Below are 72,089 nucleotides of genomic sequence, written 5' to 3' on the forward strand. Positions count from 1 at the left end.
CATGTGTGAATATTGTCTATCTTGTTTTTTTTTTTTGGTAGTGTTTATCTTGTTTTATCTTAGACTTCAAACTGTCCGAATTTAATGTATTTGATCGTAAGTTTTGTACGCTTGTAACCTACCACACACACGAACAAACAAAAAAACCAAACAAAAAAAAAAACAAAAAAAAAAAGAAAATGTCATAAAGTTTTGTACGCTTGTAACCTACCACACAACTTATGTAGAAATCTTTCCATGACATTTTATTACGTACTCACTTAGTGTTTTTTAACTCATTAAAAGATTTAACAAAATAAATCGCTTAAACTTAATTGGGCTTAGCGTGCTATATACGAAATTATAAACTTATTTATCTCATTTTAGTTAGGTTTTTGTGTTATTAGATATAGCTATACTTTTTTTTTTTTTTAAGATATATATAATCCAGACAAATTGAAGAATTAAGTTATTCTTCCTTCTTTGATGCAGGACTGAGTATTCTGTTAAATCCGCTCGAAATCTTCACTAAATCGTCCGAAAATTTAGATATTAGCTCCTTAGAGTATTTTCAAGTGTTTGCCACAACATCCAACTGAAAATCAAGTCCAATTTTATAAACACGATTTTTTAACTCGAAGATTTGTTTAATGACGGACCAACTCCTTTTTAAGTTTTCAATACCATTTTCCAAGCACATCTCTACCCTGCTAAACTCCCAGTTGCAGAGGTGGTAAAAAAGGCAAAACACACCAAAGAATTAATAATGTCGAAGTATCAACAACTAGATCCGACTTTTGTTATCTAATCAGACTGATACTCACGTGGTCCTTTTAATAAAAGAACTCTGCATAGACAATAGTATTTTATTTATGATCGTGTATTCTGGGGTTGGCATGAGTACAAAAAGGTAATTTACATAATAATAAAGCTTGGCAGCTAAAACAACACATATCCAGACGAAGTTCAGTAAATAAAGGTGAAATGAGGTTGATAGATAAGATGAATCCCGAAAATAAAAGAAAATTATTCAGTACGATGCCATACCTCTAAAACTTCATCACGTGGACTGTAACGATTCGATCGGTCGTTTTGAGCTCTAGCACATTCTTCGGCAATTTGAGGCCATGAAAAGCTTCACTTCAGATATTATAACTTGTACGCATGGTCGAAATTTAATTTCGGGAAGTTTGGAGTTGATTTGGAGATATTCTCATTTCGGAAGCTTTAAGTTGGAAGAATTGACTAAGGTTGGATTTTTGAGTAAACGACCTCGGAATCTGGATTTGAAGGTTCCAACAGGTTCGTATGATGATTTCGGACTTGGGTGTATGTTCGGACCGGATTTTGGATGACCCGGGAGCATTTCGGCGCCTATTGTGGAAGTTGGCATTTTGGAAGAATTTAATAAATTTGGGTTAAAGTGCATTTTAATATTATCAACGTCCGTTTGAGATTCTAAGACTGGGAACAGCTCTGCATGGCAATTCTGGTATTGGAAGCGCGTCCGGATGTGGATTTGGAGGTCCGTAGGTCATTTTGGGGTCATTTGGCGAAAATTAAAAATTTGAAGGTTTTTTGAGAAGTTTGACCAGAAGTGGACTTTTTGATATCGGAGTCGGATTCTGATTCCGGAAGTTGGAGTAAGACCGTAATGCCGAATATGACTTGTGTGCAAAATTTGAGGTCAATCAGATGTGATTTGATAGGTTTCAGTATCGAATATAGAAGTTTGAAGTTCTAAAGTTCATTAAGCTTGAATCGGGTTGCGATTCGTGATTTTGATATTATTTGATGTGATTTGAAGGCTCGACTAAGTTCATAATGTGTTTTGGTGAATTTTGGTATAATTAGTTGAGGTCCCGAGGGCCTCGGAGTGATTTCGAATGGTTAACGGATCAAGTGGAAACTTAAGGAATGGCTGGAGTGCATCAGTTCTGGTGTAATCGCACCTGCGCAAGTTTGACCGTAGGTGCATGGCCGCAGAGGCGAGGAAATGGTCGCAGGTGCGGTTTAGGCGAAGAAGGGCAGTGACCGCAGGTGCGAAGGGTTGTCCGCACCAGTGAGGTCGCAGATGCGGTGAGGTGTCGCAGGTGCGAGAATGAGAAAGGAAGCCTGGGGGCGCAGATGCGGAAATTATCTGCAGATTTGGGTGCGCATCTGCACTGGAGAGACCGCAAATGCGGAAATGGACTCGAGTCCTGGATCGCAGAAGCGATGGCAGAATCCGTTGATGCGGGATCACATATGCAGTCAAGTGATCCGTAGAAGCAAGAGTTGGGCAGAACATAAGGGGATCAAACTTAGCCGTTTAGTCATTTTCATTTGGGATTGTTGGAGCTCGGTTCTTGGGTGATTTTTGGAGCTTTTGAAGAGGGGATTTCATCATCAGTCATGAGGTAAGTGATTCCCACCTATTGTGAGTTAAATATAAAGATTTTTATATAGATTCAAGCATGAAAATTAGTAGAATTTGGGGTTTTGAAGAAAAACCTAGAAATTGGTATTTTTGGATTTTGACCACGAATTTAGGCATGGAATTAAGAATAAATTATAGATTTGAGTTCGTGAGCTTATGGGTAAAGTTTATGTTTGAAAATTTTCGAAATTCGGGCAAATGGGCCAGAGAGTGATTTTATCGACTTTTCAAACGGAGTTGGAAATTATTGTAAATAGGATTATAAGGATTTGAGTATATATTTATGGATTTGCTCATTTATTGACTAGTTTTAGAGCATTGGGCATCGATTTGAGTTGCTTGAATGACTTGGGAGCCGGTTATGGAACTTCGGTGCGGGGTAAGTCTCCTTTCTAACCTTGTAAGAGTAAATAAACCCCATAGGTAAAATAATTCAATATGTGCTTCTATTTGTGGGGGCTACGTAAGATCGAGGTGACGAGAGTCTGTGCGTAGCTACCATTATGCTTAAGCCCAGATAGACTAGGACCCAAAAGCATGCTATACTTGTGATATTTGTAACTTTATTGTCAATTTAAATTGCTTAAATCATATCGAACTTGGTAAATAAATTTCTAAAAGATGAAACTTCATTTTCTTGACTGTTAAAAGAAGATTTTCCATTTCCTTGGATAATTTCTCCTTGATAAATTCTTGATTGACTGTTTGAATGTGTATTCCTTTCGTGGAACAGGCCGAACGCCTTGGCAGATTAAATAGATACATCTGTGGTTTGCGCCGTTCGATCCTCCGGCAATGCATAGTTTAAATATTATATTAGATCGGGCCTTAAGACCTCGGTATGATTTGCGCATGACTTAACTGATTGTTTTGGAATTATTGATAATTGATATAGCCTCCTTGGCCGGAGATATAAATTGTTAAAAGATGAAAATAAAATTTAAAAATCTCCTATTAACAAAAGAATTATTTATCCGCTTCATGTTATTGAGTTTACAATCGTCTTATAAAAATTCACGATTAAACATATTATCCGTATATTATTATTAGCCATAGTAAGTGTCGGAGTCGACCTCTCGTCACTACTTCTTTGAGATTAGACTAGATACTTACTGGGTACGCGTTGTTTTCGTACTCATACTACAATTACTGTATATTTTATTGTACATGCACATGTATGGCTAGTGGCCTAGTGGGCGCAACGGCATGGTTGATATGGGGACTTAAGTAGATTGCATTCTATATTACGACCCGCAGCCAGTAGAGTCTCCTTCAGAGTATTTACATTTTCTTTCCTATCTAAATTTGTATTCCAGACAGTTGCCGTATTTTATTTTATTTCCTAGTAAATGCTCAAGCACTTGTGACACCGGATTCTGAGTTGATTATGAGATATTTAGTATTGAAATTGGAAAACATTATTATTTACTCTGAGAAGTCTATCTCTCTCTATTTATTCAAAGGAAATTATTATTTCTAAAATATTAAATGAGAACTAAATTATCTATTTAGTGTTGGCTTACATGACAGTAGTGTCCGGCGCTATCGCGACCTTTAGTGGATTTTGAGTCGTGATAGGGACAATGACCGGTAAGCTAGGGCTAATCTCGTAATATGGATGTTCAGACAATTGCCGTTTATTTTTTGTTATAACTGCTACAGTAAAAATGAACTTCAAGCTTCTCATTTCAAATGCATCAATTAGCATCTAAAATATACCACTCGCATACAATCCACACGCATCAATTAGCATCTAAAATATACCACTCGCATACAATTTGGATATAAAAGTATTGATGCATTCAACTTGCATACAATTATATCATTGTATGACTTTTGTATGTAGATTATATGTTTTTGTATGTCCAGTGTATATCAATGTGCGTACAATGATACATTGAACATACAAATCACTTACACACAATATACAATTTATCATTCATCCACCAAACATTTACAACCACTAATCATCCCCGTGGTAAACACTATTAGTCTATTACAAGACCCTTGAGGCAACCCAAAAGAAGAATGGGAGGGGCTGAAGAAAGTAATATTTATGTTAAGGGAAACACTACTAGAAATCCGGTAAAAAGCGACCACAAAATGCGACCAAAGTTGGTCGCTTATAGGCCTAAAAGCGACCAAACATGCCTGGTCGCAATATTGTTGGTCCCTTTATTTTAGGGACCAAAGTTGGTCGCTAATTAGCGACCAACTTTGGTCTCTAAGGTAAAAGGACCAAATATTCTGATTTTGACTTTAGTGACCAACTTTGGTCGCTATATTAATTTAATAATATAAATTTGGCGACCAAAGTTGGTCTCTACATATGAAATACGTTGTTTTTAATTTATCATTAATCATTAGAAAGCGACCAACTTTGGTCTCTAATCCAAATATTATATTTTAAAATCTGGACAATAGAGACCAAAGTTGGTCGCTAAATTCAAGAATTTAATTTTTTTTTTAAAGATAAGCGACCAACATTGGTCGCTATATTTCCAGAAATTGTATTTTTTTTAATAGAAATCTGGGCAGGTAGCGACCAAGGTTGGTCGCTATTGCCCAGAAAATTATTTTTTTTATAGTGAAATGCGACCAAATAGAGACCAAAGTTGGTCGCTTTTCTTGGTATATTTTTGGCAGAAACTGCCTGTTTTGGCAGCTACACCACCTGCCAGCTTACCAAACATCCTAAACAGGCATTTTATGCCAGCAACAACAACAACAACAATTAAAAGCAACAATCAATAGAACTAACACATTAAGCTAACAAAACTAAGTTAACGCTTATTACAAGCCCATTCGAACTAAAAAGAACTAACACAATAGAACTAAATTTTTTTGTCTAGTTCAAAGTATATAAAGTACTCAAGGAGTGTTCTTTCAGCATCCTCGTCCGAAAGTTGGATTGCCTCGCCCGATTCATTAGGTGGTTGACTGCGTATGAATTCCCCCACGTCAGCTGCATGTGAAGCGAACCTATATGAAAAATTATATATATTGAATTAGTATTTCAAAATTTATATAAAAGTAAATCAAAATACTTAATGAAAAGTAAAAAACTTACATGTATATAGTCGAGGTTCGACCCTCCTTTCTGAATCAGTCTCTTTCTTCTTCTTTACAATACGAGTTTCATTGAATAGCTCATCTTGCTTCATTGGCATCATAAAGCTGTCTGGTGGCTTTGGTGATTATCCTCGTGGTACTATTACTCGGGATGAACTTGGATACAGAGAATAACTTGGATACAGTACCTGACAGGGTGTGTCTTTGATCAATTGTTGATCTCTATAGCTACAATGATAATGAGAAGGCAACGACATGTGTTTCAAAATAGTGATGGTATAGGTAGGATTTAACATTTCCTAAGTAGATAAAAGAGGTTATAGAGGAATTCTCTACTTCACTTTCCAAGAGGAAAAGAAGTTTGATTGATAGTGACAACGTTGATGAAGACGGAATGTTTTCTGTTGGTCATGGCAGTTCCCATAAAGCGGGGATCATAAGACTCTATGATGACAAAGATTATAGGAAGTTTTGTTCTAAACTTTCTTCCAAGTCTGATCCGTACAAGCTTAATATGATATTGGTGATATTTCTTCGGATTCAGACAATGATTTGACCGACAAAAGTATGGAAATGCTCTTAAAAAGAATTAAAGGTAAAATATTTTTCTTGGTAGAGAAGGATGCTGAAAAGATTTTACCTTTAATTCTTTTTAAGAGCATTTCCATACTTTTGTCGGTCAAATCATTGTCTGAATCCGAAGAAATATCACCAATACAGATTAGGCTTGTACGGATCAGACTTGAAAGAAAATTTAGAACAAAACTTCCTATAATCTCTGTCATCATAGAGTCTTATGATCCCCATTCTATGGGAACTGCCATGACCAACGGAACACATTCCGTCTTCATCAACCTTGTCACTCTCAATTAAACTTCTTTTCCTCATGGAAAATGAAGTACAAAATTACTCTATAAGCTCTTCTTTTATCTACTTAGAAAATACTAAATTCCTACCTACACCATCACTATTTGAAACACATGCCATTGCCTTCTCATCATCATTGTCGCTAATGAGAAGAACAATTAAAGGCACACTTTGCCAGGTACTGTGTCTTAGTTATTCTTGGTGGAAGTTCTATTGCATGTCTAATAACGTCATCAACCTCTTCTAATAATCCTCCGGCAATCTAAAATTCCAAAACATAAACTAAAAGTTCAATTCATATCCTAAACCTTCAATTCATATCCACAAAAGTTCAAGTCATATCCTAAAGGTTCAACTCATATCGTAAAAAGTTCAAGTCATATCGTAAAATTTCAATTTATATCGTACAAGTTCAATTCACAAGAACAAAACCTAAAAACTAAAAGTTCATCAATTCTTATCCTACGAGTTTAAACATAAACTAAAAGTTCAATTTATATCCTAAAGGTTCAATTCATATCCACAAAAGTTCAAGTCATATCCTAAAATTTCTATTTATATCCTAAAAATTCAACTCATATCCTAAAAGTTTCAATTTATATCCTACAAGTTCAATTCACAAGAACAAAACCTAAAAACTAAAAGTTATATTCATATCCTACGAGTTTAAACATAAACTAAAAGTTCAAGTCATATCCTAAAGGTTCAATACATATGCTAAAGGTTCAATTTATTTCCTAAAAGTTCAACTCATATCCTAAAAGTTTCAATTCATATCCTAAAAAGTTCAAGTCATACATAAAAGCTTCAATTTATATCCTACAAGTTCAATTCACAAGAACAAAACCTAAAAACTAAAAGTTATATTCATATCTTACGAGTTTAAACATAAACTAAAACTTCAAGTCATATCCTAAAGGCTCAATACATATCCTAAAGGTTCAATTTATTTCCTAAAAGTTCAACTCATATCCTAAAAGTTTCAACTCATATCGTAAAAAGTTCAAGTCGTACATAAAAGCTTCAATTTATATCGTACAAGTTCAATTCACAAGAACAAAACCTAAAAACTAAAAGTTCATCAATTCTTATCCTACGCGTTTAAACATAAACTAAATGTTCAATTTATATCCTAAAGGTTCAATTCATATCCACAAAAGTTCAAGTCATATCCTAAAATTTCTATTTATATCCTAAAAATTCAACTCATATCCTAAAAGTTTCAATTCATATTCTAAAAATTCAACTCATATCCTAAAAGTTTCGATTTATATCCTAGATTTCTATAAACCCTAGATTTTTATAAAATGTTAAATAATGATAAATACAACCTAAACCCTAGGTTTCTATAAAATACAATGTTAAATAATCAATTGAAACACTAGTCATTTGAAACTAATTCATAGCTAATAAACAAAACATTATAAGCTTACACAAAAGATATAAATTGTAATTATAACCTAGAATTTTTGCTTCACGGACAATCACTCCAAAAGAAAACAAAAATAGTGACCAGTGACCTCGCTGTGCAAATTTTCAATTTTTCATGACATGTACTGCTAGTCATTTGTGGTTCGGTCCATTTTGCATTTAATCTTATCGATCAAAATACAAAGTACGTCTGTCATGGTAATCAAACCGTAATTCGGTCGTTGAAAGAAAATTCAAAATATATATATATGCATCGTTCGTTCTAGGTTGTGATTTAACTTACTTAAATATTTTTGTGATAATTGTGTTAAAATGTTACATTGTTGTTTGTTTTAATTTCATTGTTTTTATTATTTCATTTTGGTTTTAAAATTAGAAAAAAAAACAAAAGAAAAGAGTGAATGAAAATTAGTTTGGGCCCAAGAAATGTAACAAAAATAGGCCCAAAACCGGCACACCAGTCCAGTCCAAGACCGACCTGCCCAAGTACGGACCCAAACGACGTCGTTTTAGGGACGGTTAATCTGAGCCATCCATCTCCATTGATCCGATGGCCCTTATTAGCTCTCGTGACCCGACCCATTCCCATTTTAACCGACCCCCTACTTAACCAAATGGCACCGTATTGTTAAGCTTCCCCAATCCTGACCATCAATTGTAATCAATCCAACGGCCAGGATTGAATCACCCTCCCCATATATAAACCTAACCTAACACCCCGCGCCCCCTATCCGAACCCCCCTCCACTCATCGTCTTCACCAAACACTGAAACCCCCCCAAACCCTAGCAGCCGCCCTGATTTCCCTTTCACCAGAACCCGGCGTCATATACACTGATGACCACCTCCTGAACACCCTAGGACCCCCTCACTCTCCTGAACATGGATCTATTACCCCCTAGCCTCGAATCACCTTCCTTCATCTCGAATCTTCATTTGAAGATTCGAGTCGAACCCGGACCTATACCAAACCTCACCATCTTCGTACCAGACACTCCCCTAACCTCCCTCGTGACCAAACCAGGCTTGGTTTGGTCCGAATCTACCCACAACTCCCAAAAAACCAGATCTGAAGACCCAAAACCTAGAACACGAATAGCCTTGGAATCCGGCCGGTCTTAACAGGGGTTTGAGGTCTAATAGACCTTAATCAAGGTGTTCTCGTGTGAGAACACCCTGATTAAAGTTTGTTCGGCCTCAAATGGTCGAAGCTAAGTCGGATTTGGGTCAGTTTGGTTTAAACTTTTTCAGTAAGTTTTCCCTTCTCTTTGTTTTAATTTTGATTGAGTTGTTAGCATGCTTTGTTGTGACTGTGTGTTATTGTCTGATAATTTTCTTAATTTCTTCCATCTCTGTCAAAGACCTTTTTTTTGGTCGATTGTTTTCTGTGTATGTTCTGAATATATTCTGTGATATACATGTTCGATTAGGATAGTCGTCGCATAAATAATTCATATAGGTTCCCAGTAATTGAACAAAAGTTGTCCGATGCCCTTTGGGTCCCTGTACGTATTGTTTATGTGAACGATTGATTATTACCTGTTGTATTTAGTATAGTCGACTCGATAAACATCGTCGATTAGTTTTCTATAACTAATTGATCAAATGAACTAATAATGTCACATGACTGATCGAACCATGTCACTAACTGAATGCCCGACACTGTTTGAAATGGGTTTGTTTGTATTGCAAAACGACTGAAAAGATTCAGCCCATGGGCAGTTCTGAATTTGAACTTTCAGAAGTTCAAAATGCCCTGATGCTGCAATGGGTTTAGGGCAGTAATAATCAGGGTTTAACAGGGGTAGTCTGGGGTTTGAAAAGAACAGAAAAGCTTAGTTTAAATGAGCTGACAAGTAGGGTACTAAATTGGGATTAAACTAATGCCAATGGGGAACAAGACACAAGAGTATGGGGTTTAAAATGAATACTTAAATGAACCCATAACTCTTGAACAAAAGGAATAAGCCAAGCGTGGGGAACAAAGGGCTGGCATCAAAAAGATGCTTAGGCGTGGGATTTAATAGGTATGGGCAGTCTGCAAATTGGCAGGATCCAGGCAGCTTGACTGCACTGGTTGTTTGGCTTATAAATAGGCTATTTCAGAACTTAAAAGTGGTTGGAAATTTTAGTCTTGAGAGAGGTCTTGTGAGTTGAAGAAAACTGAAAAAATATAAGGAAATTTCCAGAAACACTGTAACCAAACACTGTCTGAAAACTACAGAAGAATTCATATTGGTCAAGCTGTCTTGGCCAAGTTCTGTTGTTTGCCCTGATTGAGCTGCTTGTGATTGTTGAACTGCTGGTGTTGCTGCATCGAATACTCTGTTATTTCTGTTGTTTCACTACTCTTTTCTGGGATTACTTGTTTGGTGCTCGACCATCTGTTGGTTTTCTTTGTTCTGGAAACTGTTGCTGGTTGTCTGTGGACTGTGGAAAACACTTGTGGTTGTTGGTTTGTTGCTGTGTTGTTGCTGTGTATCTGCTGTTGCTGTGTTTGTTGCATACTGCCCAACTGATCATTCCTTTCTTCTTTTGTCCTCTATACCAGGTACACAACCAATACAATGTCAAATGTAATTGAAAAATTGAGCATGAATACAAAAAGAAAAGACCTGATGTTGACTTTCATACATAGATTGTTACATTAGATATCATGTACTGTATAATAATTTTCATTCCTGTGTTGACAATAGAAGTAGCCTGTATGCCCAGTGTATATCAATATAGATTAGCTGAATGATAGTTTATATATGTATGCTGATAGGTGAAAATATTCCCAATGAAATAGGTTGTATCTTAGACTTAGTTTTACTTTGTAGTATGTCCTTTAATGTAGGCCAAGCATGAAAATCGTACTCTATTAGTTAAGTTCTTTCCTTTCTGATAAACTGCTTCATATAACTGGTAAATCATGTTTTAAGACAAATAACACGGAGACTGCAATCTCAACCTCACGAAGGTCGAGCCCGGGTCGAAACAGACCAAGCAGGCCTGCATCGAACAAACAATGGCCCAGGTCTGGTCCATCACGCATGGGCTGGATTTGGGCCCTTAATTTTTGCTCGGCCGACTGTGTACGTGGCCGTGCTTCTGATTTTGTGCAAGCACTCGGAATTCTGTATAGATAACTTGCAAGCATGTAATTAACTAGGGCTATCTACTGTTTTCAATTAGTAGAGACAAACGCAACAAGAAACGTAGTTGCTATAGGATATCCTTTTAAAATAAGGACGAGATGAGCCTCGACAAAAAATAAAGAAAAACACACAAATTGCGGGGCCCTTGTTAAATATATATATGTTGAAGCATTCAGTCCCTAAGGTGGGTCGTTTAGCAAATCTCACGACCCTCCCGGAATAATAACGCGATAGCCTCTTTAAGCGCGTATTTAATAATTTTACCTTCTTAAATTCGGGTGTGCATTTATGTGACCCAAATCCAAATCTCGACGGATTCGAAATGTGTTTCTAATCACGGGTACATTGATTGTGACGTGGTTCGAGATGCATGTCCATGACGCCGCAAATTCCTTTTAAAAATAGAACGAGACGAGCCTCGACAAACAAAATGTACAAAGCTGCGGGGCCCTCTAGATGCATGTATATATTAAAGTATTTAGAATTCGGGATGTGCCGTTTAACGAATTTTTACGACTTTCCCCAAAATAACAAGACGCTAGTTGCTTTAGGCGCGCCTTTAACAATTTATTTTCCTTAATTCGGGTGCACATTTATGTGACCCAAATCCAAATCTCAACCGAGTCGAGATATATCGATAACCACGGGTACATTGATGTAACGTGGTTCGAGATATGTTTTCACGATGTTGCAATTCTCGTAAAAATAATAATAATGACAAAAGCGGTTAAAAGATAAAATTTGCACATGGTTCATAATTGTATTTAAAATTAGATAAATAAGCCGAATATAACAGTTGAGCGACCGTGCTAGAACCACGGAACTCGGGAATGCCTAACACCTTCTCCCGGTAAGTTGCCCCTCCTCGACTCGAGTTGTCCGCTCGGGTACACAGTCTAGAACATATACCCAGGTTATAAACCTAGTATAACGAAACTCCATGCCGGATCCCTAGTAGGAACGCTTATTTGCATCACGTTGCATTTGACTTAGGGGGCTCAACACAGGGGTTGGGTCCGTCTAGGACTAGCAACCTGATATGAAAGGACCATCCTAATGCATCCTGTTTGTTTTCCGTGCATTTATTTGTCTCGCGCCCGCATGCTGACCGGTGTTTGAATATTATGAACAATGTGAAATTGGAAACAAAAAGAAGAAGAAATAGCGGTCAAGGAGCTAATTGTTTATTTTTTGGAAAAAAACCAATGCCAAAATACTGTCAAAACTCTGCCGAAATTTTGAGAAAGAAAAAAAAACGTCTTATTAGTTTGTTTTATTAAAAGCAAAGAAAAATGAAAAAAAAAGAAAAAAAGAAAAAAAAGGTCGTTGTTCTATTTTGTTTTTCAAAAATATATAGTGTGTCTTGTCGTAAAAATGAAGATGAAAAAGAGTCTTATTTTTTTTAAAAAAAATGTTTTTTATTATTTTTATGAAAATCCGAGTAATAATAATAAAATATATATATATATAAATATATGTCTTTATTTGTTGCAAAAATATTTGTCTTGCCAAAAAGTCTTGAAAAGTTTTTAGACCCCTAATTTTAAGAAAAAAAGAAGAAGTAGATCTAAATAAAGTTTTTTTTATTTTATTCACTTGGCATAATCACCCTAATAAATGTGCAGGATGAGCACGATACGAAACGAACCTTTTTCAGTAATGACCAAGATCCCTTTTGAGTTGCGGTTATGGTGGAACGACTTAGGCAAAGAAGGGCAAGACAAAGTAAGGAAATATCTGAAAGGTCTCCCGGACCTACTAAACGTTCAGCCTCGGGGTGATATTATCAGATCATTGGTCACTTGTTGGGATTCCGCACACAACGTGTTCCATTTTTCGGACTTCGAGCTCACCCCGACGTTGGAAGAAATAGCAGGGTACATCGGAAGTGATGAAGCCCCTTTTAGGTTCAAATACTTGATTGCACCTAGAGCTGTCACGGTACACCGGTTTCTGGATTTCCTAAAAATACCTCGAACGTTCCACCATCCAGATCTTGCCAAAGGGTTCTGCAGTCTCCACCTCATATATGCTAGATACGGCCACGTGGGCGGGTTCAATAAGCCGGATTTCAAACTATGCAGTAGAGGCAACCGACAAAAGTGGGACGAACACAGGCTAGTGGCTTTTATGACAGCCTTTCTGGGTCTTATAGTGTTCCCTAGGAAAGATGGAAACATTGATCTAAAGGTAACCGGGGTCGTCAATACTTTGCTTACCCAAGATAAAAGTACTCTGGCGCCTATGATTATGGCTGACATTTTCCGGGCTCTCACTGCTTGTCGAGCCAGGGGCGACTTTTTCGAAGGATGTAACCTACTGTTGCAAATGTGGATGACCGATCATTTATGCCATCGCTCCTCACTTTTGGGTTATGGTTCGCCAGAAAAAACTTGTATTGGAGAATTCTACACGAGAATCAAAGGGCTCAATTTACCTGAGGGAGTCACATCATGGACCTCATTTCTCCGAACTCTCACTGCCAGCCAAATCCAATGGACGCTCGGATGGTCACCTATTGAGGAAATCATATACATGCCGGCAACCCGGCCTCACTTTCTGTTGATGGGACTGAAAAGTATCCAACCCTATGCACCGTATCGGGTTTTGAGGCAACTTGGGAGGTACCAAGTGGTACCGAAAGATGAAGATTTGAGTACCCAAGTGATTGAAATCAGTCCGAACGGTCATTTCCCTGAAGAAGAAGTTCGCCAAATCTGGAGTGAATGCCAACATCTGACAGCAAACACTTGTGTGATTGATACGGCAAAAGGGGAAGTCGCCCCAGGATATCACGCTTGGTTTAGAGGTAGCCTGTCCTACGAAAGACCGGCTAAGAGACCGCATCTCAAAGATTTCGTAGAATCATCCCAAGGGCAATGGAACTGGTTAGCAAAAGAGAAGGGTTATCGGGCAGAGATTGGTGATTTGAAGCTACAAATGGACAGTCTGAAATTCGATAACAGCGTACAAATCGCGGCGGATCGAAGCGAAAAGAATAGATTGATCCAAGAGAATGAAGAACTTAAGGCCCAAATCCAAAAATTGAGATTGTCTCTTGATGAGCAGCCCAGAAGTCGATCAGACCAGCAGTTGATAAAGGGTTTGAAAAGAGAAATCACGGAATGGCGAGACGGGTTAGAAGAATCCGAAAAGGTCATGGCAGAGTTCAAGGCACAGTGGGGAACAAGAGTAGATAAGCATCACCGATGCTTGAACCAATTGAAACGTGACCACGAGAAGACTGTTGCCAAAATAAAGAGAGAGATGGCTACACTTGAGTTTAAAGCAGTTAAGCAGGCCAGGGATTTCCAATTGGAAAGTAGATATTGTTACGACTTGTTGGCCCAAATGAAGACAGAAGTGCGGAAGCTGAAGAATCAGCATATACAGGACTCACAGATATTCAAGACGTGCAGTGATCAGATAAGACACCTACTCATAGAGAAGAAACAAACCAGAGATAAGATCAGGGCCATTGCCCATGCCATCATCAGACGGTGTCGGCGGTGTGAGAACATGACCTGCGTTACCGTTCTCTCAGCAGTGATGTGTTATGTCAAACAGACCATGCACGAGTTGGAGCAGCTCGAAAGGGATCTCGCACCTAGAACCGCGAAAAGGCCGAATGATGCCTTGCGGGTCCCTAAGTTGGAAAATTAACCTTTGGTCAAGTCTTGTTTATTTAGGCTTTGATGTTTTCCCATATGTTGTTTTCTATTTTTCCTTCAATCAAATAGGGTCAAAGAACCGTGGAGTCTGTATTGTTGTTATTCCTTGTTTGAAGTAATTTGTAATAGCAAAATTTTGAGAATGAATTTAATGATTTCACAAGAATTTTGTATTTCTTTACTTTAAGGCAGAACTACGCCTGGTCTGATTCGCGCGGGGACGTGATACGTAGGCAATCCCCATAAGATTCGACCGCTTTAATAAATAAAGAAAAGAAAAAACAAAAATAACAATAAAAGGACAAATGAGCAAGCCGGGATGACGCATGTTGTTCGAAGCAAAGCATGTAGAAACGGTTAACTGCCTAGGAGCATGGCATCCTTTATGTGTTATGATCAAATCTGTTAAACTCTAACGCTAACAAAGTTTGTTGTTGTCTGATCCAGACAAGTTAGTTGTTAAAGAACTCTGGCAACACACTCCTATCAAACCAGATCCAAAGGACCGATAGCAACAAGCATGACTACTTCAGAGAATAGTAATGAGGAAGAGAGGCCGATGAGCCAGTTGTTAAAAGAAGCGATGGAAAAGATTGAAAGGATGGGACTAGAGATGAATGCAATGCAGCTAGCCATAGCCAAAACACAAAAGAGCCCTGAAACACTGGGACACATGCCAGAATACCCTCACTCCGGCCCTTCCACAAGCCGCCCAAATCCCCTTTATCATCAAGAAAGAAGCCCTCATGATTCCCAAGCTCCACCACCCCATCAACCTCTCCCAACACCCAATATTCCCATTTTTGTGGGACCAACATCAGCCCCTTTGCAAAGAACGACCAGTGAGCCATTGTTTCAGGCTCACGATACACAATACTATCCCCCCGAGCCTACGTTTCACGCTCCCGAGCCACAGGCTTACAATCCACACTTGGAAGTGCCGGCAGAGATTGAGAAGCCGGTCAAGGCCCCTGAACAGGATGAGGTATTGAGAAAGTTCAAAAGCCTGGAGCAGTCCTTCAGGAACCTGCACGGTTTGGGCAACCAGGTCAGCGTAGCATACAAAGATCTGTGCCCTTTCCCAGACGTCCAACTCCCGGCTGGGTTCAAGATGCCTAAGTTTGATTTATATGAAGGGCACGGTGATCCCATGGCACATTTGCGGGGATTCTGTAGCAAAATGAGAGGGGCAGGCGGCAAGGATGAGCTGCTGATAGCTTATTTCGGCCAAAGTCTGAGCGGATCTGCACTAGAATGGTATACCAGGCAAGGATTCCAGCAGGTGGTACACGTGGGATGATCTGGCGCAGGCTTTTGCAGGTCATTTCCAGTACAATCTCGAGATAGTCCCTGACCGTCTCACATTATTGAGAACTGGGAAGAAACCCGGGGAAAGCTTTCGCGAGTTCGGATTCCGTTGGAGAGAACAAGCAGCTAGAGTCGATCCTCCCATGAGAGAGGGAGAGATGGTGGACTATTTCTTACAAACATTGGATCCAACCTACTTTGGCCACTTGGTGACAACAGTTGGAAAATCTTTCAACGAGGTGGTCAAGATAGGGGTCATGATAGAAGAAGGTCTCAGGTCTGACAAAATCTTGAAATATTCGGCACTCAAGGCCACAACCCAGGCTATTCAAAGCGGCACAGGAGGTGCACTGAGAAGAAAGAAAGAAGAGGTTGCCACGATCGAGGCAGGCAGTTGGTCCAGGGCTGGCCGACCACACTACAACCAACCCAGTCCTCACAAGTCAAACTACCCATACAACCTACCACAAAATTTCTATCCACCTCGAGAACCATATTGTTCTGTACACCAGGCCCAAGCATACACTCAGCCTCCGGTTCGCCCGCAATGGCGCGCGCCGGCTCCCCAGAACATATATGCACCACCACAAAACACCTACCCTCCACCGAGGGCGTATAGAAACCCTTCAGGGGCAGGCTTTCGGGGAAATCCAGATGCTAGGAATGACAGGTTGCGGAAACAGAGAACTTTCACGGAGTTGGGAGAAACCTACACCGCTTTGTTCCACAAGCTGAGGCAATTGGGTTTGGTTAGTCCTGTCCAGACTCGAGAACCAAATCCCCCACCTCAGAATTTGGATCGATCAATAAGTTGTGAATACTGCTCAGGGATGCTCGGGCACGATACCGAGAAGTGTTGGAAATTGAGGCATGCCATACAGGATCTTATTGACACCAATAAGATCGAGGTCCAGACACCGGAGGCTCCTAACATCAACCAGAACCCACTACCAGCGCACCACGAGACTCACATGATTGAGTTGGTATATGAGGGAGGAGAGTTGAGAAAACCCTCACAAACAGTGATGATAATCCAGGCCGCCCCGAAAGAAGTCTCAACCAGTGGAGGAACAAGTGTACAGTCACAGGGAGAAGGCGTCAAGCCGGTAGTGGTATTGGGAAAGAGCCCGTCCGCCATAACAAGCAAACCCGAGCCAAACAAGCTGGTAATATCAGGGATTCTGCCCATACCTGCTATTGTGTTAAAGGGGGCACATAGAGAACTGGTCACCATAAAGCCTGTAGTACAGCTGCCGATGATTGATAGCAATGCTGTACCTTGGAAATATGAAAAGGCGGTGGTGATGTACAAAGGAAAACAGGTGGAAGAAGTCAGTTGTGAAGCGCAAGGGCTGACTCGATCAGGTCGTTGTTTTGCTCCGGTGGAGCTAAGAAGAACCAACCCAGTTGCAACCAAGAAACCTGTGTCCGAAGAAGAGGCTGAGGAGTTCCTGAGGAAGATGAAAGTGCAGGACTACTCCGTGGTCGAACAGCTGAGAAAAACACCGGCCCAGATCTCGTTGCTGTCATTACTGATCCATTCTGAGGAGCATCGACGGGCTTTGATGAAGATATTGAACGAAGCTCATGTACCCAACGAGATTTCTGTAAACCACCTGGAAACCCTTGCCAACAAGATTTTCGAGGTGAACAGGGTAACATTCTCAGATGATGATCTACCGGTGGAAGGTACGGAGCATAATAAAGCTCTATACCTAGCTGTCAAATGTGAAGACTCGGTGGTAACTCGAGTATTGGTGGATAACGGCTCAAGCGCCAATATTTGTCCACTATCTACCCTGAACCAGTTAAAGATCGACCACAGAAGGATCCACAAGAACAGTATCTGTGTCCGAGGGTTCGACGGAAACGGAACAGCCACTGTGGGGGATGTTGTACTTGAACTGACTATTGGTCCAGTCCTGTTTGCCATGGAATTCCAGGTGTTAGACGCCACAGTATCTTATAACCTGCTGTTGGGACGACCATGGATTCATGCAGCCAAAGCGATGCCCTCCACCCTACATCAGATGGTGAAGTTCGAGTGGGAAAGACAAGAAGTCGTGTTACACGGCGAGGATACAACATGCACCACGGGCGGAGCCATTGTACCTTTCATAGAGACCGCTGATGACAAAGGTCCTTGGGTCTACCAGATTTTTGATACAGGGTCGGCCGACAAAATTTCTGAAGGAGAAATCATCCCGCACCCTAGGGTAGCTGCCGCAACAATCATGATGGTCTCAGAAATGCTGGGTAATGGATTCGTGCCGGGAAAGGGCCTAGGAGTCAAACTTCAGGGGATTGTCCAACCTATCACCTTGCATAAAAATCTGGAAACTTTCGGATTGGGGTTCAAACCAACCGCAGCAGATAGGAAGCAAGCGCAAGAAATGAAGAAGAAGGTTTGGTTTTTGCCTAAGCCGGTGCCACGTCTCTCAAGGTCTTTTGTCAAAGCAAATGCCAAGAGGTTGCCAGTCCCGAAGATCCTAGGACCGTTGATTGGTATGGATGGGGACCTGAATCAGAGTTTTGAGAGGCTATTCGCTGATGTCAGTATGGTAGAAGCTGGAGAAGGTTCCAGCAGAACAGAGATACAGTTTGTGGGGCCTGAGGCCAAGACCAACAATTGGACAGTTACTCCTCTTCCTGTCCGAGGGGAGTCTTGGTAGTAGGCTTTGATTTATGTTTTGTGTGTTTTGTTTTGTCCGGATTATTCAAGGGTGTAATCCAAATTTTACTTTCGTTTTTGTAAAAGTGTGAACCCTTTTATCCCGCAAGTTTAATAAAGTTCTTTTCTTTTGTCCCATTTTAATTTTGTTTTGTTCTTTTTCTTTCTGAACAGTTCTCTTTTTACTGGTTCTAATGACATGGCATGCACAGCGGATCTTCGACCTAGTCTAATAAATCAATCTGAATCTGACTCAATGATGCAAGAGGTCATTTGTGAGGATGAATCTGAATGTGATGAAGGTGAAGCCTTCGAAGAGATAAACTGAGAACTATGCCAATTTGAAGAAAAACCCAAGCCTAACCTAAATGACACTGAGGCTGTGAATCTAGGAGATGCTGATAACGTCCAAGAGACCAAAATTAGCATCCACATTGAGCCGAATGTCAGGGAAGAATTGATCAAAACCCTCATGGAATTCAAAGATGTTTTTGCATGGTCATATGACCATATGCCTGGATTAAGCACCAATTTAGTGGTTCACAAATTGCCCACTGACCCGGCATACCCCCCGGTCAAGCAAAAACTAAGGAAATTTAAAACAGAAATGAGTGTAAAAATCAAAGAAGAGGTGATTAAGCAGTTGCAGGCAAAGGTCATTCGGGTCACTCGATATCCCGAGTGGTTGGCCAATGTGGTACCAGTCCCAAAGAAGGATGGAAAAATCAGGGTGTGCGTCGACTACCGCAACCTCAACAAAGCAAGTCCCAAGGACAATTTTCCGTTACCCAACATCCATATCTTGATCGATAATTGCGCGGGGCGCGAGATCGGATCCTTTGTAGATTGCTATGCGGGTTATCATCAGATCCTAATGGACGAGGAGGATGCGGAAAAGACAGCGTTTATTACGCCATGGGGAACTTACTGCTATCGGGTAATGCCGTTCGGATTGAAGAACGCCGGGGCAACATGCATGCGAGCAATGACTGCTGTGTTTCATGACATGATACACAAAGAAATCGAGGTGTACGTCGACGATGTGATCATCAAATCTTAGCGTCAGGAGGACCATGTAGCAGACCTAAGGAGATTTTTCCAAAGACTCCGAAGGTATGATATCAAGCTCAACCCGGCCAAATGCGCATTCGGGGTTCCATCAGGAAAGCTGCTAGGATTCATCGTCAGTCGACGGGGGATTGAGTTAGACCCATCCAAAATTGAATCCATCCGAGATTTGCCACCGCCAAGGAACAAAACAGAGGTAATGAGTTTGCTGGGTAGACTCAATTACATCAGCAGGTTCATCGCTCAACTCACCGCAACTTGTGAGCCCATATTTCGGCTGCTGAGAAAGGATGTTGCGGTAGGTTGGACGGTAGAGTGTCAGGAGGCCTTCGACCAAATCAAAGGGTATCTGTCTAATCCACCCGTATTGGTCCCGCCTAAGCCAGGGAAGCCTTTAATTCTTTATCTGACGGTCCTGGAAAATTCATTTGGTTGTGTGCTGGGGCAACATGACGACACAGGAAGGAAGGAGCAGGCCATCTACTATCTTAGCAAGAAATTCACAGTACATGAGGTCAAGTACACTCAACTCGAGAAAACATGTTGCGCCCTAACTTGGGTAGCTCAGAAGTTGAAGCACTACCTGTCTTCATATACTACTTATCTCATATCCCGTTTGGACCCATTGAAGTATATCTTTCAGAAACCTATGCCCACGGGAAGGTTAGCAAAATGGCAAATTCTGCTCACAGAGTTCGATATCGTCTATGTGACGAGGACAGCCATGAAAGCCCAGGCGCTGGCCGACCATTTGGCAGAGAATCCCGTTGATGAAAAGTACGAGCCCTTAAGAACGTACTTTCCCGACGAAGAGGTAATGCATACAAATGAGATGGAATTAACTGAGGAACCGGGTTGGAAGCTTTTCTTCGATGGAGCTGCAAACGCAAAAGGGGTTGGAATAGGAGCAGTACTCATTTCTGAAACAGGACGCCATTATCCTGTTACGGCTCAACTACGCTTCTATTGCACCAATAATATGGCCGAGTATGAAGCTTGCATTCTGGGTCTGCGCTTAGCTGCAGACATGGATGTCCAAGACGTCCTGGTCTTGGGAGACTCGGACCTCTTGGTACATCAGATTCAGGGTGAATGGGAAACACGAGATCTAAAGCTCATACCATACCGACAATGCCTGCATGATCTGAGCAAGCAATTTTGATCGGTGAAGTTCAAACATATCCCGAGAGTTCACAATGAGGTTGCGGATGCCTTGGCCACTTTAGCATCAATGCTGCACCACCCTGACAAAATGTATGTTGATCCTCTGCACATCCAGGTCCGTGATCAGCACGCTTATTGCAACGCCGTAGAAGAGGAACCGGATGGCGAGCCCTGGTTTCATGATATCAAGGAATACCTCAGAATGGGGACATATCCAGGACAGGCCACTGGAGACCAAAAAAGAGCCCTTCAGCGTTTGTCGAATGGTTTCTTCCTCAGCGGAGGAGTGTTGTACAAAAGAACCCCGGATTTGGGATTGTTGAGATGTATAGATGTCGATCAAGCCACGACGGTTATGGCAGAGGTACATGTTGGAGTTTGTGGGCCACACATGAGCGGATATGTATTGGCAAGGAAAATCCTTCGAACAGGGTGTTATTGGCTCACTATGGAACACGACTGTATCACTTTCGTGAGGAAATGCCATCAGTGCCAGATACATGGAGATCTGATTCATTCTCCACCAACAGAGTTGCATGCGATGTCAGCGCCCTGGCCGTTTGTGGCATGGGGCATGGATGTCATTGGGCCCATCGAGCCGGCAGCATCCAACGGTCATAGGTTCATTCTATTGACCATTGATTACTTCACCAAATGGGTTGAGGCTAAAACCTTCAAGTCGGTAACCAAAAAGGCAGTGGTGGACTTTGTCCATTCCCATATCATCTGCAGATTTGGGATCCCAAAAGTGATCATCACGGATAACGGTGCGAATCTTAATAGCAGCCTGATGAGAGAGGTATGCCAACAATTCAAGATTACACACCGCAATTCCACCCCATATCGTCCCAAGGCGAATGGAGCGGTCGAAGCAGCCAATAAGAACATCAAGAAGATACTGCGAAAGATGGTGGAAGGATCCAGACAATGGCACGAGAGATTACCCTTTGCTTTGTTGGGTTACCGCACTACCGTCCGGACTTCTATAGGTACAACTCCTTATTTGTTGGTGTACGGAACTGAAGCCGTAATACCAGCAGAAGTCGAAATTCCGTCCCTCCGGATTATCGCTGAAGCCGAGATTGATGATGATGAATGGGTCAAAGCTCGATTAGAACAGTTGAGCTTGATAGATGAGAAAAGATTGGCAGCAGTGTGCCATGGTCAGCTATACCAGAAGAGAATGGCGAGAACATATAATAAGAAGGTGCGCCCCAGGAAGTTTGAAGTAGGGCAGCAGGTATTGAAGAAGATCCTCCCGCATCAGGTCGAGGCAAAAGGCAAATTCGCCCCAAATTGGCAAGGGCCTTATATCGTGACCAGAGTATTGTCCAACGGTGCTTTGTGTTTGACAGATATCGAGGGGAGATGTGTCGACATGGCTATCAATTCTGATGCAGTCAAGAGATATTATGCGTAATTTCTTTAATTATGGCAATTATTGGTTCGTTTGTTTGTATTTGGCATTTATTGGATAATGAGATGACGGAGGCAATTCTTTCTTCTATCCAAACACTTTTAACCCTTGCTTCCCCTTTTGAGCCTTAAGTTATTCTTTCATACCCCTCTTTTGGAATCACTAATGGAAAAGACATGGAAAAGAAGAAAAAAAAAGAAAAGAAAAAAGAGAGAAAAAGAAAAGAAAAAAATCTTTAAAGGAAAATGAAAAGAAGGAGAAAGAAAAGAAAAAAAACAAAGAAAAAAGAAGATAAAATCATAAGAAATGCAAAACCGTGGGAACTACGTTTGACCTGATTCCTCAAAGAGGATACGTAGGCGCCTCACGGCTCGGTCATAGTGTGCATCACAGTGTATATAGGATGCATAATGTACATAGTGTGCATAATAGGCACAGTGTGCGTAACGCACGTAGCTCAACCTAAGTGTAAAAATAAGATTCCCCAAGCAAGAAAACTGGGGCAGAGGTTATGTTTTAAGTTCCAACAAAGGTTTGATTCCAAAAGTTGTAGCACATCACCCATCAAATTATTTTCATTTTTATAGCCTTTCTTTAACCCCACACCAAAACCAACATCAACGTCCAAAAGACCTCCCGATCAATATCCAAGAGATACCAAGTCAGGCAAATAAGGCCGAGAATAATGCACCGATCCCCAGCAAAGAAGAGGATCGTAAGACTGGGAATGAATTGATGGTCAAAGGAATCTCCAGAAGAGAGGGTCGTATCGACAACACCCCGATTCCTCGATAAAAAATAAAATGAGAGAGTCTTATCGGTGAAAACCCTCACAGGCACCGAAAGGCGACGTAAGATGAAGAATAAAATGAGAGAGTCTTATCGTTGAAAACCTTCACAGGCACCGAAAGGCGACGTAAGATGAGAGATATGAAATGAGAGAGTCTTATTGGTGAAAACCTTCACAGGCACCATAAGGCGCCGGGAGATGAGAGAAAAGAGAGAGTCTCATTAGTGAAAACCCCTCGAAGGGCACTATGAGGCGACAAGATAGAGCAGCAAAAGCTACCACATTCGCAACAAGATGAACATCCATTTATCATCCCCAGCAAGTCAGACCATCGGACAAATCGATTGATACAAATAGACTGGGTCGGGAATCTATGGTGCACGCCATGATCACGGGGACCAGTCATGTCCTCCAGATAAGTTCTTTTGATTAGCTCCTCCCACAAAATATTGGTTCACAAAGTTTTTCTCTTTTCCATATCTTTATTTTCTTCCTAAAAATTTGTCTTGAAAAGAACTTTTTTCAAAAGCTTACTACCAGAGACCGAAGGGGAATTCAGTCAATGCAGGATAACACAAACAGACTTAAAGGCCGACCCCAGGCAATGCAATGATCGCGCCTGACAGTTTTGGAGAAAGTAAGCTCCTAAAGGGAGTGGTTTCGGGAGTAAAAAACAGACTCCCACAGCATGTGCTTAAAGAGAAAGCAGGAAAGGGGATAAATTGAAAACCAGCCCCAGCAGGCTAGAAACCCCCAGCAAGCAATTTTGTCCACCAACCAATTATGGGGACATAGAGCAAGAAAAGGGGAAGAGAGGAAAAATCATCCGCCGGAAAGGCACCTTCTACCACCACGATTGAAACTAACTAAATCCTTTTGTCTGCTGCAGGAAAACAAAGGATTGATAATGGCAGCAAGACGCAACGCCAGGGAAATCACCAAAAACCAGGGCAGAAAATTTTCTGCCGATTGTCAAAAATTTTCTCGGAAGAACGGGGAAATAATTTCAATACTTTTAAGTTCTAGGTCGCCCACCAGTAAAATGCGGGAACACATTTAAGTTCTAGGTCGCCCACCAGTATAATGCGGGAATACATTTAAGTTCTAGGTCGCCCACCAGTAAAATGCGGGAATACATTTAAGTTCTAGGTCGCCCACCAGTAAAATGCGGGAATACTTTTAAGTTCTAGGTCGCCCACCAGTAAAATGCGGGAATACTTTTAAGTTCTAGGTCGCCCACCAGTAAAATGCGGGAATACTTTTAAGTTCTAGGTCGCCCACCAGTATAATGCGGGAATACATTTAAGTTCTAGGTCGCCCACCAGTAAAATGCGGGAATACTTTTAAGTTCTAGGTCGCCCACCAGTATAATGCGGGAATACTTTTAAGTTCTAGGTCGCCCACCAGTATAATGCGGGAATACATTTAAGTTCTAAGTCGCCCACCAGTAAAATGCGGGAATACTTTTAAGTTCTAGGTCGCCCACCAGTATAATGCGGAAATACATTTAAGTTCTAGGTCGCCCACCAGTAAAATGCGAGAATACCTTTAAGTTCTAGGTCGCCCACCAGTAAAATGCGGGAATACTTTTAAGTTCTAGGTCGCCCACCAGTAAAATGCGGGAATACTTTTAAGTTCTAGGTCGCCCACCAGTATAATGCGGGAATACATTTAAGTTCTAGGTCGCCCACCAGTAAAATGCGAGAATACTTTTAAGTTCTAGGTCGCCCACCAGTAAAATGCGGGAATACATTTAAGTTCTAGGTCGCCCACCAGTAAAATACGGGAATACTTTTAAGTTCTAGGTCGCCCACCAGTAAAATGCGGGAATACTTTTAAGTTCTAGGTCGCCCACCAGTAAAATGCGGGAACACATTTAAGTTCTAGGTCGCCCACCAGTAAAATGCGTGAATACTTTTAAGTTCTAGGTCGCCCACCAGTAAAATGCGGGAACACATTTAAGTTCTAGGTCGCCCGCCAGTAAAATGCGGGAATACTTTTAAGTTCTAGGTCGCCCACCAGTAAAATGCGGGAATACTTTTAAGTGCTAGGTCGCCCACCAGTAAAATGCGGGAATACATTTAAGTTCTAGGTCGCCCACCAGTAAAATGCGGGAATACTTTTAAGTTCTAGGTCGCCCACCAGTAAAATGCGGGAACACATTTAAGTTCTAGGTCGCCCACCAGTAAAATGCGGGAATACTTTTAAGTTCTAGGTCGCCCACCAGTACAATGCAGGAATACATTTAAGTTCTAGGTCGCCCACCAGTATAATGCGGGAATACATTTAAGTTCTAGGTCACCCACCAGTGTAATGCGGGAATACATTTCAGCTCTAAATTTTGGAATCAGTAACCCCACCTGAAGGCGGAAGGTTACAACAGAGACCCCCAAGCAGGAAACAAAAATCCCCAGCACCAAGAAGCAGAAGGCTGCAAAGGCAAGCGCGCGACTCAAAAAGAAGAAAGAACGCGCCTCAAAAGAAGCAGTTCGGGAGCATTATAGCAGGCCCAATATAACAATTTTGATGAAGAAAGCCATACCACTGAAGAAACCATTGAAAGGCTTAAAGAAGGGGGCCATGTCCCCAGCAGATCAAGCGCGGTGATGAAAACTGGCATTCAGAAAAGGCGAAGGACCAGTATCATCCCCCAAGTCCACAAAATAAAGGCATCAGAGGAAAGCGCTGGCCGACAAGAAAGCAAGGCAACAAGAACAAGTCGAGGATAGATGAGATCTCATGATCCATAGTATAGCTTAGCTTCTTGTTTTTCCTTTCAGAACAATGTAACAAGGAGATCAGTGAGCGGTAGCATCCTACAGAAGCATGCAACAGCGCACAACAGCAGTGAGCACTACAGTCACACGGTAGTCCCAGCTACCAAAATTTCCCGAACTATATTGACCTGATTCCTGTTTAGCCCAGGATATGTAGGAAACCTCTGAAGCAAAGGTTCGGTCAAATCTTTTTCAAAAAATGCTTCACACGGAGTACTCGGACGAGCAAAAATCTCCTGCTTTATCTTTGCGCGAAAACCCTACGTGTCTTCGTGCAAAGAGGGGCAGCTGTAAGCACGTGATTTTTGCTTCACGGATAATCACTCCAAAAGAAAACAAAAATAGTGAGCAGTGACCTCACTGTGCAAATTTTCAATTTTTCATGACATGTACTGCTAGTCATTTGTGGTTCGGTCCATTTTGCATTTAATCTTATCGATCAAAATACAAAGTACGTCTGTCATGGTAATCAAACCGTAATTCGGTCGTTGAAAGAAAATTCAAAATATATATATATGCATCGTTCGTTCTAGGTTGTGATTTAACTTACTTAAATATTTTTGTGATAATTGTGTTAAAATGTTACATTGTTGTTTGTTTTAATTTCATTGTTTTTATTATTTCATTTTGGTTTTAAAATTAGAAAAAAAAACAAAAGAAAAGAGTGAATGAAAATCAGTTTGGGCCCAAGAAATGTAACAAAAATAGGCCCAAAAACGGCACACCAGTCCAGTCCAAGACCGACCTGCCCAAGTACGGACCCAAACGACGTCGTTTTAGGGACGGTTAATCTGAGCCATCCATCTCCATTGATCCGATGGCCCTTATTAGCCCTCGTGACCCGACCCATTCCCATTTTAACCGACCCCCTACTTAACCAAACGACACCGTATTGTTAAGCTTCCCCAATCCTGACCTTCAATTGTAATCAATCCAACGACCAGGATTGAATCACCCTCCCCATATATAAACCTAACCTAACACCCCGCGCCCCCTATCCGAACCCCCCCCTCCACTCATCGTCTTCACCAAACACTGAAACCCCCCAAACCCTAGCAGCCGCCCTGATTTCCCTTTCACCAGAACCCGGCGGCATATACGCCGATGACCACCTCCTGAACACCCTAGGACCCCCTCACTCTCCTGAACATGGATCTATTACCCCCTAGCCTCGAATCACCTTCCTTCATCTCGAATCTTCATTTGAAGATTCGAGTCGAACCCGGACCTATACCAAACCTCACCATCTTCGTACCAGACACTCCCCTAACCTCTCTCGTGACCAAACCAGGCTTGGTTTGGTCCGAATCTACCCACAACTCCCAAAAAACCAGATCTGAAGACCCAAAACCTAGAACACGAATAGCCTTGGAATCCGGCCGGTCTTAACAGGGGTTTGAGGTCTAATAGACCTTAATCAAGGTGTTCTCGTGTGAGAACACCCTGATTAAAGTTTGTTCGGCCTCAAATGGTCGAAGCTAAGTCGGATTTGGGTCAGTTTGGTTTAAACTTTTTCAGTAAGTTTTCCCTTCTCTTTGTTTTAATTTTGATTGAGTTGTTAGCATGCTTTGTTGTGACTGTGTGTTATTGTCTGATAATTTTCTTAATTTCTTCCATCTCTGTCAAAGACCTTTTTTTTGGTCGATTGTTTTCTGTGTATGTTCTGAATATATTCTGTGATATACATGTTCGATTAGGATAGTCGTCGCATAAATAATTCATATAGGTTCCCAGTAATTGAACAAAAGTTGTCTGATGCCCTTTGGGTCCCTGTACGTATTGTTTATGTGAACGATTGATTATTACCTGTTGTATTTAGTATAGTCGACTTGATAAACATCGTCGATTAGTTTTCTATAACTAATTGATCAAATGAACTAATAATGTCACATGACTGATCGAACCATGTCACTAACTGAATGCCCGACACTATTTGAAATGGGTTTGTTTGTATTGCAAAACGACTGAAAAGATTCAGCCCATGGGCAGTTCTGAATTTGAACTTTCAGAAGTTCAAAATGCCCTGATGCTGCAATGGGTTTAGGGCAGTAATAATCAGGGTTTAACAGGGGTAGTCTGGGGTTTGAAAAGAACAGAAAAGCTTAGTTTAAATGAGCTGACAAGTAGGGTACTAAATTGGGATTAAACTAATGCCAATGGGGAACAAGACACAAGAGTATGGGGTTTAAAATGAATACTTAAATGAACCCATAACTCTTGAACAAAAGGAATAAGCCAAGCGTGGGGAACAAAGGGCTGGCATCAAAAAGATGCTTAGGCGTGGGATTTAATAGGTATGGGCAGTCTGCAAATTGGCAGGATCCAGGCAGCTTGACTGCACTGGTTGTTTGGCTTATAAATAGGCCATTTCAGAACTTAAAAGTGGTTGGAAATTTTAGTCTTGAGAGAGGTCTTGTGAGTTGAAGAAAACTGAAAAAATATAAGGAAATTTCCAGAAACACTGTAACCAAACACTGTCTGAAAACTACAGAAGAATTCATATTGGTCAAGCTGTCTTGGCCAAGTTCTGTTGTTTGCCCTGATTGAGCTGCTTGTGATTGTTGAACTGCTGGTGTTGCTGCATCGAATACTCTGTTATTTCTGTTGTTTCACTACTCTTTTCTGGGATTACTTGTTTGGTGCTCGACCATCTGTTGGTTTTCTTTGTTCTGGAAACTGTTGCTGGTTGTCTGTGGACTGTGGAAAACACTTGTGGTTGTTGGTTTGTTGCTGTGTTGTTGCTGTGTATCTGCTGTTGCTGTGTTTGTTGCATACTGCCCAGCTGATCATTCCTTTCTTCTTTTGTCCTCTATACCAGGTACACAACCAATACAATGTCAAATGTAATTGAAAAATTGAGCATGAATACAAAAAGAAAAGACCTGATGTTGACTTTCATACATAGATTGTTACATTAGATATCATGTACTGTATAATAATTTTCATTCCTGTGTTGACAATAGAAGTAGCCTGTATGCCCAGTGTATATCAATATAGATTAGCTGAATGATAGTTTATATATGTATGCTGATAGGTGAAAATATTCCCAATGAAATAGGTTGTATCTTAGACTTAGTTTTACTTTGTAGTATGTCCTTTAATGTAGGCCAAGCATGAAAATCGTACTCTATTAGTTAAGTTCTTTCCTTTCTGATAAACTGCTTCATATAACTGGTAAACCATGTTTTAAGACAAAGAACACGGAGACTGCAATCTCAACCTCACGAAGGTCGAGCCCGGGTCGAAACAGACCAAGCAGGCCTGCATCGAACAAACAATGGCCCAGGTCTGGTCCATCACGCATGGGCTGGATTTGGGCCCTTAATTTTTGCTCGGCCGACTGCGTACGTGGCCGTGCTTCTGATTTTGTGCAAGCACTCGGAATTCTGTATAGATAACTTGCAAGCATGTAATTAACTAGGGCTATCTACTGTTTTCAATTAGTAGAGACAAACGCAACAAGAAACGTAGTTGCTATAGGATATCCTTTTAAAATAAGGACGAGATGAGCCTCGACAAAAAATAAAGAAAAACGCACAAATTGCGGGGCCCTTGTTAAATATATATATGTTGAAGCATTCAGTCCCTAAGGTGGGTCGTTTAGCAAATCTCACGACCCTCCCGGAATAATAACGCGATAGCCTCTTTAAGCGCGTATTTAATAATTTTACCTTCTTAAATTCGGGTGTGCATTTATGTGACCCAAATCCAAATCTCGACGGATTCGAAATGTGTTTCTAATCACGGGTACATTGATTGTGACGTGGTTCGAGATGCATGTCCATGACGTCGCAAATTCCTTTAAAAATAGAACGAGACGAGCCTCGACAAACAAAATGTACAAAGCTGCGGGGCCCTCTAGATGCATGTATATATTAAAGTATTTAGAATTCGGGATGTGCCGTTTAACGAATTTTTACGACTTTCCCCAAAATAACAAGACGCTAGTTGCTTTAGGCGCGCCTTTAACAATTTATTTTCCTTAATTCGGGTGCACATTTATGTGACCCAAATCCAAATCTCAACCGAGTCGAGATATATCGATAACCACGGGTACATTGATGTAACGTGGTTCGAGATATGTTTTCACGACGTTGCAATTCTCGTAAAAATAATAATAATGACAAAAGCGGTTAAAAGATAAAATTTGCACATGGTTCATAATTGTATTTAAAATCAGATAAATAAGCCGAATATAACAGTTGAGCGACCGTGCTAGAACCACGGAACTCGGGAATGCCTAACACCTTCTCCCGGGTTAACAGAATTCCTTATCCGGATTTCTGGTACGCAGACTGTAATATAGAGTCATTCTTTTCCTCGATTCGGGATTAAAATTGGTGACTTGGGACACCCTAAATCTCCCAAGTGGCGACTCTGAAATAAATAAGCCAATCCCATTTCGATTGTCCTTTAATTGGAAAAAACTCCCTTGCACCCTCTCGGGTGCGGAAAAAGGAGGTGTGACAATTATAACCTAGAATTTTTAGGAGGCGGAGAAGGAGAGAGACGCAGCAGCGGCAGAGGCGACGACGACGGGGCGGCGGCAGCTGGGCGGTAGTCGTTGGTGGCGTGGGTGGGGCCTCTGGTGCTGGGAGTTGGAACGGGGTGAGTGTGTGAGAGAAAAGAGAGATTTTGGGAAATTTTTTAGAAAGAATGGGAGGGGATCCCGGTTTTGACACTCTGGAATTAAAAATAGCGACCACAGTTGGTCGTTATTTTGGTAGGTAAATCAGTTTTGAATTTTTAGAAATAGCGACCAAAGTTGGTCGCTATTTCTAAAAAAATTATATTACTCTTAATTCAATTTAAAATTATATATATATGTAGTATAAATTTAGGATTTTATTTCAATTTAAGCTATATATATATATCACTTATACTTAGTGCATATTATATATTATATATATATAAGCTATATTCGATATAATACTACCTAATACACTTATACTTAGTGCATAGTATAACGTAAGTGTGTGTATATATATATATATATATATATATATAAGCTATATTCGATACAATATTACCTAATACACTTGTATTTAGTGCATAGTATAGCGTAAGTATATATAATACATATATATAAGCTATATTCTATACATTATGACCTAATACACTTATACTCAGTGCATAGTATAGCGTAAGTATATATATTATATATATAAGATATATTCGATATAATACTACCTAATACACTTATACTTAGTGCATAGTATAGCGTAAGTATATATATATATATAAGCTATATTCGATACAGTATTACCTAATACACTTATACGCAGTGCATAGTATAGCGTAAGTATATATATATATTATATTATATATATATATATATAAGCTATATTCGATACAGTATTACCTAATACACTTATACTTAGTGCATATTATAGCGTAAGTATATATATTATATATATAAGCTATATTTGATACAGTATTACCTAATACACTTATACTTAGTGCATAGTATAGCGTAAGTATATATATATTATATATGTAAGCTATATTCGATATAATATTACCTAATAGACTTATACTCAGTACATAATATAGCGTAAGTATATATTTTATATATATATATATATATATATATATAGAGAGAGAGAGAGAGAGAGAGACACGCACGATTCGTAGTACTATTCATTCCTTGTATTACAAAAGTATTAACGGCTTATATTTATATTATTTAGATCGTAAATACAAAAGTGATTTTTAATTTTGACCATTGTTGACCTGAATAGAGACCAACTTTGGTCGCTATTTATTCAAGAATTTAGTTTAGCGACCAAAGTTGGTCGCTATATTTAAATCAGATTTAATTATATTTCATATAATATTTAAATTAATAATATAATTATTAAAATTGTATAACTGGGCCCCATTTAAGCGACCAAAGTTGGTCGGTATCTGCCTACCCTTTAAGTAGCGACCAACGTTGGTCGCCATTTTTATATTATATATATTTATATTTTATAATTTTTTTTAAAATAATAATATAATTATTAAAATTTTGTAGGTGGGTCCCACTTTAGCGACCAATATTGGTCACTAATCTCAGTAAATATTTGACCAAGAAAGTCTGACCAGTCCAATCAATATTTTGACTAATATAGCAACCAAGTAGCGACCAACTTGGTCGCTATTTTGTTTCTTTTATTTATTTTATTATTTTCGCTAGTTTAGCGACCAACTTTGGTCGCTTTTTCCCACAGACCAATTTTGGTCGCTAAATTTTGGTCGCTTTTTTCCGGATTTCTAGTAGTGAAAGGAAACTAATTACACACCTAATTTTTTTTATATTAAAATTAACATCAGAACTCTTAATCCTTTGCATAAGGTCGTGACTCATGATATCAGCATTAGCATGAGGTCATTTTATCACATTTACATTCGGTTATAAGTGTGTCATCTTTCTAACTTGCCTCAAATTTCTACAAGAAAATTACTCCAATTCCTGCTTATGCAAATCATAGTTTCTAGAATTCTATCATTACAAGTTGATTGAACTGATGTTGCATGAGTCTGTAGTTGATCATTTATTTTTCTACAAAAATATAATGGTCTTGTTGTTTCCTTATAGTTAATATTTAATTAGATTGATAGTATTCATTACTTCCTTTTCCACCAATCTGCTAAACCATTCAAAGGAGTATGTAATTATCTTCTCATCTATAAGAAATAGTACGAATTTTCTTCTCAGTGTTTAATCTTCGACAATTTTGTAGTTGTACAAATAACGACGTGCTGTGCTGGCTAGCGATAGAGGTGTTTATTGGTGGTGGTATGAGATGGGGGTTATACAAGTAGTGAAGGGAATTAACTGCATGTAAAAGTGACACGTCCTTTTATGTGTCACTAGTATTCATACCCGCACATTGAACGGAGAATGAAAAAAATAAAATAAAAAGGTGAAAGACGTAAAATGCCCTTTTAAGTTGTCCCAAATAATCATTTAAACACCTTAACTTGACATATAACCAGATAGACACCTCTACTTGGAAGAACTGTATTTCTTAAACCCTCGTGCTGACACGGCAAAATTTGTGTTGCACTCAGATATGAGCGCGTGAATCTCTTTAAAATTAGCTATCTTCTTTTTTTCTCCCTAAAATCAATATAGACCTCACCTAATTCATACCTCTTTCTTCTCCAATTTTCCTCCACCATCCTCTGCCCCAAACTATCTTCTCCACCTTCCACCTCCATGCTAGAAAAAAAACATATCAAGGACACAACTTTAATTACCACCGCAATCAATGTCAACCACTAAACAAAGTTACAAACCCAAAAAAATATATCTCCACTGTTACACCACCACAGAACCATTGTCACTTCCTTCAATCTTCCTTATTGAATCCAAATCTGGAAAAAAAAAACTCATCTAAAACCTTCCAGTTTCACCATAATTAGTTCTGACAGTTGGTTCTTTACGGTGATAATATATCAATCAAGTGGGTTGATACGATTTTTGATTTGGTTTTGAGAAGAAAAAAAAAAGAGTGAAGTGGGCTTTGGCAGTCGGTGGCATAAGGGTCGGGGCTTCAAAGAGCAATAAACTATGAGGCTATTGCAGAAAGGAAAGTCGGCAAAGAGATTAAGAGCAGTAGTGAAAGCAAAGCAAAGCAAAGAGGGTTTTAATGTGGCAAAGCAGTGGAAAGGAGATGCAACGTCTGGGGGAGGGAGAAAGGAGAGTCTTTTTCTTCTTTTTTTTTTAATTAAAGAATTACAAGTATTTTTTAATATATACTATAATATATTCAAGAAATACACATGTCATTCAATAATTTGTCAAATTGACATGTCATCAGCGAGTGTAACTCACACATGAGGTTTATTAAACTCGAGTGTTCACGAGACACGCCTATGTTAAATAGAAGTGTCTGTCTGGTCATATGCCAAGTTAAGGTGTTCAAATGATCGTTGGGGACAACTTAAATGGGCGCTTTATGTATTTCGCCAAATAAAAATAAGAAAATTTTACCTGAATACTATGGTAGACACAAAGGAGCATGAAAGAAATCTTATTTTGTTATTCATTTATTCTTTATATATGTTTGGTCTTGTCGCTTTTCATTATATTTACATACCTAGTCGACACACATTGTGTGTTTCAGACAAAGAGAAAATCAAAACAGATAGCATACATAATTTACTTAAAGCTTCTAGCCATTACTGTAAAGCAAATGTATGGGCTTTACCATTCTTAGATAAACCTTTGCCTATCTCCATGAAAAAACAAAAATGTTAGTGAAATTAATTACATATGGAATTGATGCGATCCAAATTTACTTTGCTCTAGTTCTTGCACTTGACCACCACGAAATTGATGTCTTATCTTCTCAAGATCAAGAAATAAAATAGAAGTGTGTTCGACTTATGCCAACTGTAATAGCTTCCACCTGTAACAAATCGAAAATGGTATCAGAAAAATGTGAAATCAATACAACTTTATTTTAACAGAAAGAAAATCAAAATACATACCAATTATGCTGAATGAATATTGTACTATATGGTAATTTTCGTCTCGTCCTAAAGCTTTTGCATACTTTTTTAAAATTTATATTTATATCATATTTTGTGCTACAACTATATGCCAAAAGCTGTAAAATTTATCATGTTTTTCTTTTAAGGATAAGGTCTTGACAAACTTATCAGTTTGGAAATGTTAAGCAAGTATTTGCAATGGACTGTATATACTTGCGAGAGAAAGGTAGATGCATAAAATAAATGTGGATTTTTAATTAGCATTTTATGTTCCTTAAAAGCACACGTTTCACAAAGAGATATTATCTGAGTTGAGTAAATTCCAATTAAATTCATCATGTGTACCTTCAAGTTGAGAATAAATATTGAAAATTGTGAAAAGACTCTAACCAAAAAACGATATAGAGAGATAAGAATGATAACTATTGACCAAATGCACACCAGATTTCTTAACTGATAAAATTATGTCGTGTTTTGGAAGAATAGTTTTTATGATTAATAAAAGAGTAAAAAAAACCATTACGGTTGCAACTTGTTGAAGAAGGATAAGATTGAGTCCGCAATCTGTTAGACATCAAAAGGAACTTATCCTAAATCTTTCAATTTAGATCTCAAAGAACAGAACACCAAGATAAGAGAACTATGGATGACCTAAGAATATACAGTTGGATATCTATGACTTTTTGTGCCAGCTTTATATTTGTCCTAAAGAAATGCTTTAAAAATTACCTCGCAGCAGTTTGTTGCTGTATAGTACGGTAATTTTAACAGTCAGAGATATTAAATGATAATTGTATTGGGAAAAAACTGGATTTATTTATTGAAGATGACGTGTCATGGTATATGGACTGGTCAAATGGTCAAAACACGGTAATCAACCAAGAAGGCACGGGCGACAACAGATACGGAGAGAAGAAAGTTAAATAGGCACGAGTCGCTATTCAAAAGGCACGAGTTTCGTACCTATATAAGTCATTTAAAACCCGAAGATCGGAAGGGATTGAAGATATGAATCTGATGACGCACAAGAGTCCAAATTCAGCATTAAATATCAAATACGTTAGAGAATTTGTATTTAATAGGAATGATTGAGTAACGTTTCTTTTAATGTCATTTATTGCTCATAATTGCCTTATTAAGACAAAGGCATTACACCTTCTCCTAGAATCAACTATAAAAGGAGAAGGACTCGACATCTGTAGACACACAAAATATTATTGGGATTACACTGAAACACAAAACTACTTATTACTTTATTATTCTCAGAAATCTTCTATTATTTTCGTCTCCAGATTATCAGTAACCCGAATTTCTCTATATTTCTAAAGTTTTGACCAAAGACTCAGATTTTTGGTTAAACAAATTGGTTCCGTTACCGGGAATCAGATAATCTTCTCTTTTAAGCTATATTCCAGTCGTTGTTATCATCATGTCAAACAACAATAACAGTGAAAACACCTTGGGAAACCATGAAAACCAAATCCATCAAAATCAAGGAGATTTACATAACATCGACGTGGTTCCCTCCCCTCAAAATTCACCACCTCAATCTCGTGAAGGCACTCCCGCTCCTGAATCTCGTACTGATCAACAAGAGCAATCTGAACATTTTGAAGGGGTGGATGAAGCTTTACAAAAAGTAATTGATGCACGGGTTAACAAAGCTCTTCAGGCTCTAGTTAGTCGATTACCTGTTGCACCACCCACACCTACACCTAATAATAATACATTGGAGAATCCTCGTTCTGGCCTTGTTAATTCTGGAAATGGAGGAACTCCCAGTGAACCACATGAAGGCAAACAAGGTAATTCAAATAATTCTCATTTGCAAAATTTAGTATTAACTTTGCAGAAACAGCTTAAGGAACAAAATGAGCGCATTGAGCAAATCCCTGGAGTTCCCCAAAGGAGTGGATGTGGATAAATACTCACAACAACCTTGGAAACCAAGTGTTGCTCCCCTTCCAATCCCTAAGAAGTTCAAAATGCCAGACATCTCGAAATATGATGGCACAACAGACCCACGTGATCACGTAACTGCATTTACAACAGGCGTGAAAGGCAATGACTTGACCAAACAAGAAATTGAATCAGTACTGGTCAAGAAATTTGGAGAAACACTCACCAAGGGTGCATTAACCTGGTATTCTCTTTTACCCAAAAATTCTATTAATTCTTTTGTTGAGCTTGCAGATTCTTTTATTAAAGCACACTCGGGAGCTCAAAAAGTTGAGAAAAGAATGGAGGATATTTTCAAAATCAAGCAAGGGGATTCCGAGTTGCTCAGGGATTTTGCTGATAGATTCCAACGTGAAAGAATGACTTTACCTCGTGTACCTGATAACTGGGCTGCAATAGCTTTTGCAAGCAACTTAAACGACAAAAGCTCAGAAGCCACGAGAAGACTTAAAGAAAGCCTTCGAGAGTTTCCTGCAACCACGTGGAATGACGTTTATAACAGGTATAGTACGAAGTTGCGAATTGAGGAAGATATCGTACCTCAGTTTCGTCAAGAAGAGAGGAGCAATTCCAGGAGATCAGAAACCGAAAAAAGATCAAGTAAAAACAGGTACGATCCATATATGGGACCTGCAGGGAAAGACTCACGATCAAAGCAGGATAGTCAACGATATGATCAAAAATCGAGGAATAGGGAATCTGGTTCTTCATCAAGATTCAGAAATGACCGAAACAGACAAGAGTCACATGACAATGACAGTAGTTTAAAGGCAAGGTTCGGCGGATATAACTTTAATGTCACTACCTCCGAGCTCGTAGCGATTTTGAGGAGCATGGGAGATAAGGTACGATGGCCAAAAGAGATGCGGTCAAATCCAAATAGACGCAATCCAGACCATTGATGCGAATTCCACAATGATCACGGGCACAAAACTTCAGAATGTAGATTCTTACAAAGTGAAGTGGATCATCTATTGAAACAAGGGTATCTCACTGAGTTATTTAGTGAGAAAGGTAAGCAAGCCTATATGAAAAATAGGCAGGAGCCACAAAAACCCCCTTCACCCAAGAGAACTGTGAATGTTATAAGTGGGGGTCAAGATATTCATGGTGTAACTTATACGGCTTCCAACAAGGTTTCCAAAGTAACGATAACACACGGGAAACGAGTACGACAGGTTTTACGAAAGTGTTTCTTTCGATGATGCAGATACCGAAGGAGTAATGACCCCACATAACGATGCACTGGTAATATCTTTACTTGTACATCATACTAATGTAAAACGAGTTTTGATTGATCCAGGAAGTTCCGTAAATATTATATTATTGAGGGTATTACGCGAAATGCAAGTTGAAGACAAAATGATACCTAAGACACATACCTTGTCCGAGTTCGACAATTCAAGTGTGGTAACAAAATGAGAGGTAATTCTAACAACTTTTGCTGCAGGTGTTGTTAAGGAAACTAAATTTCAGGTAGTAGATATGGAAATGGCTTACAATATGATCATGGGGAGACCTTGGATCCATGACATGGATGCTGTCCCATCAACTCTACATCAAGTTTAAATTCCCATCACCGTGGGGAATCTGCCAAATTCGTGGGGATCAGCAGACAGCCAGGAGTATCAATGCTGTAACAGATACGAGCACCGTAAATAAAGAAAAATAGCAATTACAGGAAACAGTTGAAGGTATCAAGGATCAAACCTCAACCGAACAAGAAAAGACAGATTTAGACTCGAGACCTGATACAATTCAGGAACCTGAAGAGAATGAAAATATCAAAACAACAATTTAAGAGCTCGAGGCTGTGATGTTATTTGGGCAATGGCCTGAATAGAAGGTTTATGTTGGAGCCAATTTAAGCTCAGACATGCGAGGTATGTTGATTGAATTTTTAAAAGCTAACGTGGACTGTTTTGCTTGGTCCCATGCTGATATGACAGGGATACCACCGGATGTGATGACTCACAAACTAAATGAAGACCCATCCTTCACACCAGTAAAGCAAAAGAAAAGAAAGCAAGGAGCTTTCAAAAATCAGGTGATTCAAGATGAGGTCCAAAAGCTATTAAAAATTGGGTCAATACGCGAGGTAAAGTATCCTAATTGGTTAGAAAACACAGTGGTTGTACCTAAGAAAAACGGTAAGTGGCGGGTTTGCGTGGATTATACAGATCTTAACAAAGTCTGCCCAAAAGATTCTTTCCCTTTACCGCATATAGATCAGTTAATTGATGCAACTGCATAACATGAACTTTTGAGTTTTTTAGATGCATATTCGGGGTACAACCAAATTAAAATGGACCCCAGTGATGAAGAAAAAACTTCTTTCATCACAGACAGGGGGACTTACTGTTATAAAGTAATGCCCTTTGGTCTCAAAAATGCTGGAGCAACCTATCAAAGGTTGGTCACCAAAATATTCCAAGAACATTTAGGAAAAACCATGGAGGTATATATAGACAATATGCTCGTCAAAACCCAGCATTTTCATGATCATATTTCTCATTTATCTGTTACATTTGAAATTTTACGAAAATTTAATATGAAACTCAATCCAGAAAAATGTGCATTTGGGGTTGCCTCAGACAAATTTTTGGGCTTTCTCGTTTCTAACCGTGGTATTAAGGTAAATCCTTCTCAGATCAAAGCAATAGAGGAGATCCCTGATATCCTTACGAGTAAAAAAAAAGTCCAAAGGCTAATGGGAAGAATTGCAGCTTTGGGGAGATTTATTCCCAAATCTTCAGAAAAATGCTTTAAATTTTCTCCGCACTCAAAAAGCAAGATCATTTTGAGTGGAACGAAGATTGACAACAAGCCCTTAGAAATTTAAAAGCCTACTTGTCAAATCCACCATTATTGGCAAAACCAAAAGAAGGAGAAAAGCTACTCATCTATTTGGCCGTATCAGAAGTTGCGGTAAGTGTTGTTTTAGTCCGTGAGGACCAAGGTAAACAATATCCTATCTATTATGTAAGCAAGTCTTTATTAGATGCTGAAACACGATATCCACAACTAGAAAAATTAGCATTAGCTTTGATCATGGCATCTAGAAAATTAAGACCTTATTTTCAATGTCATCCCATTGTTGTAGTTACTGCTTTTCCATTACGAAATATTTTGCATAAACATGAATTGTTAGGGAGGTTAGCAAAATGGGCTATAGAATTAAGTGAATACGAAATCATTTATCAACCTAGGACTGCTATAAAATCTCAAGTATTAGCCGATTTCGTAGCTGATTTTAGCCGGGGGATGCATTTAGAAGCAGAAAAAGAATTACAAGTTTTTAATGGTGCAAACCCGGGGACATGGATTTTATTCACTGATGGTTCGTCTAATGTAAAAGGAGCAGGCCTAGGGATAGTTCTCATACCACCTACGGGTGAGACTATTAGACAGGCTATAAAATGTCATTCTATAACTAACAATGAAGCAGAGTATGAGCCTGTAATTGCAGGTCTAGAATTGGCACGAGAACTCGGCATAACACAGATTATAATCAAAAGTGATTCTCAACTCGTGGTCAATCAAATGCTGGGGACTTATACATCCAGGGAGACACGAATGCAAGAATATCTCAAAAAGGTACGGGAACTAATAAAGCAATTCCAAACTTGGAAGGTAATGCAGATCCCAAGAGATGAGAATGTGGAGGCAAATGCTTTAGCTAATCTCGCATCTGCAGCAGACGTAGCAAACGACGCAAATGCTTTAGTCGTACATTTATTTCATTCCGTTCTCGAACCTGATAAGAATGAGGTAAATTTTAATCATTTAACATGGGATTGGAGAAACAAAATTATTTTTTTTACAGCGCGGAATCGTGCCTGCTGACAAAAGAAAAGCTTATGCACTTCGCAAAAAGTTGCTCGTTACTGTTTACATCAAGGAAATCTTTATCGAAAGATGTTCGGTGGGCCATTAGCAAGGTGTCTCGGACCTTCCCAAACAGAATATGTGATGAGAGAAGTACATGAAGGACATTGTGGAAATCACGCAGGAGGGAGGTCGCTGGTAAAAACGCTGATTCGAGTAGGGTATTATTGGCCTAAAATGGAAGAAGAAACAAACAGTTTCGTGTCCAAGTGTGATAAATGTCAAATATACGACAATAATATGCATAGACCAGCTGAGCTATTGCACCCTGTTATAGTCCCGTGGCCCTTTATGAAATGGGGAATGGATATCGCAGGTCCATTGCCACAAGCAAAAGGTCAGGTGAAATTTCTACTTGTACTTACAGATTATTTTACTAAATGGGTAGAAGCGGGAGCATTTAAACATGTACGAGAGAAGGAAGTTATAGACTTTATTTGGAGAAATATAATATGCCGTTTTGGAGCACCAAAGGAAATCATATGTGACAACGGTCCGCAATTCATAGGAGCTCAAATCACTGAATTTTTTCAAAGTTGGCAAATTAAAAGGATAACATCTACACCATACCATTCAGTAGGCAATGGACAAGCGGAATCCACAAACAAGGTCATTATCAATAATTTGAAGAAAAGGTTACAGGATTCAAAAGGTAATTGGCCTGAGGTATTATCTAGAGTATTATGGGCTTATCTTACAACGACAAAAACAATCATGGGAGAAACACCATTTTCAATGGTTTATGATGCGGAGGCTTTAATTCCAGTTGAAATAGGAGAACCGAGCACACGGTACGTTCAAGCAACGGAGGAATCAAATGATGAAGAGATGCGGGTGAATCTTGATTTGCTCGAAGGAAGAAGAGAAACTGCACTAATAAGGATGGCAGCACAAAAGCAAGTAATTGAACGATATTATAACAGGAAAGCACGCCTCAGATTCTTTAAAATTGGGGACTTCGTGCTTAAAAAGGTGTTCCAATCTACAAAAGCTGCTAATTCAGGAAAGCTAAGTCCAACATGGGAAGGACCCTACAGAGTTCGTGACATTGCGGGAAAAGGAGCATACGAGTTGGAGATAATGGATGGCAAGGTTCTACCCTCGCATTGGAATGCTGTCCACCTAAAGCGATATTATTTATGATAAAGTACCTACGATCAGGTATCGCTGTATTAGAATTTTTCTTTGAATTGTTAAAATTTTACTAACGATTTTAGATGTTAGGCAAAAACCCTAACTCGTGCCAAATGACGAGTCACGACCTGCACGACAAAATGGAATATTCTAAAATTCCCAGCCCAGGGTTACAAATTAATCTGATGGAAATACACACGGTTAGGCAGTCTTCATCTTTAATCGCACCTCCGAGTCCCGTATGTTTTTCTATTTTCAGGAAAAAGGACCAAATTGTGAGAAACAAACAAGTGCTCGAGGCTTCATACTTCAGCGCTCAAACACTTGGGGGACAGCATATTGTACACAAATACGTGCGGTAAGACGGGGACGTAAATTGAAACAAGTATCGAGCAGAAGTTACGAAACCTCAACATTCATCATTGTGTTCTTTCCTATCAAAACAAAGGAAGATGCAAAACATTCATCGTAGTGTTCTTTCCCATGAGAGCAACGGAATCACCTCTCAAACCCTTCCTAATACATTAAGATAGGGTCATGACTATGTATTGAAGCAGGTTATAAGGAAAAACCTTGTTGAAAAGTATTTACTTTATAAAAATATGTTGCAAAAAAAACAGTTACGAGAAAGTTATAGATGTATCTCAATACATGTAATATTCAAAAGCTTGTCCAAGTTCATGAATAAAAACTTGTCAAAGTTGTTTCAAACAAAACATGTGTGTTCCTATTTCTTTCATCGTATTATAACACCATTATGAAGTTGAGACGTCTTCTTCATTAAGTGTCGATATATAAAAGGGCCCTCTTTTATAAACTTCATGTTAATAAGTCATGAGAAGAATCAAAGCATTTTCAAAGGATAAAAATGCTAAACTATTCTATAAGTCCTAAATAAATAAGGAAAAGGCAAGAATAGAACACATTGAAGTACTAACAAACTTCTTAATATAATTAAAAAGACTAAGTAGTAACTTAGTCAATAAAAGTTTATACAAGTGCCCCATTATGATAACTGGGGACTTTCACCAAAAAATCCCTTAAAAACTAACTAAGGAATAAAACAATCATCCAATAAAGAAAGAAGAAAGCAAAGCCTGGAAATTTAACTGGTTACTGAAGGGGTTAGCACATCAGAAGTTACAATATTAATTTCACTTTCAGAAACAACCACAGGCACGGTGGCAACTTCTGAAGAAGCAGCAACAGGAGCAATTTCAGCTGAGCTTGAAGTGTTAGGATCAATGAGGGGAGCAAGAGTCACGGAAGCTTCAACTTCCACAGATTGAGTCATAGAAGTTTCACCCTCTGGAGCTGGAATTGCAGCATTTTCAACTTCAACTGGCACAACAATGGCTTTGTCATTTAAAGGTTCTTCAGCCATGGGAGCTTCAATTGCCGGAGAGGAAAAGTCAAGTGGTTGTTGGGTTCTCTCAATAGTCTCTAAAACTTTGGCCAACTCTGAGTTTAAATCAAAGTTTTCTTGACTGGCATCCATTAAAGCATCACGACGAGAGTTTAGAAAAGCCCAACTCACCTCTATGTTAAAATTCTCCTCAAGAAGTTCATACTCCCTTCCCACATAGCAAGATCATTCTTTAACACTTGATTTTCAGCTAAAGAAGAATCAAAGGAAGCTTTAAGGGAGGCATGAGAACTCTCTAAGGCACGAACCTTATCAGAAGAGATTTTTAAATCAGCTTAAGCTTGAGTCAAGCTTTGCACTAACTCCCCTGTATACTCTTCTTTCTTGGCCAAGAGTGCCTTAAGTTCTCTGATCTCTTCACTGCACTTTGATAATTGTTATGAAAATGAACACTCAAGGCGCTCCTTATCTTTTTCAAATTGGCTTGAAGAAGCCTTGGCAACTGCTAATTCAGAAGTCAGACCTCGCTTTTGCTGCTCCAGGTGATTTCTACTCTCTTGCAATTCTTCTATAGTTCCCTGAGCATTCTCAAACTGTTCTTTCCAATTAGCTGCTTCTAGCTGGGCTCCCTTGGCTATTTCCTCAGCCTCGTGGATAATCTTTTCAGACTCACGGGCTTTCTTTTCCAGAAGAGAAATTCTTTCCATCAATTCTGTACCAATGAGGTTAGCCTGCAGTGACAACTCATGGAAATAAGAATTTGGAGATAAAAAAACTTGTTAGTAAGTAAAGGAAAAATACCTTCAAAGTAGAATGAACAATGTCATTCATCAAAGTTAAGCAGCTATGGCTGTCCATCTTCTTCTTCTCAATATCTCCAATCAAAGGCCTAAGCTAGTCATCTGCTCCACCAGACTTCCTTAAAAGACTGTTATTGGCAGGAACTTCAAGTGTAACACTCCTCATAGCCGAGCTTCTGCTGCTAGTGCCCTCCTCTGCATGTTGAACAGAGGAAGGGGGAGCTATAGAAGGAGGAACGGTAGAAGAAGTGAAAATAATAGGAGTCAAAGGACTCGAAGGAGGTAAGGGAGCAGGAACAGATAGAATGGGCAAGGAAGCACTTGAAATCAACGGAGAAATAGAAGGAATGGGAACAGAGGAAGAAAGAGGAACTTCATTCAAAACTGGACCTAGTTCACCACTTTCAAAACCACCAACGAAAAGACGTTGAATAGACTCATTGGTGTCCATTGGAGTGGTTTCATCATCAAAAGGAATGTGAATAGGTTCGGTAAGAGAGGCACGAACAGGGGTAACTTCAGCTTCATCCTCGGAAATGATGCATCTCCTGGCTCTTGGTTTAGCCATCAAAGAGGTGTCTTCATCTTCATCGTCCTCAGAATCTTCTTCTACAACTTTCCTCTTTGACAGTCTAGCCTGAGCTCTCTCCAAAGAAAGTGAAGTACCAGAAGAGGCTCGAAGGGTAGTAGCCACTTCAGTTGTCATTCCTCGAATAACAAATCCTGACAAAAAGAAGGATACAAAGTTAGAAACAAGAAAGGATTTAACATACGAAAAAACATAGAGAGATGCATACCGTGAGTTTTCACTTTCCAACCATGCAAATTGGAAATGGATTTCCAAGTTCTCGCCTCCATAGGCACGACTTTCAAGATTAAGTCTACCCAACCACGGAAATTAGGAACAGGTTCCACATCTCCCATGGTTGCTATAGAAAAGCAAAAAAGGATAAAATTAGAAAAGAAGTTGAAATTCTTAAAGATAGGAACGGTAAGTAAAGAAAAACTTACGTGCAAAGTTCCACTTCTCAGGGAAAGGGATATTTGTTTCACCCACCAAATCAATTGTGCGTACCGCAACATAACGAGTATACCACCCACGATCCTTGTCATCTTCAGGGCTTACCAAGACCCTTTTACTTCTTGCAGTTAAAGTGAAAACTCCATTGCGGAATAACTTGGGGTGGTAAAGGTGAATAAGGTGGTGGAAGGAAAAATCAACATTAGCTTTGCCAGATAAATACCTTAAACAAGCCACTGCTCTCCATACAAGGGGGCCAATTTGTCCCAAACAAATTTTGAAAAAGTAACAGAAATCAAGTATAACTGGGTCGATAGCAAGAATAAATCCCAAAGTGAAGGGGTAAGTATAAACAAAAGAAAATCCAATCCTAAAACAAGAAATTCTTTGGTTTGGGTTAGGGATCACTATACGAAGATCACTTCTCCAGTTACAATCTTTTCGAACAATAGAAACCAAAGGTTCAGTAATTAGAGAAGGAAAAATGTCAGCCTTCTCTAAATTAACGACTTGGTCACGAAGAGATTTTCTATCATTCTCAAAGGATAAGTCATTAGGCACTATTTCTTCAACTAAGGGTTCTTGAAGAGGCTCAAAAAGTTCTTTACCTTTAGAAGAGGGTTTCTTAGTGATAGAACCTCTGGAAATAGTGCCAGAACTAGAAGATGGAGCGATGGAACCAGAGGAGCCACCACGAACGGATCCTAGGTTACGAAGCCTGCCACCTCTACCCCTTCTATGCCTTACAGGGGCATTGGGGAAGCTATCAAGAATTGGGATTCTTTTAGGGTTAGGATTCGGAGATGCTATTGCCAATAAAGGATGAACTAAAGGAGAAAAGAGCAAAAGTAAAGAGTAAAGTATCTGTTAAAGGTTTATGAAGAAGAAGACAAAGGAAAAAAGGTTAAATATGTATATAATAGCAACCGTCGAACAAAGAAGTGTAATGATGGAAAGCCTATATTAAAGGCAACTATCACTTCGTGAATATAAGGTATGAATAAGCCTTGAAAAAAGGCTGCAAAATTACAGAGCCAATCAGAAGGTGACGCGTGTGCAGAGCATTAAATAGAAAAGACAATTGAAGCGTCAGTACTGTCATAGCATTGATTATGGTAAAAATTTCCTTTTTGTGAAGATCCACTTCCCAAATATTTAATTGATAAATAAATGGAAAGGGGGGACTATCTGTATTGGGAAAAAACTGGATTTATATATTGAAGATGACGTGTCATGACACGTGGACTGGTCAAATGGTCAAAACACGGTAATCAACCAAGAAGGCACGGGCGACAACAGATACGGAGAGAAGAAAGTTAAATAGGCACGAGTCGCTATTCAAAAGACACGAGTTTCGTACCTATATAAGTCATTTAAAACCCGAAGATCGGAAGGGATTGAAGATATGAATTTGATGACGCACAAGAGTCTAAATTCAGCATTAAATATCAAATACGTTAGAGAATTTGTATTTAAAAGGAATGATTGAGTAACGTTTCTTTTAATGTCATTTATTTCTCATAATTGCCTCATTGAGACAAATGCATTACACCTTCTCCTAGAATCAACTATAAAAGGAGAAGGACTCGACATCTGTAGACACACAAAATATTATTGGGATTACACTAAAACACAAAACTACTTATTACTTTATTATTCTCAGAAATCTTCTATTATTTTCGTCTCCAGATTATCAGTAACCCGAATTTCTCTATATTTCTAAAGCTTTGACCAAAGACTCAGATTTTTTGTTAAACAATAATGTGAAAACTTTTTTAAAAAAAAATTGGTATTTTTGAGATGTGAAAACCTTTTTTCAGTCTAAAAGAAGTTGTTATATTTCAAATTTTGTATTGCCATAATCCAGTTAATGGAACTGAGCAAATTCCTAAGAATTTTCATAGATTTCTCTAAATAATAGGCCAACAGAACGTACTTGATCAATACACAATCCAAATTCAGAATGGATACCCTTTATTAACTTTCAATATGAAGGCCAAAAATTTGTTGATATTAAACTCGGTAGATTTCAAACTTAGTCAAAGTGAACGATTTTGGCCGCTCCACTCATAGGCTGAACCAATTTCGGATCTGTTAACACTTAAATAAAAATTTAATAATGCACATAGGATTTAATCCAGTATCTTTCTTTCAAATTCTTTATCTGACATCCATGATTGCTACACCACTATTTGAACAATGTATAATTTTAGAAAAAAGCTATGCAAAAAAATAATTACAGAAAGGGGTCTAGTCAAAGTCGATTACCTCTAATCAATGTGTGGTGTAAGATACTTAAAAATGAAGCTAACTGACATCCAAGCTTGCTTCTCCAGTGTTTGAACAATGTATAATTTCAGTAAAAAAGCAATGCAAAATAATTGTAGAAAGGGATCTAGTCAAAGTCGATTACCTCTAAACAATGTGTGGCGTTGGATACTTAAAAAAGTGAAGGTCCTTTGCCACTATATCTTCAAAGCTATAGAATTAATTGAATAAGGATTCGTAAAGCAGCAAGTGAAGGAGCAAAGAGTTGTGCAATGTGTTTCTGAGATAAATTGTAAAGCTTTCTATTTGTGGCAGTCGATGTAAGCACGTAATTTTTGATCTGCGTAACTTTTAAAAGTAGTATTTTAAAAATATTTATTTATTTTCATTTTAATAGGATTTCAGGCAGCCTTTAGTTTTAATTTTAAAACATAAGTTTAAAAACACAAAAAATAATCTTATAATGTTTATTTAGATATTTTGTGTGTGTGTGTGTGTATATATATATATATATATATATATATATATATATATATATATATATATATTAGCTTTTTATTATTTTATAATATTTATAATATTTTAAAAAATACCAAAAATATTTTTTATTTTAATATATAGTTCACTTTAATATTTTATTCTTATTAACTAAGATTAATTAGTATATTTTAGTAGTATTTGTATTTTTATTTTTATTCAATGAGAAAGAATTGAATTTAGGTAAATTGGGAGCTTATTTTCGGATTTTAGTGGTCCAGCAAGACAAAGGCATTTTCTTCCCAACCCATTAGCCCACTCTCCACTTAAAATGCAAGATTTAATCTTAGCCATCTATTATCCTCTAATCCAATGACCATCATCACTTCTCAGCTCCATATAAAATACTCAACTATGGTAACCCTACCCTAATTCCTCTTCCAACTTTTGGAATCAGATTTCGACCCCGATATCAAGACGTCCACTCCCAGTCAAACTTTTTAAAATTCTAACTTTCGTCATTTCAAGCCAAATTCCACTACGGACTTCCAAATCACGATCCGGACGCACTCCTAAGTCCAATATCACCCAACGGAGCTAACGAAACTATCAGAAATCCAATCCAAGGTCAATTACTCAAAAGTCAAAAGTTGGTCAAACCTTTCAAATTTAAAGCTTCTAGTTGAGGATCATTCTTCCAAATCAATTTCAGATAACCTGAAAATCAAAACCGACGATTCACATAAGTCATAATACATCATACGGAGCTACTCATGCCTCAAACAACCGAACAAAGTGCAATTTCTCAAAACGACCGGTCGGGTTATTACATTTACTCTCAAAGACTGATTCTTCAATAAGCAAGAAAAGTATAGAATGGAGAAACTTTGAATAGCCGAGGGAATTTGTGCAGAGCTCGTACGGGTGTAAATGGTCGATCTCTTTTTTATTGTAAAAATGAGGTCTGTCGTTGCTGGTTTTTAGCTTAGGTCTAGGGTTCTTTCTTGTCCAAAAAATGATGGTGGAGATCCCTTCTTCTTAGGGAAGTGCGACTGGTCACCGTAATGTCAAATGTGACTTGTGTGCAAAATTTGAGGTCAATCGGACGTGATTTGACAGGTTTCGGCATCAGTTGTGAAAGTTGAAGTTTCAAAGTTCAATGATTTCGAATTGAGGTGTGATTCATCTTTTTAATGTTGTTATGTGTGTTTTGATGCCTCGAGTAGTTCTGTATGATGTTATGTGACTCGTTGGTATGTTTGGACGGGATCCCGAGGGGCTCGGGTGTATTCGAATTTCATTTCGGATCATTCTTCTTCATGTTGTTGTTGTTGAAGGCTGCTGATTCTGGTGTTTCCGCATCTGCAGAAAAATGCATGCAGATGCGAGTTCGCAGATCCTGACGGTTGATCGCAGAAGCGAAGGAAGGCCTGGTTGGAATGGATTGCAGAAGCGGGATTAGGGGCGCATCTGCGGCCCCGCAGAAGCGAAAGGCTTGGGCGCAGGAGCGAGATTTAGCGCATGAGCGTGTTTAGTTGTGCACCTGCGGCTGCGCAGAAGCGGATGTTGATTCACAGGTGCAAGGGGTTAGTTGGTTAGTGGAGTGCATAGAAGCGGAGCTCATTGTCGCAGAAGTGACGTCGTAGAAACAACTAATGTGGCGCAGAAGCGGAAGTGCTGGGCAGAATGATAAATACAAGGGTTCGCGATTTTGTCTTCATTTTAACATTTCCAAGTGCGGATTAGAGCGATTTTGGAGCAAATTTCATCACAAGGATTGGGGTAAGTGTTCTACACTCGGTCTTGGTTATATTTTATGAATCTATCTTCAATTTTAGCTTTTGGTTGATGAATTGAAAGAGGAAATTGGGGATTTTGGCCTAAAGTTTCATAATATGAATTTTTGAGTTTTGAACATCGATTTGGAGTCGGATTTGAGTGAAAATAGTATGGTTGGTGTCACGACCCTAAAATCGACCCGGTCGTGATGACGCCTATCGTGGAACTAGGCCAGATGACACAAATCCCGAATTAACCATTAATAAATAAAGATCTGTTTTAAGCCTTTAATTAATCAAATATCTCATAACGTAAGTCTAAATGAACAGCGCGAAATAAATATACAAGCCTGGCATCGGGGTGTCTGATCACGCCCAACTATGTCTTATAAAAAGGACAATGCGGTCGTTGCAAATATAATCTGGTTTACAAGTCCGGAGTCGAATCTCACAGAGAACTAAGGTTTAGCTACAACTGTTCACTATCACCAAGAAGACAAGCTTGAACAATTCCTAACTTATAGATATTTAGATTCTTGTGTTTAACTAATTAACTAACAAATTAAAATACTAAATTAACAACTAAATATACTAAGGGTTAGAGACAAGATTAAGGAGGTCTAGAGTTATGATTTCCCCAATTGTCGGAATCGCTCATGCTATGTCTTCTATAATTTTGCCTAAGTATTCTCTACCAATCATGAGCACTCTTACTACCGTAAATATCTCCCGAGTAATTACGACAATTTACTAGACACATTCTCCCGAGCTACGCTAGCTGGCTTTTAATACAGCTCACTTCAGATCGCACCCAAGGCTTCGTTATTCCTAATCCCGCCTTTAAACCCCAGGTTATTGATCCCTCATATACTCTGGGAGTGGTGTTGTTCAACAATTACCTAAATATGCACTCTCTCCCGAGTTATGCATACTAAATAGGCACAGCTAATTGAGAGCTCTTCAATTAACTACAATAAGAACGTAGTTGAACAAATAGAGATTATACTACGGCTCAATTATATAAAAATATAACAAGAATTTATCCTACAAAAGGTTCTATCAAAATTCTAGATAACAAATTAGCTATTCATAATAGTATGTAAAACTACAATACTAAAAGTCATAACCAACAATGAAAAATAGGAAGAGGAAAGAAAAAAACTTGTAGAAGAATTCCCAAGTCTTGCTCCTATTGTGTCTTTGCCTCCTTAGGTCAAATCTATGTCAAAAATATGTCCAATTCCTTTTCTTGCCGGCTTCCTTGGTTTAATATAGGGTTTAGGGCTTAAAATCCCGTGTTTTGCACTTTTGTCCCTGAAATTTACGCATCCTGCCGCGGTTCCACCGCGGTTACACTGGAACCGCGGCCAAACACCCTCTCAGATTCTTCATTTGTCCGCGACTGCCTTCTACCGCGGTTCTGCCGTGGTTCTGCCGTAACCGCGGTTTTTCACCCTCTTACGTTTGGCATTTGGAAAAATGTAAAACATAAAAGTTGTAGCCCTTTGAGTTAGCTTTCCAAACATATATTGTAGATCCCAAATGGAGTTCTGAGATAAATGTTATGTCTATTTTACTAGACAGTGCGCAATATGCCTCTTCGAGTTTTCGTTTTGTTGTTTTATCATCCGTTGATCCCCGAACGCGATCCCGGCTTAATTACTTGAGCTCTTACTCAGACTTCAATTCAAATTTCATACCAAGGTAAAACAGGATTTCTAACTTAGTACGCTGCACATAATCCAAATAAGGTGGTTTGAGCAAGTAAAGCAATTAAGTTAATTAGACATGCTTCCCTAAGCTAACAGCATGCTTAAATGGCAAGTAGTCTAAACAGAAAGGGAAACACAATTATAGTTACTTAGTGAAAATAGGATTTTCAACAATTAGCACAAGTACGCACTCGTCACCTCACGTACAAGGCATTTCAAATATCAACAATACTAAATCCTAAGGTGAGTTCCCTCACACAAGGTTAGGCAAGCCGCTTACCTCAAACGGGCTCAAAATCAACCCGAAACCATGCTTTAGCCACGAGTACTCGACTCCAAATGGCCCAAATCTATTCAAATCAATTGCACAATATAATATAACTTGAAGTAACTGATTCCACTAATTTATTCTAAGCTAATACGTGAAATTAGGAAAAATTACCAAAATGGCCCCCGAGCCCACATCTCGGAATCGGGTAAAAATTACGGATTATTAACCCTCATTCACTCACGAGTCTAACCATACCAAAATTATCCAAATCCAATGTCAAATCCTCAATCAAAACTCGAAAATTAGGTCTAAGAACTTTTCCAAAATTTTTCCCAAACACCAAATCCGAAATTAGTTATGAATTCATGTTTAAATTAATGGGTTATAAGCAAAAAGAAGTTAGAAATCATTACCCAATCGAAATCTCTAAAAATCCCTCAAAATCTCGCTCAAATCCGAGCTCCCAAGCTCTAGTTTTGATAAAAATGGCTAAACCCTCGACCTTGAAATTTTATATTCTCCCCAGATAAATCCTTCTTCGCGAACGTGGAGCGACCCTTGCGTCCGCAAAGCACAACTTTGCTTGGTCCATATTTCCTTCAACGCAAACGCGATGTCCCTGTCGCAAACGCGGTGACCATCTTCCCCCTCCTACGCGAATGCTGGACCATCTTCGCGAATGCATAGGTATAAGACCTCACAGCCTCGCGAACGTGGGAAGACCTTCGCGAAAGCGAAGCGTTAAACTTCCATGAGCCCTAGATCCTCTTTGTAAACTTGATACCCCACTCGCGAACGCGAAGAAGGAAACCAGAACTGGAGATCCGCTGCAATTCTCTGCAATTCTCTAAGTCCAAAAATGACCCGTTGAGCATCCGAAACACACTTGAGGCCCTCGGAACCTCAACCAAACATGCCAACCAATCCTAAAACATCGTTCAAACTTGTTCCAACCTTCAAAACGCTCAAAACAACATCAAACCACCAATTTAACATCTTTCAAGCCTAAGAACTCCAAAAACTCTCAAATTACGCTTTCGATCAAAAAGTCTATGAAACCTCGTCCGAATGACATGAAATTTTGCAATCCCATCACATTCAATACTACGGAGCTACTCCAACTTTAGGAATTCCATTCCGACCCCGATATCAAAATCGCACTATCGAACCAAAAATTTCAAAAATTCAACTTTTGGCATTTCAAGCTTAAATAAGCTGCGGACCTCCAAAACACAATCCGAACAAGCCTCTAATACCAAAATCACCCAACAGAGCTAACGGAACCGATGGAATTCCATTCCGAGGCCGTCTTCACACTACTCCGAATACGGTCCAAATTCTAAAGCTTAAACTCTCATTTAGGGACTAAGTGTCCCAAAACTCTCCAAAACTCCAAACCAAACATCCCGACAAATCAAAATAGCAGAAACCAACACGGGAAAAGAAGTTAATAGGGGATCGGGGCGTAAATTCTTAAAATGACCGGCCGGGTCATTACATCCTCCTACACTTAAACATTCATTTGTCCTCGAACGAGCATAGAGACATACCTGAAGTAGTGAAAAGATGAGGGTAACGGCTGCGCATATCCCGCTCGGTAACCTCGGACTCAACTTCCCTTTATTCCCAAATCTCATAACGCCCTTCATAGGCGAAACCCGAAGCAGAACCCGCTCTCTAACCATATATGAAACATCACGAACCTTCCGGTCCCCGTAACTCTCTGTCTGGACTGGGCTGTTCCTGAATCACCTTAACCTTCTCCAAAGCATCCTGAACCAAGTTTGTGCCCAATAATCTAGCCTCACCTGGCTCATACCAACCCACTGGGGATCTACACTACCTACCATATAAAGCCTCATACGGTGCCATTTGAATGATAGACTGATAGTTGTTGTTGTAGGTAAACTCCGCCAATGGCAAGAACTGATCCCAAGACCCTCCAAACTCAATCACACATGCATGGAGCATATCCTCAATAATCTGAATAGTGCGCTCGGACTGTCCATCCGTCTGAGGGTGAAATGTTGTACTCAACTCCACCTGAGTACCCAACTCATGTTGTACAGCCCTCCAGAATCGTGATGTGAACTGAGTACCTCTATCTAAAATGATGGAAACTGGAATACCATGCAGATGAACAATCTCCCGGATATAAATTTCCGCCAAATGCTTCGAAGAATATATAGTACACACAGGAATGGAGTGTACGGACTTGGTCAGCTGATCCATAATCAACCAAATGGCATCGAACTTTCTCAAAGTCTGTGGGAGCCCAACTACGAAGTCCATGGTGACCCGCTCCCACTTCCACTCCGGAATCTCTATCTGCTGAAGCAACCCACCCGGTCTCTGGTGCTCATACTTCACTTGCTGACAATTGAGGCACCGAGCTACAAACCCAACTATGTCTTTCTTCATTCGCCTCCACCAATAGTGCTGCCTCAAATCCTGGTACATCTTTGCGGCACCCGGATGAATGGAATACCGCGAACTATAAGCCTCCTCTAAAATCAACTCCTGAAGCCCATCAATATTGGGTACACATACCTGACCCTTCATCCTCAATACCCCGTCATCACCAATAGTCACATCTCTGGCATCACCATATAGAACCTTGTCCCTGAGGACAAGCAAATGAGGGTAATCAAACTGACGCTCCCGGATACGATCAAACAAGGAAGACCAAGAAACAACGCAAGCTAGAACCCGACTAGGCTCCGAAAGATCCAATCTCACAAACGGGCTGGCTAAAGCCTGAATATCCATCGCCGTGGGCCTCTCCGCTGCTGGTAAATAAGCCAAACTCCCCAAACTCTCTGCCCAGTGGCTCAAAGCATTGGCCACCATATTGGCCTTGCCCGGGTGATACAAGATAGTGATATCATAGTCCTTCAACAACTCTAACAATCTCTTCTAGCGCAAATTATGATCCTTCTGCTTGAACAGATGCTGCAAACTCTGGTGATCAGTATAAATCTCACAAGGCACACCGTAAAAATAATGACGCAAGATCTTCAAGGCGTAAACAATAGCAGCTAACTCGAGATCATGGACAAAATAATTCTTCTCATATACCTTCAACTGTTTGGACGTGTAGGCAATCACCCTACCGTCCTACATCAATACCGCTCCAAGGCCAATTGTCGAAGCATCACAATAGATGGTATAAGACCCCGAACCTGTAGGCAATATCAAAACTGGGGCTGTAGTCAAAGCTGTCTTGAGCTTCTGAAAGCTTGCCTCACACTCTTTCGTCCACTGGAACGGAACACCCTTATGGGTTAGCCTGGTCATAGGGGCTACAGTAGATGAAAACCCCTCAACAAATCGACAGTAATAACCTGCCAAGCCAAGAAAACTGCGGATCTCTGTAGCTGAGGACTGTCTGGGCCAACTCTGCACCGCCTCCACTTTCTTCGGATCCACCTGAATACTCTCACTCAATACCACGTGGCCTAAGAATGCTACAGAATCCAACCAAAACTCACATTTCGAGAACTTTGCATATAACTTCTTTTCCCTCAAAGTCTGAAGCACTGTCCTCAGGTGTTGCTCATGATCTTCCCGACTCTGAGAGCGAACGAATTAAGATATGGCCGGGACACACTGTACAGTAAATGCAAGAAGGCTGTTGGGGCATTGGTCAACCCAAATGACGTAACAAAGAACTCATAATGACCATACCGAGTCCTAAAAGCAGTCTTCGAGATATCTGGCTCCCAAATCTTCAACTGATGGTACCCTGAACGCAAGTCAATCTTAGAAAACACTCGTGCACCCTGTAGCTGGTCAAACAAATCATCTATACGAGGTAAAGGTTAACGGTTCTTCACTATAACTTTGTTCAACTGGCGATAATCAATGCACATACGCATAGAACCATCCCTTTTCTTCACAAACAAGACTGGAGCACCCCAAGGTGATACACTGGGCCGAATAAAACCCTTATCAAGCAATTCTTGTAACTGATCCTTCAACTCAGGAGGGGCCTACGTACGGAGGAATAGAAATGGGCTGAGTGCCCGGCAACAGATCAATGCCAAAATCAATACCTCTATCGGGTGGCATGCCCGGAAGATCAGCTGAAAACATATCAGGAAAATCCCGTACTATTGGGACTGAATCAACTGTATGGGTATCAATACTGACATCTCTCGCATAAGCTAGATACGTGTCATACCCCTTCTCAACCATACGCTGAGCCTTAAGGAATGAAATAACTCCACTGGACGTATGATCTAAGGTACCCCTCCACTCTACTCGTGGTACACCTGGCATAGCCAGTGTTATGGTTTTGGCATGACAATCAAGAATAGTATAATGGGGCGACAACCAGTCCATGCCCAAGATAACATCAAAATCTACCATGCTGAGCAATAACAAATCGACTCTAGTCTCAAAACCTCTAAGAGCAACCACACACGACCGATAAACGTGGTCCACAACAAGAGAATCTCCCACAGGAGTAGAAACATAAACAAGGGAATTCAAAGAATCCCGAGATACACCCAAATACGGGGCAAAATAAGAAGACACATAAGAGTAAGTGGATCCTGGATTGAATAAAATCGATGCATCTCTATGACAAACTAGGACAATACTTGTGATGATATAATCGGATGTAACAACCTCTGTACGGGTAGGAAGGGCATAATATCTGCTCTGGCCTCCCCCTCTAGGCGACCTCTACCTCCCCGACCTCCACCTCTAGCTGGCTAAGCAGGTGGGGTAGCAACTAGAGCTATAACCATAGCCTGAGAACTTTGTGAGGCACGCTGTGGCTGAGAAGTTTGTGGAGGTGCACTCCTCTTAAGTCTAGGGAAATCCCTCACCATAGGGCATGTGTTACCACACTCAAAATAAGATCTGGGAGATGTGGCGGTTGTGACTAGCTCGGGCCAAGTCTGCTGGACTTACCTTTGAAAGCACCCCGCTCAGGAGGCACACTAGATATTAGAGGTGCATAATAAGTCTCTTGAGGCCTAGGAGGAAATAGAATATCACTGGCTGCTAGAAGAGCTGAATGCACGGGGCAACTCATATAACCCCTACTATAACGAATTATAGCTGGAGAACGGGCACCAGAATAATAGCCCAACTCTCGAGACCTCTTGGCCTCCCTCCCCTCTCTGTCCCGAGCATGTATACCCTTTATCCTCCTAGCAATGCTCCCCACCTGCTGATAAGAAATATCCATTTCCAACTCACAAGCCATGCTAGAAACCAAGGCTGGGCATGTCTAGCCAAGCTAGTGTAATGGACATCATACTCCAAGACAGTCATAGTACCCTGGCGCAAATACTCAAACTCTATGTGCCATGCGTCATGGAGGCTCTGAGGAACATACTCTCTTAGGAACATATTTGAAAAATGAGTCCAAGTCAGGAAAGCTGCCTCATCTGGATTGTCTAACTCATAGGTACGCCACCACTCATAGGCGGCTCCTCGAAGCTGGAAGGTAGTGAAAGAAACCCCGCTCGATTCGAATATACCCATATTACGGAGGATACGGTAGCACTCATCTAGAAATCCTAGAGCATCATCTGATGCTAGACCACTGAATATAGGAGGCTTGTACTTCTTGAACCTCTCAAGCCTCAATTGCTCATCCTCAGAAGTCGCTGCCCTACCCTCGGACTGATCTAGGACTGCAGGCTATACAAGAATAAGCTCTAGGACCTGGTCAACATGCACTCGCTGTTCAGGAGTGTGGGCGGCGAGAGTCTACGCTCCTCCCCCAGCCTAAGATGTAGCTGCAGCAAGGGGAAACAACCCTACCTGAGCCAGAGTGGTGTACATGCTCCTGATTTGGGCAAGAGTCTCCTGGAGAGCTGGAGTAGTAGTAGCAGTAGGCGTATTAGGTGCCTGGACTCTGGCTGGAACTACTGGTGGCACCTCGATGGTGGCTTGCGCGGGTGCTCTAGCTGCACCATGTGCGCATCCTTGGCCTCTATCCCGAACCCGACCTTTGACGGCTCCAGTACGGGGCGCGGGTGTCTGATCATCTCTGGTATCACGTGTCCTCACCATCTATGAGAGAATAGAAGGAAGAAGTTCAGAATTGTGATATCAAAAATCTCGCATGACAAGGAAATCAAATGAAGTGGAAATTTTCCTAACAGTTACATAGCCTCTCATAGATAAGTAAAGACATCTCCGTACTGATCCGCGAGACTCTAATAAACCAGCTTGTGATTCATGACTCCTATGAATCTAGAGCTCTAATACCAATTTGTCACCACCCAAGTTCGCCCTCCGTGAACTATCGTGATGGCACCTAGTCTCTACGACTAGGTAAGCCTAACAATTGCGAAAAAAGATCCAAAATGCGGAAAAACTAATAAAAATTAAAGATAAACAAATATAGAAGTGTTTAAGATGCCACTCAGCATATACCAATACAAGATCTCAAAAACTGAACAATTCCCAAAACTCAGAATCTCATGAAATCACAAGCTATGAATACTACATTGTGCTCTAACTCCAGAATGTCTAAATCAAGATAAATAAAGAAGGGTTAAAACTATAAGAGAGAGTGGAAAGGGACTCCTCGGTCTGCGGATGCGATAGATATACCTTGAAGTCTCTAGAGGATCGCCTCGCCTCAAGGGTAGTAGGACTGAGTCGAAGTACCTGGATCTTTACATGAAAAAAATGCGCAGAAAGGGCATGAGTATATCACAGCGGTACTCAGTAAGTACCAAGCCTAACCTCGGTAGAGTAGTGACGAGGAAGGTTAGGGCCCTACTGATTATAGCTAAAAACAAGGTAAAACAATATAGAATATGACAATATAATTAAATGCTAACAGTATGGAGTAACACAAGATAATAAGAATAACAACAACTATAACAGAGACAAAATAATCATAGAAGGAATACAACTCAACATAGAGATAACAACCGGGGACCTCTCAATATCCCGAGGATCTCTTAGTATCCTCAATATGTGTGTTGGGGATCCCTCGGTATCCCGAGGATCTTTTAGTATCCTCAATATATGTGCTGGGGATCTCTCGGTATCCTAAAAATCTCTTAGTATCCTCAATATACGTGCTGGGGATCTCTCGGTATCCCAAAGATCTCTTAGTATCCTCAATATATGTGCTAGGGACCTCTCGGTATCCCGAGGATCTCTTAGTATCCTCAATATACGTGCTAGGGATCTCTCGGTATCCCGCACTATAGTCCAAATCAATGTATGTACAAGGGATCTCCCAAAATACAAATCTATAGTCCCAAAGTAAACAGGCAGGGGGATCTCCCGGGATACCGTCCCGTAGTCCCAAAGTAAACACACAACAGTAACATGAAGAATACTCGAACATGAAGAATACTCAATTCAATTTAAATTTCATACCAAGGTAAAACATGATTTCTAACCTAGCATGCTGCACATAATCCAAATAAGGCAGTTTTAGCAAGTAAAGCAATTAAGTCAATTAGACATGATTCCCTAAGCTAACAGCAGGCTTAAATTGTAAGTAGTCTAAACAGAAAGGAAACACAATTATAGTTACTTAATGAAAACAGGATTTTCAACAATTAGCACAAGTATACACTCGTTACCTCACGTACAAGGCATTTCAAATACCAACAATACCAAATCCTAAGCGGAGTTCCCCCACACAAGGTTAGGCAAGCCACTTACGTCGAACCAGCTCAAAATTAACCCGAAACCATGCTTTTGCCATGAGTACTCGACTCCAAATAGCACAAATCTATTCAAATCAATTGCATAATGTAAATATAACATCAAGTAACTGATTCCACTAATTAATTCTAATCTAATACATGAAATTAGGAAAAATGACCAAAATGCCCCCCGGCCCACGTCTCAGAATCGGGTAAAAGTTACGGATTATGAACCCTCATTTACTCACGAGTCCAACCATACCAACATTATCCAAATCCAATGTCAAATCTCTAATCAAAACTCAAAAATTAAGTCTAAGAACTTTTCCAAATATTTCCCCAATTTCTCACCCCAAATTCAAAATTAGATGATAAATTTATGTTTAGATTAATGGATTATAAGAAAAAAGGAGTTAGGAATCATTACCCAATCGAAATCTCTGAAAATCCCTCGAAATCTCACTCAAATTTGTGCTCCCAAGCTCTAGTTTTGATAAAAATGGCTAAACCCTAGACCTTGAAATTTTATATTCTGCCCAGATAAATCCTTCTTCGCGAACGCGGAAGGACCCTCGCATTTGCGAAGCACAACTCCGCTTGGTCCAGCTTTCCTTCATCGCGAATGCGATGTCCCTATCGCGAACGCGGTGACAATCTTCCCCCTCTTACGCGAATGCGGGACCATCTTCGTGAACGCGTAGGTATAAGACCTCATAGCCTCGCAAACACGGGAACACCTTCGTGAACACGAATCGTTAAACTTCCACCAGGCCCAGCTCTTGTTCGTGAACGCGAGATCCCACTCGCAAACGTGAAGAAGAAAACTAGAATTGGAGACCTGCTGTAATTTTCTACAATTCCCTAAGTCCAAAAATGACCCGTTGAGCATCCGAAATACACCCGAGGCCCCCAGGACCTTAACCAAACATGCCAACCAATCCTAAAACATCGTTCAAACTTGTTCCAACCTTTGGAATGCTCAAAACAACATCAAAAAACCAATTTAACATCGGATTCAAGCCTAAGAACTCCAAAAACTCTCAATTACGCTTTCGATTAAAAAGTCTATCAAACCTCGTTCGAATGACCTGAAATTTTACAAGCACGTCACATTCAACACTATGGAGCTACTCCAACTTCTAGAATTCCATTTCGACCCCGATGTCAAAATCTCACTATCGAATCGGAAACTTCAAAAATTCAACTTTCGGCATTTCAAGCCTAAATAAGCTATGGACCTCCAAAACACAATCCGAACACGCCTCTAAGCCTGAAAGAACCCAACAAAGCTAACAGAACCAACGGAGTTTCATTTCGAGGCCGTGTTCATACTGCTCCGACTACGGCCCAAATTCTAAAGCTTAAACTCTCATTTAGGGACTAAGTGTCTCCGAAACTCCAAACCAAATATCCCGAAAAATCAAAATAGCAAAAACCAACACGGGGAAAGCAGTTACTAGGGGAGCGGGGTGTAAATTCTTAAAACAACCACTGGGTCATTACACGAACATAGTTCAAACATCTGACCTAACTATTTTTCTTTCTTTCTATTTCTTTTTTCTTTTTCTTCTTTTTTTTTGTAAAAAACAAACTGCCCCAGCTTCTATTTTCTGGGGGCATGGACCTTTGACTGTTCTTTCTTTCTTCTTCTTTTTACTAATTGAACTTTCTAAAAGTTGCCCCATTTTGTACTCTCGGGGCATTGACTTTTCTTTTCGTCATTTTTTCATTTTTTTAACTATTAACTCAAAACTTGATTCCAGAAGAGGGTGGTCAAAGAAAATAACACTAGCTCAAAAGGGGTAGCAAAGGGTATAAAGTGTTTGGATAGCAGAAAAAGGGCTTCCCAGCCTTGAGAACATCAATCATGGTATCCTTTCGCGGTCACAGCATTGATGAATATGTTTATCTTTTTGGTGTGTCGTGGTCGAAAGACACTTTTCATCCATTAATGTCAAACTTTCCAACAAACTTCAATTGATTCTTTCTCAAACCCGACCTCCACAATGATTTGAAGGTAAAGATCATTAACCTCCACGGGTATGACTATTCTAGTTCCACATGAATTTTACTCGAGCTTAATTCCAAAGTGTTTCGACTCTTTATTCATCCTCAAAAGTGTCTTTTTCTCAGTTATCCAATTCAAGACTAAATCAGTTTTCTAGGATCTTGCCAAACTTTTGCATGCATGTCATGTCTTTAGAACTAACCGGAAAAGAACTAAGCACAGAATAACACAAAAGGACAAACTATATTTCATTGAGAAAAGGATGGAAGGGTTTAACAACAAGACAAATGACCTAAAATCCGAGTTACAACCCTAAAATAACCCAAATACTGAGTATAGCAACAGAACAGACAGACAAGACTCACACAAACACATTAGGGGGATAGAAGGGTTTGACTCAATAAAACAAATAAAATCTGGATCATAACCCTGAAATAACCTAGATAATAGAAAAAACATCAAAACAAGCTACCAAGATTCCTTCCTAGTGAGGAGGGAATGACTTTTTAATTGCTAAGTTTGACATTTAGCCACAAATTTGTTCATCAGAATCACCAAGGTCCTCTCCAATTTCAGTATTATTAACTTCAGTCAGCAAGTTACCAAGATGATCCTAATGATACATGCCACCACATATCGTCCCCACAAAGTGTGCATTATCATGTGCAAGTAAAGGATTTTGCGCGATATTCTGGGTGTCACTGTCTTTGATCATAATTATCCCTTCTTGAACCATTCTTTCTATTTTCCTTTTCAAAGCACGACAATCTTCAATGCTATGCCCTTGGATATTAGAGTGGTTCATGCACCGTACAGTAGGATAAATAACTTTTGCATATGGGCTCGGAGTATAGCCGAGGAGCGGCTCAATTAGGCCAGAATGTTTTAACTTTTCAAATAAGCTCGTGTAGGATTCCCCAACTGGCGTGAAACTATTTCTTTGCCTTTGTTCCCCTCCATGACCCTGTTTTCTAGGGTTATTAGGTACTCAAAGATATTGTGAAGGCGAACGAGTATTTTACGATGCTGGCGCTTGCCATAAGGAGTGACCCATTGGTTGGACAGTTGACCGGACGTTGTTCGGAGGATAATACTGGGGTGGATTATGTGGAGCTCGGGGATAAGTTTGAGGTTGGGGTTGAGGCTAAGTATATTGGTGAGGTGGACCCGTTGGGCCATGTCATGATCTTGAGACAACCATGGGAACATCATCCTGTTCCTTCTGACCCAGCAAGCTTCCTGTGTCGTTCTGAATTTCTTGTGTTGTGGCTTTTAAGGCAGAATAGCTCATGATCTTGCTCGACTTCAACCCATCTTATACCATTCCTCCTATTTTTACCACATTGTTGAAGGGCTTACCTATGGCTGAGACCAAATGTCCAAAGTAAGTAGGCTCTAGGGCTTGAAGAAAGTAATCAACCATCTCGTCTTCTTCCATTAGAGGATTGAACCGTGCAACTTGTTCTCTCCATCAGAACCTGTATTCTCTAAAGCTTTCATTAGGCTTCTTTTCTATCTTGATAAGGGATAGGCGATCTAGGACAATGTCTGTATTGTACTGAAAATACTGGGTAAAGGCCTGGGCTATATCATCCCATGTGTACCACCTGCAAGCGTCTTGGCAGGTGTACCACTCTAGAGCTTCCCCACTCAGACTCAGACTAAAATACATCATCAATAATTCATCTTTTCCACCAACACCTCTCATCTTACTGCAAAAACCTCTCAAATGGTCCACGGGATCTCCATGTTCATTGTATAGGTAAAACTTGGGCATCTTGAACCCGGTGAGTAGTTGGACGTCAGGGAACAAACACAAATCCTTGTAAGCGACATATACTTGGCTTCCTATCCCTTGCATGTTCCTCAAATATTGCTTTAAACTATTCACTTTCCTGAATATCTCATCTTGCTCCACGTTCTTGGATGGTTTCTCGGTTTCAACAGGAGGTTCAAAGTGAGGGGTGTAGAAATAAAGATCCGGGACCTTGAAGGTTAGTTTTGGAGCATAGTTTTGGGCATCTAGGGCTTGGAATGCGAGTTCACTAGAAGATCGGTGGAGGTAGCTTGTGGAGGGGCTACAAAATAGGAGCAAATGTCGGAGCAGAGTATGAGGTTGTTTTGGCTGGTGGAGCATGGAAAGTTTGGGACGAGGTGCCAGGGTAGTTGTGGTAAGGGGTAAACCCTGGTGCATGTTGAGGGGAAAGATCAACTGTACTGGGAATCTAGGCTTGTGATAATGGTGGGACGGAGGCAAGGTTTTCTGTATAGTTAGCAGGGAATGAAAGTGGAGGATGTCCCCTGATCTAGGCCTAATACATTTCCGCCATTTGATGTTTCAACCTTTGGACCTCCACAATCTCCCTCGATGGGTCAACAACTCCTGTATCCGTTTCTTTGCTAGTCATGTCTGCCTTGTGCTTTGACCTGGTGTTGTATAGATGACTCGCCAGAATGCCAACAAACTAACCACCTGAACAGAACCTGGCTAATTTGCACACCCAACAACTTTGTTAGTTTTGAGACGCTTAACAGATAGGAAATCGCATGTTGGGATGCAATGCACATAAACAATTAAATGTTTCTACCATGTGTTTGAACGGTTGCATGTTTTTTCTCGGCCTTAACTAACCCTTTTTCACTCTGCACCTCTTTTATTCATTCTTGCCTCCCTTTAATCACTCTTGATTTTCTCACTTTGTTTTTTTCGCTCTTTTATTTTGGCACTCTCTTTTTCTCTTTTGTTTTGGTCATTCTTATATTTTTTTCCTTTTTTCTTTTATTTTTTGTCATTCGTTTCTTTCTTTTTCGCTCATTTTTCTTCTTCTTTTTTCCTTTTTTTTCACTCAATTAATTTTATGGCTATGATCGAATCCTATGGGGATTGCTAACGTATCATGACACTGCATGACTCAGATCATTACGTAGTTCAAGAAGATCAGGAATAAAGTAAATAATCTAATTCTATTTTGGATTTTGAATTATTATTTTTTTAATTTCCGAAATAAAGAGTTATAAAGAAAAATATTTTTGGATTTCGATTTGTTTTTTTTAGGAATTTTTGAAAAGAAAAACTTTTAATGAAGAATTTTTTTTTTTGTTAACTTCCATTTTATTTTTTTTGGAATTTCGAAAGAAAAACTTCTTAAGAACAAAGGAAATATTTTTGGATTTTTGGACTTTTATTTTGAATTTATGAAAGAAATACTTCTAAAGAAAAAAAAAGAAAATATTTTTGGATCTTGAATTTTCTTTTCAATTTTCGAAAGAAGAATGAAAATAATTTTGGATTTTTAATTGTGGGCCGGAACCGATGAGGTTTGCCTATGTATCTCACATCTGGTGAGAATCAGGCCCGCGTAGTTTAGTCAAAAGTAGGGAATATTTTTTAAAAGCTCAGTTTATTTTCAACACCTTTTGAGTAAAACTAAAGACAGTTCAATTTTTGAACACATGGATTTTATGAGAACCGGGTAAATTTCATTCTTATTTTTCTCTCTCTTGATTTTTCTTGATTTTCCTTTCCCTATTTCAGAAAAAAGTTAACATGCAACAGCTGAATAAATTAAATGCACAAGTAGCACGTAAGATGCATCAGGATGACATTTTAATTTTAGGTTCACCTATCCTAGACGGACCCAACCCCTGTGTTGAGTCCCCAAAGTCAAATGCACATGATGCAAACAAGCGTACCTACTAGGGATTTGACATGAGGCTATGTTATTCTAGGTTTAAATCATGGGGTGTGTTGTTCTAGACCTAGCTTACCCGAGCGGACAACTCGAGCCGAGGGGGGCAACGTATCGGGAACCAAAAGGCCATCCGGCTTTGTAACTGATCCGATCCTTGTTCTGAATTAGGGTATGACACTAACAGAAAAGAAGTCACGCCAGCATGCACTTCCCAGAAGATTTAGAAGACTCAGAGAGAAGAAGGGCTTCGTAACAGTTTATATACAGTTCAAACAATATCAAAGCACTAAAACTGGCATTTAGCACATAAGCCTCAAACACGTAAAAAATCAGATAATAATCAAAAGCCAACTATAACAGTTATTCTAAGCTCGAATTCTGAACCTTGAACCACAGATTCTGGGTTTAATCCCCAGCAGAGTCGCCAGAGCTGTCACACCTCCTTTTTCCCGAGGGGATAAGGAGTTTTTCCAATTTAAGTGACATTAATCGAAATGAGATTATTTATTTAATTCAGAGTTGCCACTTGGGATAATTTATAGTATCCCAAGTCATCAGTTTATTTTGAATCCCAAATCGAGAAAGTTGACTCTATATTTTGGTCCGTAAATACAGAAGATCAGGTAAGGAATTTTGTTAGTCCGGGAGAAAGTGTGCCACACTCTCGAGTTCCGTGGTTTTAGCACGGTCACTCAACTATTAATAATTGGCCTAATTATCTAATTTATTACATATTTTAAACCTATTGTGCATTTTTTACCTTCTAATCGTTTTTACTAAATTGACTGCTTTTAGTATTTATGGAATTTATTTGGACGAGTTGCGATGTCGCGCACGCGTTTGTTTTTGTACATATTACAAATCACGTCACGTAAAATATACTCGTAATCTACAACATATTTATTTAATTATTATTCGAAGTTGTTATCGAGTCACGTAAAATGCACACTCAAATTGGAGATTACGTATCATGACTATGCCACGGGAACCGTACCCATAGTCACTATGATTATTATTAATCGCGCCTAAAGCAAGCTACGATGTTCATGATTTATTCTTTTTATGTTTTGGGTTATTGTGAGGCTTAAGAGTTATACATTCTTCTAACTTAACACCACTCATGACATATTCTTATTCCTTGCCAAGAAAGAAACAACTCCAATTTTCTATCTATCCAATTTAACAACTCACTTATATCACCCATAACATTTTTGACAACTCAATTTAAAGTCCATAGCATGTTTAACAGAAATCATCCAACCAAACTTACTTGTACTCAAATGAATTAGTCTTTAAAACCAATATATAACCCAAATAATATGCAATCGGTACACAACTAATACGAGATAGATCAAGTATTGTCCATAGAGCAAATGAAATTCGCCACGAGCAAATAGAAACACTGATATATCAAAGAAAGTGTATACTTAAAATATAAACAAATAGTGAGAAAAATGGATTCGAATGGACCTTTATATTGATGAATCAAGCTAAAAATTTGCAACTTAATCGGAATAACAAAGCAACAATCGTCGGACTGAGACATCGAAATTGCGAACCAGAACCTCAAACTCTTGAATCACAGACCTCGACTCCTAAACCTCAAACCGATCTCAAACTAAACCCATTTTACTCCACGTGCTTCTTCCCCAATTTAAACTTAGACAAAGGAAACTTATATCTTTGTGTGATTGTTGGATCTGGATAGCCAAGAACCGAAACCAAATGACGAAATTGGGTTTTTTTTATTTTTTGAAGTGAAATCTATAAACTACTCATTCTGAATTACTATCTGTCATGACCCAAAATCAACCAGTCGTGATGACACCTAACCCAACCCGCTAGGTAAGCTAACTAATAACTATCCAATTCCAATAGCATTAAATAAACAATTAAACATAGGATTTATCTGAATCTTATACAATTCCTAAGGACTGATAGTACGAATCATGAGCTTTTACGAATAGAGTTTATAAAGATGACATGAAAATAATGCATCTTCTTTTTGAACAGTACGTAAACAGAGTTTTATAATCTAAGGCTACCGTGAACAAGAGGCAGCTACAGCAGGAACATAGGTACACCTTTAAATCCAGTAACTATCGAATGCAGCAACATCAGCATTCGGGATCTGCATGCACTGTGCAGGAAGTGCAATATGAGTACAACCGACCTCATGTACTAAAAAAAGTAACAAGTCGAAACTTAGGTTGAAAGCAGTGATGAGCAGGAACATAGGTCAGGTCCAACACCAATATCCAATAACAGTTCATAACAATGTAAAGCATATAAATAAGGAAGTAACTCAGAGATAAAGTATTCAGATTTTTCACAGTTTCCCAAAATAGTTCCGCCTTTCAAGAGTATCAGTGAAAACCCAAGTTCTTTACCGAAAACGTCGTAAAATATGAGATAGTTTGAAAAATTGTATTTACTTTTCCAAAGTTCCTTTTCACAATAAATAAGATGTTTCATTTTCTTTTTAGATAACAAGTGTGAGATACCTCTCTATGACCATATATCAATGGGTGTAAAATGTCATGAGTGACGTGATATCGTACAGCATGAGGAAAATGTGTCTCTATTCATGCTAATGTCATGTATCTCAAAGATGAATCATGTACTCACACTCTCAGAGTACTCAACCTCACTGTATCTCACCTTCCACTCATCATAATCAACCACATTGTACTGTATATGGCCCATACGGCCCAGGTAAGATCCATCCCGGAATATATACATCACTAACTATAAGTCACCCAGTATCGAGGAAACAGGAAAATCCAGCCTCATGGAGAAGATCCATCTCCATACCAAGGGAAGATCCATCCCTGAATATAGTCAACCGCGCTCACTAGAGGTGTATATAGACTCCGAAGGGGCTCCTTCATCCCAAGCGCTATACCAAGCCAATCATGGAATAAATCAATCATGCCCTCGGCCTTACTCAATAATCAATAAAACATGTTGTGGCGTGCAGCCTGATTCCATAACTGTCTCTCATAATCAAGCTCTCGGCCTCACTCAGTCATCAATCTCTCCAGTGTCACCCACGGGCTCACAATGTCATGAAAACTGACCCAGAACAATGATATGATGTATCAATAAGTAACAATTGAGATTGAGATATGATATGAATGCATGAATGTGGCTGAGTACGAAATATCAATGAATTCAATGAGATGACAGCAAGAAACGACCATTGTGGGTCCTAACAATATCCGCAGACAACCTAAACATAAAATCTAGCATGATGTACAGCTCATTTATTTTATCACATGGTTAAAATACAAATATCAATAAAATAGGGCCACTATTCAGTGCCCTAGAAACAACAAAGTCACAACTTACAGGGTGCACGCCCACATGGCCGTCACCTAGCATGTGCGTCACCTCAACACCAATTACATAACACATAAATTCGGGATTTCATACACTCACCACTAAGTTTTAAAGAGTTACTTATCTTAAGCAACCCAATTCCGACACCGAGCAAGCTAAGCGATACTCCAAGAATGCCATCATGCGCGTAGCGACCTTCGAACGACTCAAAACTAGCCAAAACAACCCAAATATATCAGATGAATCCCAATGAAACAATTACAAATGGTAAAGATCGAATCCAAAGTCAAATCCCAAATCCGGCCAAAAATCACACCTAAGCCCACGCCTCGAAACTCGGCAAAACTCACAAAATCTGATAACTCACTCTATTACAATTCCAACTGTAATGACTCGATCGATTGTTTTGAGCTGTTGCACTTTGCTCACCATTTCTTAGGCATTGCTAGCCTCGTGTGATGTATTATGACTTATGTAAATCGTTGGTTTTGGTTTTCAGGGTAATCAGAATGGATTTGGAAGAACAGTTCTCACTTTGGAGCTTAAAATTTGAAAGGTTTGACCAAGTTATGACTTTTTAGTATTCGATCTCAGATTTGGATTTTTATGATTTGGTCAGCTCCGTTAGGTGATTTTGGACTTGAGAGCGCGTTCGGAATGTATTTTGGAGGTCCGTGGTAGATCTAGGCCTGAATTGGTGAAATTGGAATTTTGGCATTTTCCGATTAATAGGTGAGATTTTGATATAGGGGCCGTAATGCAATTCCAGCAGTTGGAGTAGGTCTATTGTATCATTTATGACGTGTGCAAAATTTCAGGTCATTCAGACGAGGTTTGATAGACTTTTTGATCGAAAGCAGAATTTGAAAGTTTTTGGAATTCTTAGGCTTGAATCCGATGTCAATTTGGTGTTTTGATGTTGTTTTGAGCGTTCTTAAGGTTGGAACAAATTTGAATGAGGTTATGGGCTATGTTGGCATGTTTGGTTGAGGTCCCGAGGGCCTTGGGTGAGTTTCAGGTGGTTGAACGGATTAATTCATGTTGGAAAAAGTTGCAAAAAATCTGTTGTTGGTGCTGCAGACATTTGGCCTTTACGTTCGCAAGTGGGATCTTGCATTCGCGAAAGGTTAGGATGTGAGGCAGGAGGGTTTTCCTTTGCATTCGCGAAGGTGGGTACCGCATTCGCGAAGGGCTGAGGTCAGTGTTCATCGCGTTTGTTGCGCCCCCTCTTTTCCCCCTTTTGACAAGGAAGTCCGGGTTTCGACATTCATGGGGGGACAACTCGTTTCCTTTTGGGAATTGGGTATTTGAAGAGTCGCCACCTAACGGATTACGGTGCGTTAGGGCACCTAGAGCGATTAACTCATGAACTAGTTTGCATTACCAGAGATTAGGGTAAGGGCTCGAAATAACCTTGAGGGGAAGGTGTTAGGCACCCCTCGCGGTCCACAACGGTGGGTCCCGACCGAACTTAAACTATGTGAATTAGTCATTTTACAAGTAAACAATTTCAACACATATTTGCAAATAAAGGCATGTTTTCACATTCTAAACACATGTATGATTCAAGTAATGGAAGCAAGGGAGAGGTTTGAACAACTTGCATATATATATATATATATGCGTAAAGGAAATGAAGCTCATTTAAAACACATAGGAATTTGAAAGAGGGGTCCTAGTTTGGTTATCCTACAGGATCACACCCATGCAATGCCCGATAATCACTCCTCAATGAAGGGCTACACGTGACATTAGCGCGCAATCATCATATCTTTACTACCCAATTCCCTCCCCTTGGTCATAGATTAAAGTGCTCTAGCAACCTTAAAAGATATCCTTTGTGTCATACCTCCATTTTTACTACACCCCCGGAAGGATGTATAAATAAGGGAGTTTTTTCAATTAAAGGACAATCGAAACGGGATTTATATTAAGAAAATTCAGAGTCGCCACTTGGGAGATTTATGGTGTCCCAAGTCACCGGTTGAATCCCGAATCGAGGAAAATATTGACTATGTTTAACAGTCCGCGAACCAGAAATACGAGTAAGGAATTCTGTTAACCCGGGAGAAGGTGTTAGGCATTCCCTAGTTCCGTGGTTCTAGCACGGTCGCTCAACTGTTATATTCGACTTAATTATCTGACTTTAAACAAGTTTTAAACCTATGTGCAAATTCTAACTTTTTAACCGCCTTTCATTAATTTTAAGAAAATTTCAACGTCACATAAAACATGTTTCGAACCGCGTCACATAAATGCACCCGTAGCCCGCAACGTATTTTATCTAACGTTGTCGAGATTTGGATTCGGGTCACATAAATATGCACCCAAGCCCTTTTATCTAATTTGATGTAGTTCAGTTGATGAATAACAATCCAATTTCTATACTGGAACAAAATCATGCTCAGCTATAACCAATTCGAGTAAACACGAGCAGATAACCGAGCGAACAAATTCAAAACCACGGAGATCAACTACACAAACAATCATATCACCGGGCAAACAATTAACATTAAGCTAGAGTAAAATGAACAATAGTCTCAAATTCCAAAAAATGATTTCACGTGAATGTGATATATTAGGCTAAGGTATATGAACAAATTAATTCACACACATGCACAACCTTAAATATCTCACAAATAAACGAAATTCCAACTCAGTTCAACATTTGCCAAATTGTCGATCGAAATGCATACAACAGAACACTTGAATTATGAACCCCACTCTAACCAAAATGGGATGAGCAGTCGTCAGCATTCTCAATCATAAGAGGTAAAAACACAAACAAAAACTTAAGAAACAAAGTAAAAGACGGACCTTAAAATGATGTCCTCTCCTATTGTAGTAATAATGTGTGAATAAGAGCTAAAGCCGGAACTTGGACGGAAAACCTCGTCGGCACCCTTGAACCTAAATGACGCTATTATCATAGCAATGGAGACACTGGAGCAACAGTCAACGCGACACACACGAAGAACTGCCAAAGAACTAACTCTGGCCAAACTCGACACAAGACGTCACAAAATCCAGGTCTTGAAAGATCTACACCCATTCGACATGGAAGTAAAACTCACAGGAACAATGGTGATGAAATAGTTAGCTGTTTTCTACTCGTTCATTGTCGATGATGCGACTCCGACGATACAAAGGCAGTAGAGGGTGGAACGGTAGCAGTGTGTGTGTGCTCGCCGGTTTCAATGGTAGTCGCTAGCGGAAGGTCCGGCGATGGGCTGGTGCGGGGGTGGGCTGCTATGGTGGTGATGGAGCTCGGCGATGGGGTTTGTGCTTGTTGGGTCGCTGGTTATTGTGTTCGACGTATGGAGTGATCGTTTCCCGACGATGGTGAGCTGAAGGGTGGTTGTCGATGGAACTGGTGGACGTTAGTGACTGGTTTTGGCTGGTCGTTAGGATGATTGGAGAAGATGGCGGAGGGTTGGGGTCGTTTTTGTAGAACCAGGGCTGTTTGGAGAAGATGACTCGCAGAGGGGGGGGGGTCGGTTTTCTCTGGTGTTATTTTGAAGAAGATGATGCGCCGTTTTTTTAGCTGCTACTTCTTCGTTATTATGCGCAGCTTTGCTGCTTTTCGTTCCAGCCTTTTTTCGTTCTTCTTTTCGTTTTTTTTATAGTCTAGGTTTTTTGGTAGGGTTTTAGGTTAAGGGGTATGAGCCTAGGAATTATGGGCTTGGAAATTATGGGCTAGGTCCAAAATTAGGCCTAAAGATGGGTTGCTCGAGCCCAAGCTCTATTCTTTCACTGCGAACGAGAATAAAAATACGGGCTCATTTATAAATTAATCCTACTATTCAAATAACTACTAAAATAAATTAACCATTAAAACAAATCTATTTTTTGTATTTTCAAATATCATATTAAAATAAAAATACGATACTATTTTTGTGTATTTTTTTTAGATTAAAAATGACTACAAAACATTAATGAACCTATTTTTTGTAATTTTTGTTTTCTTGTACTAAAATAAAGTAAAAGAGTCAAAATTACTTAAAATATCTATATTATGCCTAAATTAAATATTTTACGCTAATATATAAAAAATCTCGGGGAGGGTCAAAAATCACATGTCTACAACTGCCCCTCTTTGACTGGAAACGTACAGAGATTTCAGACAAAGACTGATTAGACAGGTTTTGATCCGACCCTTATTTGGGGAGACTAAAGCTAAGAGAGAAGGGAGTGTGACCGAGCCCTGGTATCTGGGTTGCCTACATATCCTTGGCTATAAAGGAATCAGGCCACGTGTAGTTTAGAGATAAGTGAGGTGATGGAGTATACCGAGGTGGAGAGCCGGTCGAGGTGCCGTTCCGTCGAGGTTACGGTCCGCAGTCCTGCTATTACATCAAAATCAAAACATGAAAAAGACTAGCTAAGTCTATCAACTACGAGTTACAAGATTCCTATCTATAAGTCTTCTGAAGCTTGATCTTGAGTCTTGAATGGTTCTTCATGCACACTTTAGATTTG

General features: G+C 39.7%; 1 long non-coding RNA gene across 1 annotated transcript; it reads right to left on the minus strand.

Moving 5' to 3' along the window:
• Positions 1-32,928: 32,928 nt before the first annotated feature.
• Positions 32,929-34,340, minus strand: LOC104230078 (uncharacterized). Its single transcript, XR_711805.2, has 2 exons — positions 34,255-34,340; positions 32,929-34,172 (listed from the first exon to the last, which is right to left on the minus strand). It is a non-coding gene; the product is annotated as an uncharacterized lncRNA (long non-coding RNA).
• Between the last annotated feature and the right edge of the window lie 37,749 nt (positions 34,341-72,089).

The sequence above is a fragment of the Nicotiana sylvestris genome, chromosome 10 (genome assembly GCF_000393655.2).
Source record: "Nicotiana sylvestris chromosome 10, ASM39365v2, whole genome shotgun sequence".
Classification (NCBI taxonomy): Eukaryota; Viridiplantae; Streptophyta; class Magnoliopsida; order Solanales; family Solanaceae; genus Nicotiana; species Nicotiana sylvestris.